Source organism: Sebastes fasciatus, chromosome 21 (genome assembly GCF_043250625.1).
Source record: "Sebastes fasciatus isolate fSebFas1 chromosome 21, fSebFas1.pri, whole genome shotgun sequence".
NCBI classification, from domain to species: domain Eukaryota; kingdom Metazoa; phylum Chordata; class Actinopteri; order Perciformes; family Sebastidae; genus Sebastes; species Sebastes fasciatus.
This window is the reverse complement of record NC_133815.1, coordinates 3,558,398-3,630,486: the sequence shown is the minus strand read 5'-3', so window position 1 is coordinate 3,630,486 and position 72,089 is coordinate 3,558,398. Positions and strand designations below refer to the sequence as shown.

Here is a 72,089-nt window from a genome sequence, read left to right as displayed (position 1 = left end):
GTTCCGGTTGGGCCGCAACCTTCACCTGTTTTTCCGGTTGGGTCGCAACCTCCACCTGCTGTTCCGGTTGGGCCGCAACCTCCACCTGCTGTTCCGGTTGGGCCGCAACCATCACCTGCTGTTCCGGTTGGGCCGCAACCGTCACCTGCTGTTCCGGTTGGGCCGCAACCTCCACCGTCTGATTCGCCGGTTGGTCCGCAACCGCCACCTGCTGTTCCGTCTGGTTCGCCGGTTGGGTCGCAACCGTCACCTCCTGTTTCGCCTGGGTTTCAGCCCAAAAGCCTTGTTCCTGTGACTGCTGGGCCGCGGTTCCGGGACCCCGGGTTCCCCGGTTCTGGCTCTGCCTTGCCCCCGGGCCGTCCGCCCGAGTTTCCCGGCTCTGGCTCTGCCTTGCCCCCGGGTCATTTGCCGGAGTTTCTCGGTTCGGACTCTGCCCTGCCTCCGGGCCGTCCGCCCGAGTTCCCAGACTCTGTCCCGGTTCTGTCCCCGGGCCGTCCGCCCGAGTTCTCAGGCTCTGTCCTGGTTTTGCCCTCAGGCCGTCCGCCTGAGAGGGTCGGTGCCCAGGGTTCCTGGAGTCCCTCCTCCGGGCCCCCCTCCGCCCACCCGGTTCTGGTTGTGGAACGTCTGGGATCCGTCCCTTGAGGGGGGGGCTTATGTCATGTTCTGGCTGTGCCAGCTCTTATTTACTTTTGTGATTTTGGATTTGGTTTATTTGTATATATTTCCAGTGTTTCCTGTTTTATTTTGGTAGTTCACTCCTCCTGTGTCTTGTCTGGTTTTACTTCCCTCCTTTGTTTGTTTTCCCGCCTTTTGTTGATTGTCTGCCCCGCCCTGATTTGTTTCACCTGTGTGTATCATGTCCTGTATTTAAGCCTGTGTGTTCCCCTCTGTCCTGGTCGGTTCGTCTTGTCTCCCCAGTCCCGTCTACCTTGTCCTCCGTGTTCATTGTTTCCTCCAGCTCTGGTCTTAGTGTTCCTCCTGCCCGTGTTCTTGTATTCTCTGGTTAGTAGTTTTGTTTTGTTTCTCTGTTTGGTTTTTTGGTATGTTTTCTTTGTACTTTGTTCCCCTCCTTGTTTTTGGGGTTTTCTGGATTTTATCAGCTTAATTAAAGCTCGCTTTTGTTTAAAAGATCTTCCTGTCCTGCTTGTACTCTGCGTTTGGGTCATCCTCTGTAACTCACCACATGACAGAATTCTGAAGAATACAACATACACTTATTGAATATAGACTTAAGAATACCATTGAGGGAATTATAATGTTACTACTACCAGTGTTAGATGAATGAATCCACCTATCAAGCAACAAGCATTCAGTATTCAGATGTCAGAGCCAACATGAAGGACTTTTATGTTGTATGTCTAACGGACAAATGAATAGATATACAGTCCACAATAAATTAGCTAGAGATTATTCTCAATGTGGTACTGACACATGCAATTTGGGGCTAGAGGGCAGATTGTCGTGTAAGTTGAACAAAAAATAAAATCACCATGTTTTGCTGGTTTAAATTCCATAAAATTGCGTCATTTATTAAAAGAAATAGAAAACACAGGAAACTTTAAAAGTTGAATTTCATCTTTGAATCAAGCAGAGTATCCAGCTAGCAAGATATGTGTAGGCTGGCAGGGGAGGACTGCAGGCAGCAGTCATGATGACATCGACTTTCAGACTCATCATTAGCCCTCTGTAGGCGGGCTGCTTGCTCTTTAGCAGTGAATTCAAATATTTAAGCAGTTGAAAATCCAGTAAGACTGGTTTTCATGATTTGCAAGTGGGAAGACGTCTAGCTGCATTTTGAAATGGTTTAAATATGAAAAGCTTTAGTTTTTTTTTTTTTAGTTTAGAACTTTTATTTCAATGGCAGTCCTCCAAATTAAATGGTTGACAACGTTGTTTGTAACCGCCATTAAGAATGACACACAGAAGCGTTTTTTGACACCGTTATGACCACATTATGATATCATTGGTCTATGTCTTACATAACTGTTACCAAACACTGTTGGAAATAAAAAAACAAAGTTTTTATGTAGGCTGACCCGGATGCTTCGAGGCTTTGACCTGACATGACATTCAACCTCCAAATCACTTTTCGAAAGCTCTGATTTCAAAAATAATATATACTGTATATATATGATGTAGAAATCGTCAAATAGTCCATGAAATAAGGATTAATCCCACAACATTATTCATTATGCATATTCAGCATCAATTTTTATTCGTTATTCTCAGATATATCTGTTTGTTGTGTGTAGAGGTGTGTGTGTGTGTAAACAGTAGTGCGCCAGCGGCACTGTTTCAGACACTGAAACTTGGGAGATGGAGACGGACAGACAGAAGAACCTTTGAATATTTTTCAACGCGGCTTTGAAGCACAAAAAATGGTATTCGGGACAGCCCTCATTTTATGATGTGACATTGCCATGGTTAATAAGTAAAGTCCTTTACATCTATTTGTGTTATTGCCTGATTTACAAGCAAGATGCCAAGGCAATAATGTCTTTGTTTCCTTCCGCCTACAACCTGATCTATATTAAGTTTAAAGTGGTAAACTGCGTATGTACATGACATACAAGATATCCACAAGTGTCAGAATGAATCACTGCACATCTGGTGTAGTTGTTTTATAATCATCTCCCATAGACTGACTGAAAATGTACTATAAATAAATAAGTAAATAAAAACTTCATTCACAGATATACGAGTCAGAAATTGAACAGGCTGATGCAAACATCCTTCCGGATACTTTCCAGGATGCCACTCTCAATTCAGCCTTCACCTGTATCTAGTCATATCTCTTTTGCATAATCCTTTCAGACACAGAAAATGTGTTGTTCTGGTATTGCGTACATGCACCATGAGTCATAAGACCAGCCTCATGAGCAGCAAATAGTGGCTTTGTACTTGGGAAATAAAGGTTGGGTTCCTCTGGTCTTTTCCCAATTCTGACACCCCGCTGTCTCGTTTTTGTCACTTCTCTGTCATTCCCAATTTTGTCATTACACCCTCCTGCTGCTCCCCTGCCATCCTCGAGCTGCTTCCTTGACATCGTCCTGGAACTCATCTTCCACCTTTTTTTCTCGCTCCAATAAAGCCAATACACAACAAAGAAAATGCTCTTTTGTAAATGTCCTGACTAAATATTCTGGCAGAAGGCACGGCATTTTAGATCAGTGGTGCAAAAGGATTAAAGATGTTTGCCATTTTGACAGTGTAACAGCAGGACACACACACAAAAAATACATATTTTGAAGTGAAGAGGCACTGACTACCTTTCATGACTCTTTTTTTTCATTGTTATTTTTACTATTTATTCCATTTTATTCTTGTAAACTTTGGAGGACAACGCTGTTGACAACATGTTGAATTGAGTGGATACAAATATTTTAAAGTACAGTTCATTCACTAATATACAGTGTCATGATAATGCTAGGTAGAGGCATTTATTAATTAACATGAAAGCTCACAATACAAGACATTTCAAGGTAAACATTGAATCGGGCATATTTGTAAAATGCAACACCCATTGGTGCTGACAAAATAATGATAGTACTCTAGATATATTAAAAGTATTTATCAAATTCAATAGCTGCAAACATTTTATACAATAATGAATTACTGTGTTGTGATGTTTTCATCAAGATACTAAAACACTACCTTGTATTTATGCATTACTGGCTTGCTTAAAATATATGACAGAGGCATACATTACTTCCTAATTGCTACATACAGTACAATATGTGGGAAACTGAGAGTGTTTTTTATGCAACACAGACCTTACCGTCTTCATATATTTTATTATATTTAGTTTATTAACTTTGCTGTGTAACCTGCTGTCTCATTGCTTACTCTGTAATGCAAATGCAAATATGTTCAAATAATCATCTCGCCGGAAATGCCTGCTGCATGCAGAACTTCACTTCAGCTAATAACGCACAGATGAACGAGTATGCGCACATATTTTCCTCTATACTTTTAGATTGCTAGTACCGTGTAAAGATTGACCAATTAGCTCAATTAGTCTGACCTGTGAGATGCTGCAAAATATATTTTTCGATTTACAGGAGCTCATTTATACGTATTACCTAACTGGAAAGAAGACCTATATTCACTGGTGAAAACTCTGGGAGTCTCCTTCTGTTTTGGACTTTTGGTCAGTAATTTGAAGATGTCACCTTGGGTTCTGGAAATTAAGCTGGTCACTTTTTTTACTACTTTTTTACATTTCATGGACTAAACGATTATTTGAACAATCAACAAAATAGTTGCCAGAGTAATCGATAATGATACTAATTGTTAGTTGCAGCTGTATTGCAGTTATTTTGACCTACCAAGATGTTGGATGACATGACAGAACTTGCCAACCATCATAGTCTGCAGCCGTCAACCTATTGAGTCATGAACTTTGAGCACGACTAAAGTTTTTCCAAAGTATTTCATCCACCTCTACTGTATATTTTGAGATACAGTAGGTAGATACTGAACACCCCAAGGAACTTTTGTTCAGAGGCTTACTAGCTAAGCCCAATGAAAGACATGCCAGTGCATCAGCTCCGGGCTTTGTGACTAAACAAAATCAAAGCTTTGACTCCTGTCTCTCTTTTTGCCAACCCTAGATAAACTCATATTTTCACACCTGGCCAGAGTTATCTCAAGATCATAGCCTATGTTCTGCCTTTTTGTTGTGTTTTTCTTTTTTTAGTGATCGCAGCACATATGCATTGCTGTGTGAAATGCACTCTGGGAAGATGCTAGTTAGTGAGAGGAGAAGAGACGGTTATATTATGGGATGTCTGTGTTGAGCTACGGGCAACCCGCGGAGCTTTTTATCTGGCTGTGCAACCTGGCCGGATGGCATTCTCTTGGCACGCAATCCTTGTGACTGGCCACTTGGCTTGTGGCCCAGGGATATTTGGCTCGCTGTGCATAGCAGAATCACCCCATCCCCCTAATTCCCTACTTTACTTACTTACTTACTCTCTCTCTCTCTCTCTCTCTCTCTCTCTTTCTCCCTTTCTCACTGGCCACTTGCCTAAGGACAACTGCAGTGCTTTGTGTGGCCTAGCGGGTCTCTTTATACCGGCTTCATGGCCAAGGCTGGTAGGAAGACAGTGCCATGATAGCTACAGACAACCACACAATTATACAGCACAGTCAGTCAGTCACTGCAAGGTGGCTTTTTTGCAATGCATGAGGCCATATCAGCTGTGACTTACCAAGGCACCGGTGTAATTCAATTGTAGGGATGGCCTTGGGTAGTGCAGAATCAGGGGACATACAACAGCTTATTATCCACCTCTCTGGCTGTCTATCAAATTGATAGCTCACTCATAGTGGCATCTCATTGACATTGTGTTGAATGTCCTGTGTCTGCCCTGCTTAATTGAACACAGAATTACCCTATTTGGACACGCTTAGCAGAATGGAGCTTAACGAACGTAGAAAATAGAAGATGAGATCAGAGCTGACCTCTGGAACACACTCCATACACAAAAGCTAGAGGCTGCAGTCACAGAGATTATCTAAAGGGGGTGGTATGAACATTTTGTAATCTGACAAATGCTGGCACTGCAAAAATACACATACAAAACCCAATGGCCATTCCTAATATGCTTTGTTCTATGCAGAACTGCTGCATCTGTCACTATGTTGTTGCATTACAAAGTTTTTGGGGATTGGAAAGCTCATTGAATTTGGCTATTACAGGGTTAAATATTGCGTAGGCTGGATTGGTTTCTGGGTAGATTCAGAGAGGTTAAAGTTACTACATCTTAAAGGTTCCATGCACATATATTTTTGATGGCAGTGGGTGCTCTTTGTCTTTTAGATTATTTTCATTGTAAGCAGGGTGAAAGCAAGGACAAGTCGGAATCAGGAAATGTAATCATCCGTACAAAAGGTGTATGGTTTTCGCAGCATCTCATTTGTGTAGCATGGAAATAAAATGGCCATGATCATAAACACCAAACTCATATAACACATTAAATGAAAAGGCATCCAGAACTGTTGCAGTAATTTGAACACCTTATGTTGTATGGAGGGATGTTTTATCATCGTTTGGTAACTGAGGCGTTCCCTCAATGGGGTGTGAATTCCTGGATGTATAGTTTAGATCACTGCAAGTTATGGGCTTATGAATACCTTGATTCTAAATTGCACTAAATCACTTTTTGGTATACTTGTCTACCTATGGTTTATTTCCTTTCTTGCCAACTTTGATAAGAACTTCAACATTGCAAAATCAATGTATGTAGCTGTAACCAGGAAACAGTTAGCTTAGCATAAAGACTGAACACATTGATAAACAGCTAACATGGCTCCGTCCAAACGTGACAAAATCAGCTTGCCGCCACCTCTAAAGCCCACTAATTAACAATTCTTATCTCATCTGTATGAATAAAAGCAACAATTCACTGCTGGTTGCCAGAAAAATGCCCCAGGCTAATAAATAGTTGTGGGTTGTGAACCCAAAAAAAGATGCTGAGAGATGCTAAAACACTTTTTAGAACTGGGTGATGATTTTAAGCGGGTTCATCACTAGCAGTGACCCCTTTCTCATTACATATACTCATAAGCCATTATCAACTTATCCAGTTTGGATAAGTAATCTACATCTACTACATTTTAATACAGCTTCTACATAGGCTTGTGGGTGTTTTATTGTGCTAAAATCGACATAATTGAATGTTTAAACAATTTTGAAATGCAGTAAAACAAAACTCTTAGATGTTGGTTAAGAGTGTTTATTTGTATTACTTATTTATTCATGTGTGCGATCCTTTAAGGTGAATGAATTTTATAATATTGCTCATGCAATGTAACTGCCACTAAAGAAGCTTAAAGTCTCAATCTGTAATGTTTGTCACCTTTTAAATTATAGCCAGATGATTGAGGAGTATTATATATAGATATAAAAAAAGACTAATTCACATCGTTACCAGCTGATTGTGTACATGAACGACTCATCAGTCACTTTCAAATTTCATTCCAGTGTTGTGCATTTTTAGGGCTGCAAAAATTTGGATGAAAAATGCAATCTATTAAACGCAATTTAGTTCGTTGGAGGTGCTATAGTGTGGTGCATGGGAGTCTGAATGTTGCAGCAAAAACATTTGGTCCAGCTTCCAACTACCTGGTCACAGATCTCTGCTGCCCTCTGTTGATCGCCGTTCAAGGACATCCAACCAAACAGCCCATATGCAGTTTGTCTATGTTAAACACTATAAATAGAGTGAAATAGATACATTAATATGGTGTGATTTACATACTTACTAAGGAGCTAAATGTCCATTAAATTAATATAGTTTCCAATACTATCTAGAACAGGATTTCCTGCAAATAAAACAGCTGTATGTCATATTTGTAGTTCTGTTTTCAAACTAAATGTAACAATATAGCAATTTCTATATTCTTGCCATTTATGTATTCTTTTATGATCCAGAAACCTTTCATCTAATTGTTTTTTTGAGAAAAAATAACCTGTGAGAATGATGGCAAGTAATGGAAGTATTGCAGCATCTATGTGTTATGGTTTTAGACATCCAGAAGATGGAGCCACATACTAAATAAAGAGATCTACTGTTGAAGTACTGCATTCTAAAAGCACATTATATGGCACAACATGTTGGAAGTAGGCAGTTGACAAAGCTATGAAGTCAAACCTATGTTATACATATACATATTTTGATATTGATACTATTGATACTTTCAATATGGAAATTGCATCATGTTCGCTGTAAAAGTGCAATAACACACAGAAGTAAAATCATCTCTCAGACCAGACTTTAATAGACTATTACAGGCCTAATTGACAGACAGGCAGAAGGAAACCTGACAGAATAACAATTCATTGGCAGCATAGGAAGTGGCATTATGCATCAAGTCAGGTGCTCTTTGTGTGTGCATATACTCACCACAACAAAGATAGCATTCACCATGTCTGAACAGCAATTACATTTCCCCTAAGAAAATTATCCAGATGGGTTTGAAATATGCAACAATTTGTTTGGTCATTAAGATGCCTATTCAGAACTGCTTTTGCTTGTAATTATAACAAACTAGGCAGTATGCCATGCCACTGATGCATTCCCTTTGTGCTCAGAAGTAATTTTCTTTTCCTAAGGGAAACAAGCTGCCTTGTGTTTTTTAATGTTCAACCCACGTCCATAACTACTAGCCAGTAGAGCACTGAAATCGCTTTAAACCTGGAAGAGTGGCTCGGAAATTGCAACTGCTACAAAAAAAAAAAAAAAAATGGTCAAAGCAGGATTTTTGTTATGAAATTCCCCGTGGAGTTCTGATTGCTATCGCAAATGAAGTGTAATCATTTTGTGAAAAGTGGAATGTCTTTTAGGTAAAGGAACGGTTGAAATTGCTACCATCACAAAGAAATGATGAGAATGCTCGTTTTTAAAGGAGATACTGCTTTTAAATTGTTCTCTTAAGTATTGAAATCCAGTTTGTGTGTTGTGCTTTCAATAAAATCCTGTCCCTCAAGCATGTACTTTTTTCACTAGCACACTTACAGTATTGCAAATGTCTTAGCAGTCTTTGCAGTACAAAATATCGCTCAAGAAATGCTTCATTTTGGTAAGCTACATTTACCCGCATGACCTTAAATATTTCATGACATAATATATCAGTGAACGTATACAAAAATAAGTTCACATTGAAAATAAGAGGGTGCATCTCAAGGGGGTTTATTCCTGGCTTTTGAAATAAATAGACTCTTTCTGAGCACTGGGTTTGGATTCAGAAATTGATGTTTCGCTTATAGTTATGTTTTTGAGTCTTTGGTTCCTTACCTTTTGTTCATTTTCTTCTTGAAGGGAGTTTTGCAAATTCGGTTTGTTGTACATTTTGGGATTGACATGGCCATCCTCTGAAATGATGAAGGCTATTGGTCATTAATAAAACAGTCAGTTGAGACCTTCTCAGCCTGAATTGCAATTTTGAGTGTAGCTGGAATGATGAAACATGCTAGTTTAGACTGATTTAAAACCAAGGTAGTCACTGGTTATCATCATTATGTGTTTGTATTCTGAAATATACATGTTTTCATTGTATTTGTCCATTGTCTAAAAAAGCACAACTCTCATGGAAGGTGTGTGAGACAAAGCAGGTGTCACCGCATGCCAAGACTCCGGGATTCAACTAAGCTTCACAGTCTTCACTGGCTCTTGCCTGGCCATGCTGTGACTTGTCTGGCTCACGAACATGTGACAATCTGTCCTAAGGTGTACAACCTGGCTAAAACTGGCCGAGCCATGCCTACCCCAGGCGCACCATGGTCAGACCTGAAATAACATGTTTACAGGACATGGAATGGATGGATGGTGAGTGATTAGAAAACTGAGAAAAATAAACAAGAAAGTAACAGGAGTAGAGCTTTCTAACTTTTTACTATATCTACATAGATGTCTATCATCTGAAGCTATAACTATATGCTTCCAGTAGTAGCTTTAAATAACAATTCCCCTTCATGATTTAATCTAGCAGATTTCATTTTACAGCACATTTCTGAAGTCTACCTATCGGCACATGGGGGTTTCAGTTTCTAAAGGTCAGTTAATGGAAAAATCAATTCTGCACTCAAGCTGGGTAGCCGAGGCTTTACAAGTAGCCAAATGGACATTTATGTAATCAATGTGTGTTAAAAATAACGCCCTTTCAGTTACATTTTAGCCACATTAATCTGATGTGCAGGGCATGCTCGAAAATTGGGTACCTTGGGTATCTGCTTGTAACTCGTTTTGGGGGAAATGTGATGCTACAAAGGACTATTTTAAATAGTCCAGGCACAGGACAAGAAACAAAGCCTCAGGTGGCCCGCCTGGGCTGTCACATCTTGTCTGTATACCAATATTTCACCTGCATTATTGATTGCAGTCCTTTGCATCTGTTAGTCTTTTTTCCAGCCACAGTAGACCCATATGGAACATTATGCATTATGAATCCTGACAAGAGGCCTGTTTCTCAGGAGCCTGGCAGGGGGCACACAAACATCCTAAAAAATGAAAGTCTTGAAGTTATGGCAACAACCTGCTGTCTGAAGTCTGTCTGTGATCATGTCGGAGCAGCTGTGCATAAACAATCTGGGATAGTGCTTTGGTAAGCTGGAGCTGAACTGCCTGACGTGAATTCAATTTTTGTTTTTCAATTCCGTTTTATTTTTCCAACAAACCACACATTTGCCTCGGGTATTTACAATTTGTACAACATAAGCCACCCTTTGTATGCTTGGACCCTCACATCGGATAAGGAAAAATGGAAGCAAATAAAAACATTTAACAGGGAGAAGACGAAAGAGAGAGCAACAGAGGAGGGATCCTTCTCCCATGATGGACAGAAATGCAATACATGTCATGTGTACTGAATAAATAACATAATGTAATAACAACATAGTCAATCCATAATACAGAAATGATACATATCAGAGCAGTAATAATAGTAGAAATAATAATAGAAAAAAGGACTTCTACTAATAACAACAGCAGCAGTTGATGTTAGGGATGCACCGATACCGGATCAGATATCGGGCCGATACTGACTCAAATACCTGAATCTGATATCAGTGACAATGGGGTCGATCTATTAAATTCAATTATATGTTTATATACTATTAGGGTTGTGTATTGGCAAGAATCTGGCGATACGATACGTATCATGATACAGGGGTTTACGATTCAATATATTGCGATATATTGCGATACTGTGAGCAATACGATATATTGTTTTTTCTTTTTTTTAATCAAATTTTAGTATAATGAACACACCATCATATGCATAAAATCTGAGTAAAAATTAGTTTACTTTTTTATGCAATCGGAACAGTGGGATCTGCATTTATCACAGTCCCCGTAACATCCAACATCATAGCACTACTTTGAGAGGGCACATCTCTTTGCAAATAAAATAAAATATTTACTGTAGTAATCTTTGCAAGTAAACTATTAATTGCAAATCAGTACTGTGTTTTTGAGAATCGTTACGGTATCACAACACATAATATTGCAATATTCAATATTTTTTATATTTTCTTTCACCCCTATATACTATATACTGTATAGCATATACTGACATTTTAATTCCTGTTTAAGGTTTGACCAATTTGTTGCTGCATTAAAAGGTTCACACTTGAATTGTAATCCCCTACAATCCACTGAATGTATATCTATGTATTTATTTGTTACATTTTGTTTTACAAAGTTAAGAAAGCAATGTTTAAGTCAAGCCTGATGTCACCTTAGACATAAAAGAATGATCCCAGTCACTTTTACACAGTGAGGCGTACAGCTCATTAATTAAACACTGGTATTGGATCGGTATCGGCCGATACCCAAAGCCCAGGTATCGCTATCAGTATCGAGACTGACAAAGTTTGATCGGTGCATCCCCAGTGGATGTGCCCTCTTTGCATTAGAACAACCATATTTTGTGGGTTGCTCTTGTCAGTAATGAATGGAAATAGCATACAAACAATCTAGAACCCGTAAGCCTGGTTTCAATCTCATCCTGCAGCAGCAGCCTGTCCATCAGAGAGAAATCTCAGCAATCCTTTTCTCCTTTTATGAACCTCACTTGAACTAATAAAGCTGCTGTAGCCCAAAGTTGGTTTACCATCAGGAGTTTTCTGTCATGTATTATTCCATGTGACATGCAAATGACTTTCTTACATCAAACAGGATGTGTTCTACTTAAGCTCTAATCATGGCATCGTGTGAGTGGGGTGAGCAGAGGAAAATTCTCTCTTTCTGCTTAGAAAGCCAACAGAGACCCCGAAGAGAACAGAGGCCGCGCTCAATGCAGGTCACAGTGGTCAAATTAGTGGCAAGACATGAAACATAATGGCGATACACCATTAATGAAATGATGGAATAATAATCACTTCTCACTGGGCCTTTGTGTCCCCGCATAGCAGGTCAAATTTAGAACATTTCCTTTTGGTTCATCCCACTGGACAGAAAACCAAATTATTTTATGACAAGCAAAATCATTTCACAGTAGTGTCCCACATTCATGAATAAATTATCAACATCTATCACTCTTACACACATTTATGTAATATACCATTGGAATATTATTTGCAAGTTTAAAACACATTTTTCATGCACATTTTACTGGTATGCACTCTTTTAGTTTTAAGCGATTGGTTCTAATGCAATAATTGATCATAATGTTTATGTTTTTGTACATATGTTGCAATATTGATAAGTTAATTTATGGTTCATTAACGCCATCTTTAATGCCTCGATATCCACAATAAAATAGATCTACAACTAAATTGTGTCGTCGGGGATTTAATGTGCTAAATCAACCAAAACAACATCAACAAACCACTGACACTGGTCTTAGGTCGTACTTAGATTTGTAAGACGAGTATACTGTTGCTACTTCACTAGCTAACTAAACAACATCAACACACCCCTGATACTGGTCTTAAGTTGTCCTACCGTCTGCTCTTTATTCAACCAATTTTACAATATAAGACCCTCAAACATCCCTTATCAGGTTGATTCACTCCCTAGCTGTTGCATCATGACAATAACAATGATGTGTTGAAGTATTTTGGTAACATTACTCACAGCATCATTAGCAGCAGAAATATGATCAATGTGGGCAACGCAACAGTCTCCCCTGTGTTCAGCCGGTAGGCTCTGTGGAATCTGCTAGCTGTGGCAGGTGACGGAAAGCAGGATAGTCAATATCCAGCCTTTTCCTTCAAAATAATCATTACGGTGGACAGAAGCACGGCCGCTGCTCCCCTCTGTTTGTGCTCGTATTGGAATGCACATTATATACGACACAATAATGGAGGTTTTTCAACTCACAATTCAATAAAATGCAATTCAATTTGCTATTTGCGGGTTACCTTCTAGACACGATCCTCAAAAATGTACAACAGGGTTAGGTCAACAGCTCTTTGTGATGGCCGGACATTAAACACTTCACAGAACTGCGATTTATTGCTTGGCCTGTTATATTGGATTACATTAGCTTTTACAGGTGTAGCTAATCAGCATTTAGCTCTATAAATTGCAATTTACGAATCAGGCGTTACTTTCTTTTTAACAATGATGTATTCTAGTTAGACAAACCAGAGAAAAAGACGCGTCCTGAGGTTTTGTAAAACCAAATTTTCTCTTGTTGTTAAAGTTTTAAACATTGTGGTTGCATACATTAATCGTAGTTCCTCCTGGCTCAGAATGGGCCTTTGGGGGTTGACTGGCATTACCGTAAGCATGATCAATCCACGTACGATAAAGGCAATGAGTCTGTGTTACGTTATTTGACAGAAATATGTGCATTTCACTATTATTTCTGACCATTTGATAAACAAAATGAAACCCCAATTAAGAAAACTGATTAAAAAAATGTTTTGGCGCTCGTTATTTTCCTTTGGTGCTGGCTCAAACATCTTCCTCTCTGCAGGAAAACCCTTGGAAGAATGATACGATCAAATTCTAAGCAGCTCAACCAAAGGCAGTCATGCACTCTGTAAATAAAATCATTATGTCTGAGTAGACAGGTAGGAATTTAACAGCAGAACAAGAATTTAACATTGCAACTAATTCCTCTGGGTATGGTACACATGTTGGAAGTACTTCAGGAATCACACATCAAAAAATAGGACAGCAGCTACACGTGTAGCACTGCGACGATGAACTGGCAGCTGTTAAGATTCGAAACCAAGTGAAACGACGTGAGAAGGGTATTGATTGGAGGTATTGTCATCTCCACAGCTGCCCACTAATCAGCAAGTGCTGTGCTGAATAACAGAACGTTTTCAGATGAGTGTGTAATTAACCACATGGAGTTCAGTATTCCGTAAGTTGGAAAATGTAATTTTCTTTTTTGGTTACTAGTTTTGTCTTGCTTTGGTTTGCTTAATATGCTGAATGTTGCGTGACGTTTTCCGGTTCAAATTTAACACGTAATTGAGAGAGATTCAATCATGTAATCCAAAACAACTGTTGTTCTTCAAGTATTGTTTGTGATGTCTAAATAGGTAGAAAGCCTTCATCTTAAAGTTGGGTTTTAAAGAAGAAAAGACAATCTTCACTCACTCTGTGACACTATATATACATATTATCCCTCTATATTGTTGTATTCTGAAAAATACTAATTGTACGAATACTAACCAACATTATGGAAGAAACAATTGCTGTTTTTAAATCCTCACCAGTTACACTGACTTGGGCCTAATAGTTATAATTCATCTCTAAATGGCTTGTATTATCCCATTGCTTACAGGCAGTTTTATGAATGTTTTAGTGAACCACATCGCTATTGATATTTGTGGAACAATATTCCCAACAAAGAAACTGCATGACATTTTTTGCTTTTCTTCAGGAAAGTATCAAATGCGTATGTCCTTAAAGGGGAACTACGCCCATTTTCAAAATTCAAACATGTTATTCCTATAGTCTAAGGCCGTGGTTTTCAACCTTTACTCGAGTCAAGGACCCCTAAATTAATACACATTAGGTCACGGACCCCCATATGATAAGATTTTGCTTCAGGGACTTAGATCTGAGATGACTTAGATATGAATAAGAGCAGAATTCTGTAGTTGTCAACTACAGTTGAGGAGATAACCATGGAGAAAGTGAAACCTATGATCAGAATAGTCACTCTTATGACTCTTACTCACGTTGGGTTCTCTTCTATAGTGAATTAAATATTGAAAACAAACTGTTCCCCATTTTTTTCTTTGGACCCCTGGTAGGGAACCACTGGTCTAAGGCAGTCCAAAAATAATATTAGTAAACATGGACAACTCAAACTAGAGCGTTAAAAGTCAAATTTGTGATGTCATCAAGTATGAATTGTGGAACTGCTCCATAGACAATGAATTGGAGAGATCTTATAGGTGACACTGAGAGCACCCAGGATAATGTTCTGAGTATATGGGAACATTTTCTGTTTCACAACTGAGAACACTACAATAGAATAAAGCTCATTTGGGTAAAAAAAAACAAAAAAAAAACAGACATCCTGTGGGGCCACAAATTATCCCATTGATTGTCTATAGAGCAGCTCCAGAGTTTATACCCTATGACAGAGTTTCTCCAACATGTTTGGGCCAGAACATTTTTTCTTGCATATGCTTACTACCATTTGTACTCTTAGATGCCATTGGAACTATTTATATTCTAAAACTTTTCAACCTCAATACTTCAGACGTGTTTCGTTATGATAAACAGAAACACATTTCATTTTGAATCATGTTGATGAGATGAGATGATCCTTTATTAGTCCCACAGCGGGGAAATTTGCAATGCTATTGAATGTTCTGTACCAAAAAATTTAATTTGGACTCAACTTGACAGCATATGTATCCAACATTTCAAGTAATTGATCTCAAAAGCTTTCAGTAAGACAGACATAGTCCTATTAAATCCAAATCTTTAAACTTACCAGTCTAAAGCTGACATTCAGGAAGTGCTTGAAGTTAAAAATAACAAACTTTTTTGAAAAAGTTTCTATTGGTCCAAAGCTAACGTGGCTGGCAGAAATGGACACAATATGCTTTTTTTTATTGGCACACATGGTCTCCATCTGTAGATATGTACTTTTGTAATGGTACAGCACAATTTTATGATTTCTAGCAAATTATTTTGCGGACCCCACTGTGACAATCACTGCCCTATGACATCACAAGATGGAGACTTTGAGTTTCTGCTTTTGAGAGAGAGTAGCTCATGTTTACAACTACTGATTGAACTTCCCTACGCCATGGCATAACATTGGAATTATTTAATAAATCCGTTAGGACCTAGAGCAATAACCACAACAAACGGCAATAAACTATAGCTGCTTCTTTTTTTTTTTACATAATTTTATTAAGAAAATAAGTATAAAAATATAAATATAAAACAATATGACTCAGCATTCAAACAGCATGAATTGTCAGTGTATGACAGTTTTCCTACAACATACACTTTCCATTACATATTACACCTATATGATGAAATGAATTCACAGTTTGACAAATAAACTGCACCAACCACTCACATGGACATTGCTCGTCAAACAAAGATAGCAAATAGTATATAGGATGTCCATCATTAAAAACAATTTGTACATTTACAGTATTTAATGGAGGTGGCTGCAAAAACCACTTGACTCCTTCCCTAACCCCGCCCAAAACCCGGTCCAGTGCCATTAAACATCGATAGTATACAATACTACTATCTCTCAGGTCAATTACAAAACACATTGTCCACACCATTGTTCACAAAAATCCTAAAATTCAAAGGCATCTTTACTGATTATGACCAAAAACAGTACAACTTTGAGAATTATACTGTATCTCCATTAATGAGAAAACTCAGTTCAAGTCTTGATTTCCATTTCAGAATCCACAAGTGGATCGCAGGAACTTCTGTTTGTGCGTGTGTGCGCCCACGCACGTGTGTGAGAATCAAATAGACTACTAGTTAACTAGCGAGCTAGCTAGCGAACTAGACAGATAAACAGATAGATAGCTGGATAGATAGGTAGACAGACAGTCAACTAGCTGGCTAGCTAACTAACTAGACAAATAGGCTGTCTGGCTAGCTAGCTAGATAAACAGACAGAAAATATGGGCTTTTAAAAAAAAGCGAGAGCGCCGCGGCTCCGCTTAGGTCTCTCTGTCGGGACTCTTCCCTATGTACATCTCGGCCAACTTTTTAAACTGCGGTCCCCAGTTGCTGAGGTAATCGTAATCATGGTCCCCCTCAGTGGCGGCCGACTCCAGCGAGCTGAGGGATTCCGCCAGTGACCCGCTGCCCTCGTAAGCGTACGTGGCCAGGGAGTCATAGGGGGGCGCCGTCGGGTCCGAATCGTTCTCCTGAAGCCTCCCGTTAATAAAGTCTCTGACATCCGTGTTATCCTTTATAGGTGATGTCCTCCGAAAGGGAAACAGCATTTCGGGAATGATGTCCCTGCGTAGCTTGTTAGCATCCATCACCTCTGGGTTGCGCAGCGTGCCGATATCAAAGGCCTGAGTGTCCTCCTCTCCGCCCCCTTCATCGTTGTAGCTGACAACGTTGTCTCTGACATCCTCTTTGGAGATGATCAGAGGCTCCTTCTTCCTCTGTCTCCTCAGGGCAGCAAACAGCACCACGATCACTACACCAAAACAGTGGGAAATACAGAGAGGGAAAGCTCAGCATAAGATGTGTGCCTCCTAACATGTGTCATGCATTAAAGAGCACAGGGGAGCGGGAGCGCAGAGGGGAGACACATTTGCTACCAGTGATAAATCCCCAACACTGCCTCAGGCATTCACCTCCTATTATTAAAGATTCAGTGAAAAAGCTTTTTCTTTCCTCTTTCCCTTGAACGGCACATTCACTGTATAAAATGCACGGCGGTTAGATGATCCTTTTTTTTTTCTCTCTCTCTCTCCAGCACACAGCCTCATATCTCATCTCCTGCATTCTCTTTCAGCAGTAAAAGACAATCAGAGATTGCAGAGTGAGCATGTTTCCAGAGAGTGGCACTGTGTGGTAGCAAGTTTTTAAATAAACCCATAATTCTTCAGAAAAAAGAGGAAGCAATCTCTCATTTCGGACAAGCACAAGTCCTGCTTCACCTGTGCTCCTTCCTTTCCCTTTTTGTCCTACCAGCAGGTACTATAGTTGTCTACCTGCCTCCCACCTGGGTGTTAATTACAACGCCTTCAACATGGGTTGAATGGGGGATGGAGGTGTCTGTTTCTAAGGATCTTTACGGACATTTGTGACTGACCAGTGCCACAGTTTTAGACAGTTTCATAGGGCTGCAACGCGGAGGACCAGATAGGGAGAGGCGTTCCAGCTCAGCGCCTGCCCGTCGGAGTCAAGCAGAGGTGAATGAGACAGTCTGTCAGGAGGGTTCAAGCGCGAAAAGCGTCAGATAATGAACAGATGTCATGATATTTTGCTCAAGAGGAGTGCATGGAGTTTAACCTTCAGTGCACTCGACGTGTGAGAGAAGATCTGCCCACCGCCAGACGCCGAATTTAAAATTTGGAGTTAAAACGAGCAGATGGAAGAAAAGCTGGTCAATACTAATGTGCTTGTATCACTAGTTTAGGCGGGGCGCGGATCTAATGGCCAAAAAAAAGAGGCCGCGACAGAAAGTTCAACACATGGAAAGGGTTAGAGGCTCATATGCAGGACAGTACACACACACCCAAATGCATGAGGACAGTGTTATTGAACACTCGTACAGTATGCACGGAATTCTACAGTCACAATGTCTAGTCAGTCATAAATGCTCCTATCAAGCACTGTGCTTGGCCGAGCGAGGTAAAGCTCAATGACAGTTGAAACCCATTACTTATTGATATGCCCTTGACCATAAGCACTACACATTTCTGCTTTTTGCCGGGTAAAACGATAGGCACTTTTGCTGTTGTGCCCCGTATGCTGTTACATACTGCATTAGATCACGAGGAGGGCTGAAGTGGTGCTTTCAGATGTCAGGAATTAACACGCAACCTGCCAGGGACATACACCGAGCATTTTGTTAAGTGGATTTATTTGCTAATGAATGGGGTGTAGAACCGCGGGAGTTTCTGAGGGGACAACTGCAGTGTAAAACAGAATATGCAAAGTAACCTGTCTTCAATTGGACCTGCTTTAATTACTAATGATCACTTACATGTTTAAAAAGACCCCTGACAAAACCTCCTGGAGCTCTCGGTACTGCTGGGTTGACATACTGACAGCATCAATTGATTGTTCAAATGACTGAAATGGCTTATTTTCATGTTTTCTTGACAAGTAACCTCATGTGGTCATGTGAAGAATAAAGGAAGTACTGTGGCAGGATGTGTTTATAGCGCCTGGAGAAAAACATCAGGGAGGATGGATGGGCGGACAAAGTCTAAGGTTTGCATCAAGAAAAAGTTAATCTAGCTTTCTCTTAAGTATGACTCAGATGTTTCACTGAATAACAAAGTAGTTTGAGTGCTCACATGAGTCATTATTCTATCGGCCACATGGATCGTTTTCACTTCCAGAGGACTTAACTTTGTCATTTATATATGAGGTGAATCATTCCAGTGTGTTGTTTTGAATACTATATGATAGCGCTGTTTAAGGGCCACATCTCCTTGCATCAACAATTGTGAGTGTGTAATGTCACAATAATGGTTTTAATACATTAAGATGCTCAGCTGGTGCCAGCCAGAGTGGGGACTGCTGGCAGAAATGCATATTTTCAGTAACATTTTATTGATTGCAGTGAGTTGGGAAAGCTTTCAATCGATGTCCTGTTTGTAATGATAGACCTTGTGATATATTTTCCCTCCTTCTTCATGTAGGCACTCAGCTGCATGCACTTGAGCAAAGCAGCTCACTCTGAGCCATGTTATTGACTTCAGCACCTTGCATTGGCTGCAGCATGGATCATATGACTGTAAGGCCTACCTGGAGTGCTAATCGCACATGCTTTCTTTGTGTCATGTGTGCATACCATTGATCAAAAAACACTAGCATCAAAGGAGATGTTTGACGGAAAAAACACTGTATCTTTTGGTGAGGTCATTAAGATCATTTGTCTGTTTCTTGTCCTATCTGTAATGCTAAAAAGACAGCTGAGGACAGCCATGGTAGCATTGGAGGTCGATGTGGATTGGACAAATATATGCTTTCATAGTGCTTACATGTCACAGACATTCATGTGACTTTCTTGTCAAAGAAAAGAAATGTGACATGTTTGACAAGCGGCAACGTCTTTGGAGTTAATAGAATTGACTGTTCGCTAAACCCCACCCCCGAACAGTGATTCTCCAATCATGTCTTTTTCTCTTCTAAGTGAGACTACTTAGAACTAATTAGTACACTCACAGCCCAATTCACAAAGATGAATGAATTGCACATAACTTGCAACACTTATCTGCCCCGTCTCAAGGTCTGATTCACCAAAAATGTTGCGCTAATTATAGTACGGCGTAAACAGGAATATAAAGTTTTGAAGCTGAGTGCAATTTAACGTTTTTTGCATCCAATTGTGGCAAAGTATAAATGTTGCCTTTGCGCCCAGAACACAGTAGGCAGAACAATGGCAAGAGCACGCATGTAACTGTGACAGAGAGAAACCATATTCGGGATTCATTTGGCCATGATCAGTGGAAAGTCTGGGTGTGACACCCCTTGCAAATGCGCTTCAGTTACCACCAACTCGCTGAAGATGCTAATAATGTCACTGTGAGTGTGTGTGGCTATTAGCGCTGATCTTTGTGAATAGGACTGTTTTTGCAATGAGGCTCATTTGCATAGAAAGGGGCCAATGTTGCGCCAAATGTATGCACATTACCTAATTTACATACTATGTGTAAATGGCACAGGAGCACCTATTTGCTATTTGCTTGGCAGCACAGTTGGGGGTGCATTACACCTTTTGAGGGTGCTTTGAGAATTACACCATTTTCTTTTTTAATTGGTCAAGTTTTAGCGACCGCAAACCTTTTGTCAATTTGCCCCTGACACACTTGCGTACAAAACATCTTAAATCTAACCTCTGTGTTGCTTTCCAAGTTTTTTTTTTTTTTTAAAGTAATCATCTAAACAGGGTTATGTTAACTGCATCTTTATTTGTAATATTGTTATATGATACGAGGGCTGACTAACAACCCTACCATGCAAGACTGGGCTGCTCTGTATTTATGTGTCTTCTATACGGGCTGCTGAGGTTGCTGACTTTTTGTCCTTTAGCCGTCAAGTAGATACTTAAGACCCTTTTACAGGGCTCTTGGAGATGGAGTTTTCAACCAACTCAAGTTGCCAACGTTAATTAGCAACAATTGTCATTTTTATCCAGTAAAATCAACGGTTGCTGGCCAGAAATGACATGCCTGCCTGCTTTTGCTAACTTCTGTGAGAAATAATAGATCCATTGTTTCAAAACACGACGACACGTTTTGAAATCTGCCATCATTATCACTATAAATTGCATAATGTGCTATGCCAAAATGGAAAACTTAGCATGCATAGCAACAGTAACTAAGGGGGCAGGATATAGTAAAGGATCATTGGAGAGGGATAAAGTTATATGGTATACAGATATCAAAGCCCTGTGAGGCCAATTTGTGATTTTTGATTCTGGGCGATATAAATTCTATGGACTTGACTTGAGTAGAAGAACTGAGTTTGTTGCTACAAGCAGAAACAAACATCACAAGATGGACAAGAGGGTTCAAATAGACATGGTCACACACACATGCACATACACATGCTCATACAGGAGGCGACTTACTGAGGAGAATGATGACACAGAGCAGTATGGCCACCAGAGCTCCAGTCGTGAGGCCATCTGAAAAGGGCAGGACCTCGGGGTTACAGGTCTGCATGTTTCCACGGCTGTCACAAGCACACACGCGCACGATCAGCGTGCTGGTGCTGCTTTGAATGGGGTAGTCATTGTCCGAGATCACGACGGGCAGGAAGTACATGCTCATCTCGCGCCGGCTGAAACCTCCCCTCCGCGTCAGGATATTGGCAGTGTTATCTGTGGAAAGATGCAAACGGGTAAAGCTCTTCAGTGATGAGATGTTTCACTTAGCTAAACAGTCGTAGGGGGAAGATTCGCAAACTCTATTTCCTTTTCTTTGTATATCTGGTGACGGACGGCTCCTAATAACTTTGCAGGGCTGTTTAGAATACTGGCATCTTGAGTAAAGATGTCTAAATAGTAATTAAAACCAACACCAAGCAGATTAGTAACAACCTGTGTTAATTGACTATTTTTTAAGAATATATTTTTTTTTAGCAAACACAGCTTAATTAGTCATTCTAAAAGGACATAAGCATGGCAGTTACGCATGGACACACTTTCTTGCAAAACTAATTAAAGTCCAAAGTTTGTTTGTAAAATTCCGCTTAGAGAGGAATTTCCAGACTCTGCTGCTGTCTTTTCATTTTTGTCTACTAGCTTTAGTTAATATTTACATTTACTGAATTCTAAAACTATGACTAGGCATACTGAAACTGTTATGCTTAATAGGAAGGGAATACACAGATCCAGCATTTGAAGTTGTCCAATATGTTACTGCACGCTTGCTGAACGACCTTTACATTTCAGAGGAGTTGCGAACATTGCCACTCTTTTCATTAACATATTTGTATTGTGTAACAGGGAAACTGAAATCTGTCCGTAACACAGTGCAGCATAGATAGGCTACACTCTCTCAATGGAAATGTATACATTTTTTTTTTCAAATATATTGTTTGTACTATGCTGTAACTAAGGATTTCCGGCACCATATTTAAAGTCAAATCAACCAAGATTTAAATCCTTACACTCACAACATTAAGGTTTTATTTTAACATGCATAGAGAAGCATTTAGATTTGTTTGTTTTTTTAGTAAAAATGCAAACGTGTATCTTACCTTCCCTGTCAACAATTGTGAAGTTTGGATTGGTGGCACTTATGCTAAAGACGAACTTGTGTCCAACAAGAGGTTCGTCCGTGTCAACGGCACTTATTGTTTGAATCAGCTGCGAACAAAAGAACAGAGTATGAGACACCACATGGAAGCTTGTAATTATTATACTTAGTAGGGAAGTCTAAAGGAATCTAATTGTAAACACGATGCAGAGCAACACATTTGTATATTTTGTTTCATCTACTATTTTTATGTGTTGTAGTTTATTGCCAAGACTGTGCCACTGTTGTAAAAGAAAAAAAAAAGAAGCATTCACTGAGAGTAAACTGGAGCCCATCAGATACACTGCAGACTAATCTGCAATTAGTGAGGAGTGTTTGGATAATTAAGGGATTTGCTGTCTCTCGAAACTCCAAAACTATAAACACATGTGGCTGCAGTGTGAATGACTGCGCCCTAACACAGATCTGTCAGCACGCACCATGCACATGGAGTGAGCATTGTGGATGCAGACACTTCCTCTGTAAATGTCAAGGCAGTGACTGATAGATGATCACTGCCAACTGCTGTTTGGCTCTTCGCCCAATAACACTGGAAACGGTTTCCTGACGTAGGAAACGGCTCCCCTGAGACCACCGCCTCACCATCACCACACATGCTCCATGCTTCCAGGTTGATTTAATTAAAGATAATTTATACGTTCATATACATTATAGTGATTATGAATCCGGCACACGTATATCAAATAAAACCACAATCACACTACAAGGATTTCTGTGATATCGTTGATAAATCAACAACATTATGAGTAACAGTTTAGCATATGTCAAAAAAAAAACGTGTGACACAGCTTATAATAAACCTTAACCTATCTTAAAATGATTACATTAGCTAAACACATCCATCTTTCAATATTCCATATAGAAGATGATGAATTTTAAGCACCTGTCCTGCTTTGACATTCTCACAGACAAACGTGTCGTAGGACATCGCAAACTCAGGGGCGTTGTCATTGACATCCAGCACCTTGATGAACACGGGCACTCGAGTGGTCTGACGTGGGTTATCTGAAATAAATAGATTTAAAAAAAATAACATCAGCATGTTTTTTGCAGAATTAGAAATATGACAGGAGTTAATAAAAGTCATAATATAGGGCTGCAACTAACAACTAGTTTGATATTTGATTAATCTGTTCCTTTGATGAATTGATAAGTTATCAAATAAAAAGGGGGAAAAATATATATTTCCAGCATTTTATTCAGAAACAAAACTTATTCCTTGTCTTCTTGTACAATTCTCTTTTACTAAAATAAATAAATAAATATACATTGGGGATGCAGCCATAGCCTTAGCTAAATCTCCCGCCTCCGGCAGATTTGTGTCCATTTTGACGGACAAACGCTCGATTACAGGTTAATTTAAAAAATAAACGTAATCAACAAATACACCTTTCATCGTTTTTTCTCTCCGTTTTATGATGGATCAATGTAACAGGGCGTTTTACCAAGGTTCATCAGGAGCCCGGCTACATTGATCCATCACAAATGAGGAGAGAAAACAGACGGAGCATATTTTTGATATTTCTTCATAACAAAGAGCCAACTAATCGATAACGGAATTAGTTGCCAACTGTTTTTATAATCAGTATTAATTGATTTAATCAATTAGCTATTGCAGCACTCGTCATATTAGGAATTGCAACATAAAATACAAAACATTTACTTATTTCAGTGGCCACCACAGAGATGTTGTGCCATTTGGACATTTCTCTGTCCAGTGCTTTCAGCGTTGTGATGGTGCCATTCACTGAATCAATGTTGAACAGCCTCTCTAGGTCTGTATGTCGATCAATGGAGTATCTGAAAGAATATCACACAAACATGTTATTGTTAATACCAATAAAAATAACATTCCTTCATGGGAACATATAGCGCATTGTGTGTTTCTACGGCATTTGCATACCTATAGTGTTGCTCATAAAATGAATTGCAGTTATGATCTTTTCTGCTCGCACAGATCCGTCTTCACAAGACAAACACACACCAAAGTACCTCTTTACTTCATGAAAATGTGCTTTACACAGAGCATCAGTCGTCGCCAGAGAAGAAAATATATTCCACGCTCTCCATTGTCAGAAGATGATACATCTTTCCTCGTGCCTGCTCATTTGTCATAGTCAACTTTCATATCCCACTGAAATTTGAATATGCAACACAATACGCCGTGTGGCGTGGGCCGAGAGTGGCGTATCTCTTTGTCAGAGACAGGCAGGCGCCATATGTGTGGACTGAGCTGTGTGAATCGATACAGCAAATTAGGCTATTTTCACATTGACTTTGTGCGATGCCACAGAGGGCTTACATAATTGTGGGAAATAAACAGTGTCTGTATTCACTTCACAGGGCCGCCGCCATCTTCCACTGGGAAATAACCAGGAGGGACCCATGAATAATGTCCTTTTCTCTCCCCCCTCAACACTGACACATGGTTAGGCTGATGGATTAGATTTAGCCAAGTGGGCACATTTTCATCCTCCTGCTTAAAAAGACTGATAAGAGGAGACTTTGTATTTCTACCATGTGTTGCTTGTTTTCTTATTGATTTTATACTAGCACAATTAAAGCTGGAACAATGGCTTTTGAAACAATCACATTACCACACTAAAGCATTACATCCACTCGGTTGGTGAGGACATTTTTGCTTAACAGGTCATTGATTAATTTACCAAGTTTACTAAGTAGTGAGAAGTTAATTCCCAAAGATAATGAATGTGTTGTTGAAAAGGTGGAGGAAGGGATTTGGCATGTGGCTCTAACAGGCTGGCGCTGCTCGAGGTCTAAACTCTCCTCGCTGTGTGTTGTAACATACTTGACTGGCTTGTTGTCAGCGTCGGGGTCCCTGGCCGACACCACGCCGACGAAGCTGCCAGCAGCTGTGTCCTCATGCACCTCGATGATGTAAGGGTTCCTGGTGAAAACGGGAGGCTCGTCCACATCCTCCACGGTTACCTTGACCGTGGCGTAGTCTTTGAATTGCAAGCCGTGGATGAACCTTGCGTCTAAGTAGGTGTTTTTCACCTCCACTCTGAACTCATAGTCCCTCTTACTTTCGTAATCCAGTGCCTGGAGATGAAAGAGCATCAGAAGTCAAGCTATAGACTTTTCTCCATAAAAAAAAAATAAAAAAAACTGTCCGCCTACAGGATTTTGAAAGGCAATTCATTACATTTCATTTGTCTGCCTTTATCATATTCGTACTCTGAATTCTAAGTTACAAATCCAAGTGTGGAATATCTCGGAGATCTCACGGGGGGAAACTAAAAAGAGTTTCTAGCAAAAGACCGCTTTATATTATTCATTTCACAGGCTTAGGGTATCTGATTTTACACTACAGTTCAAAAATAAATTCCCGTCATATGTCTTTCTTACATGAATAAACCTTATCGCAGGGCTTTTTGTAATCTGAAACTCTATTATTCTGTCTTCCCATTGAAGTTAAACGTACATATTGAGGCAAGATAAAAATAGACAGCTCAAATTTAGTTGAAATTAAAACATACTAAAGCATGAAGAGAAACTCCTAAAGGGTAAAGAAGTAAACTACTAAAGAAATAATGATAGTTTAAAAGTAGGTCTGTCAATCGATTCAAATATGTAATCACAATTAATTGTGTGATTGTCCATAGTTAATGACATTTGATTGCAAATTAATCTTATTTTTTATCTGTTCAAAATGTACCTTAAAGGGAGATTTTTCAAGCATTTAATACTCATACCAAGATGGAAGTGGACAAATGTGCTGCTTTATGGAAACATATGCATATATTTATTACTAGAAATCAATTAACAACACAAAACAATGACATACATTGTCCAGAAACTCTCACGGGTTCTTCGTTTAGCACTATGATTTGCCCCAAACTGCATGTGATTATCATAAAGTGGGCATGTCTGTAAAGGGGAGACTCGTGGGTACCCATTGAACCCATTTACATTCACATATCTGGAGGTCAGAGGTCAAGGGACCCCTTTGAAAATAGCCATGACAGTTTGTCCTCGCCAAAATGTAGCGTTAGTTTGGAGCGTTATTTAGCCTTCTTTGCGACAAGCTAGTATGACATGGTTGATACCAATGGATTCATTAGGTTTCCTAGTTTCATATGATGCCAATATATTATTATATATTAATATATTATTATATTCTAGCTTTAAATGGAGCTCACTACAACCTAAAAATTGCAAGTTGCATTCATTTGTTAAAAAAAATCAGTGACATTAAAAGGAATTATTATTAACGTGTTATTATCTCATTAACTTAAACAGCCCTCAGGCCTATTTTTATTACTTGATGTATTAGTTAAAATGTAGTCTTTCCTTGGAACACTACAGCATTTCTTGAAGGCTATTCATTGCAGCCGTATAAAACATGTCACCTGTCACAAGAAGTGTTTTGTCCGATTGCACAGCAGTTATCAATCAAGTAACAGTTACATGACGGCTCACAGCGGCTGCGTTTGATGCTGGTTGCGGACCACAAAGCATGAAGCAGTGAAGTACATAAAGGAAGAATATGAAGCACAAAAAAGGATAGGAGATTTAGGAACAAAAAACAGTTACCTTTTTGATTATGATGACTCCCTCCTGTGTGGTTTGGTCGGTGATAATGTTGAATGTGTCATGACCCCCGACGACACTGTACTCCATCTCAGCATTACGCCCAACATCTGGATCATCTGCCTTAATTCGTCCAATGGCACCTCCGATCTCTGTAGACTCCACAGCAGTCACACGGAAGGAATCTGTACATGGCAGTGAATGAAACAAATTCATTACAGACCGTTTGTGTCATGAGTACGTCGGTTTGGGTCGGTGTAAACATGTTCAAACCGGTTTGAAGCCAAACACCGGACCGGTATACCGAATTTTAGTGCCACAATTGACTCAGCAGCCGCTCCAGAGGATAATATAATGACTTCGGTGTGACTTTTTTTCGGCTTCAATTCCAAAATGTTGCCATATTGGTGCAGTTTAAGTTTTCTGTCAGACTAACTCTGCCATGTCTCATCTCGTTACCCCAAAACACACAAACTTTCAACTCGTTCTCACTCCCAACCCGTCAAATACCGCCTCTTGGTCAGCGCCCCTCGACCTCAGATACCGACGCACGGCGGCACCGTTTATTGACAGTATGTGACGAACCAGGCTTTCAACTAACTTCAATGTAAACCCACCCGCAGTATTATTAGATGGTCAGAGCACCTGAACTAGTATAAAGAGCGTGATAGGTCGCTTAGGCTGGATGGGTCAAAGAAGAGACCGCTGTCCGTGGCCCGTGTGAAACTAAAAGTAACGTTGACATATGTTGTCATGTCAGTCTTAAGTCACGTGACTCGTCGGTATCATCAGTCCCGTGAGTCACCTGCTAGTCAGTGAAGTTAACCTCAACCACGATCATTTCTTAATCCTAACTAAGTGGTTGTGTTGCCTAAACCTAACTTCCTGTGATGACAGAAGTTTATTTTGAAAGAACACTAACACGCGTATATTGAGACACTGTCCCTCAAACGACCAAAACGAACTAGACCCAGGTCTATGAGTACATGTAAGAGATTTATTTTTACTTTCTGACTAAAGTTCAACTCATTAAAAGTCTGTTACTAATCATTACAGCAAAGGGAGAAACGTCCTCTTACGGTTAGCAAAGCGTGGCGGACTGTCGTTGACGTCGGAGAGGGTGATGCTGACTGTAGTGGTCCCCGAAAGGCCGCCCATCTGTCCGGCCATGTCTTTAGCCTGGATCACCACCTGGTAGTTTTCCTTCACTTCTCTGTCCATGCCGGGCAGCGCTGTCTTGATGGTGCCTGGAAAAAAAAAAATAACATTCTTTCCACCACTTTTGCCGATTTAATGGTAAACTTCGTTTTGGAAAATGTATTTGCTGCCTTACTGAAAATGAGATAAGATTAAGATCAATTCCGTCTCTGTGCCCAACCATGTCTCCTCGAAAATTGCATTTATATACTGCTAATTTGGTTTGCCAATTACATTTTGAGGGGAAATGTAATCGCTGCCTGGATTGTGTTCCCTGGCAACACGTTTTCTAGTGTCAGAAGTGCTATATTTATGTACAGCATGCACATCGTAGGAGGTGGTCGGGGTGAACGCGCCCACTAAGCGCAGGACTTTGAACCTAACAGCACGCAGGACTCAGGATGTCAAACAACAAAGGCCTTTCGGTTAAAGATGACTTCTGTGGTGCTGCATGTAAATGGAGCCCAGCTGTTTTTGGTCAGATTCACTGCCGAAGCTGTGTGCTAAACCACACTGCTCCGTCTCTTTTATCCATGTTAAATAAACACACTGAATGTGTAAATAAGACAGTTTGCACTTCTTGGAGTGGACCTTTGACAGAGCTGGGCTATCTGTTTTCTCTCTGCTCGCAGCTAACAAAGTCACAGAGCTGTGTACTCTGTACCGAACACCCAGAGATGAAACTGACATTGATCATCTCGTCTACCTCTTGGTTAGACAGCAAGTAAACACACTTCCTAAAATGTCAGACATTACTTAAATCTAATTTTAGATATGCTGGAAATAAATAATGTGAATAATGGCATGAAAAGGCTTTGCCTTTAAAGCTTTTATCAGCCACGGACACAGTAAATGGTTCCTTGATAGGCGGTTTCTTATAGGATAAGTACAAAGAAAAAATGTGTTATAACTAGTAGCACTGCAGACTTCTTGAAAAAGCAATTCATATGTTTGACCTCGTAGTAACACTAAAGTCAAAATCTACGCATAACTAAATTAAAGCAGGTTGCACCACACAGACTAGTTCTTTCGTAGGGCTTAGTTTTTACTAACTATTAACATCTAGTAACTTCTAGATATAACAATTTAGTGGCTACCGGAACAATTTGTCTGCTACAACAACAAAAACACAACATGACCTCCTTGGAACCACTAGGTAAGCTAAACTGGCAGCATAGTCATATTACGTGACGGGCTTGATCTTCGCGATGATGCGGACACTTGTGTTACCGATCCAGGCGTGACCAAACGGGTCGTAATGATGCACTTTCACCAAGTCTACAAGTATTTGTAGCAACGCTCACCTTTTATTTCACTATTTGTGTGTAGCAACAATTCAAGCATACATCATAAACACACATTTTGCACAAAAACATATACATATATTCTGCAGTAAACATTATGAATATAGCCAGAAATATGTTGCAATATATTCAGTTCCTCTTGCAGCTTCATGGTTTTGAGGTCGGGTTTACATTTTTCAAACTCACTTCTTTGTTTTTCTGTCTGTAATTTCAGAGTCTCTCGCTCAACTTTATGCAGCTCTGCCCTGCAAAGCTTGCACCTCAGGGTCTCGGTGTCCTCCATTAAGGCTCCTCTCTTCACAGGACGTCTGACTGCCTGAGGAACAGCTGTTATTCGAGGTCTGTGGAGGTGCTTGTATAAGCCTGCTCACCCACGGAAGGATTATCTTGTGGGCTGGCATCTTGACTATTCATTTGACTGGATTACAGACACGCCGGCTGATTGACAGGCTGGTAGACTGGCTGCAGGGCTGGGAGTCTGACAGTTGATTGGGTGAAGGTCTTCAGAGCGTGATAGCCGGTCTTGTAATCCCCTTACCACACCAGCGTCGATACCTTTAACCGCGATTGAAGTCGCTCCAATATCCATATTTAGGACCAGTCATGAATAAGGTCTCGGCTCCGGTTTGAGACTATACCTCCATTTGGACGTTGGTGTTTTGACCTGCTGAAGGCATCTGTCGCCTGGCCTCCTTTTTCTTTGTCACCTCTAGCACTTCCTTCACTTGAATTCCTTTGGAATTAATGGCTGTAGTTATACTGCTTGCTATTTCTCAAGCTTTATTCTGTAGGTGATGCTGTTATTGAACTTGGACCTGGAGTCGAGTATTGATTTTTTTCTTTTTTTCCCTTCACAAGACTTATTAATTTCACGACTTCATCATGTGTAAAGTCGTTCACCTCTGATGCTTTTCCTCCACTTTTTCGTTCTTAAATATCAGAAACCAGAAGCGTCATTGCTACTTTAGAGAGTAGGCTTCATCACGGTAACTGCAAGGCTATGGGAAAACACTAATATACCTCCAACATTTATCATAACGAACGTGATTAAAGCTGCTGGAAGTATCATACTATTATTATTTAAAAAAAAATAACATATCCAAACAAATAACTATGACATTAACATTTTTGTCCCAAACATGTCCATTGGGTGGCATAATAAGATTGAACCGTCTCACTTTACAACTTAGATTGGCTGATCTGAAACAACATAACCATAAAATACATAAATACAGCTGTAAATGCATCCTATATCCAACAACACTTACCTTTAAGAGCAAATCGCCAGGTGATGCTTGTTCACGCTTGTCAGTTAGAAATGTAATCAAATGTTATGATGGATCTTTTGCTGAAACCTGACACTACAGTTGACTTCCTTGTTGAGGTGATCGAATGCTTTCGGATTGGACGCTGCCACAGATGTTAGTAGCTGATTTACACATTACTGAAGTCTTTACTATCTAAGATACCACTTATGTTTGACTGGTGCAACCCAATCTAGTAACTTGTTAATTTGAAACTAGCTAGTAGTTACTATAAAGTTAGAAAGGACTTTATGCACAAACTTAGAGAAGGATTCATAACAGCTGGTGCAACCCAGCTCCAGATCTTCATATACCCGCCAACAAGTGCAACAAAAACAACTATTATGAATAAACATATCGATTTTTTTTACATAATTTGACATTTCAGCTGAAATTAGTCATCTGATTGATGTGTTCCTTAATATAATTCACAGGTTTACTGGAGTAAAATCTTGAGTTTTATAGGATCAGCTGCACTGACAAGCAGCTAAATCCGTATTCTGCTTGTTTAACTCTCAGAAACACTGTGCAGAGCAAGAGATCTGTTTACAGACTTGCAGGACTTTAGAAAACAGCATGCGAGACACCATGCTGGGTTCAGCTTACCATTTTCAGAATCCACGGAGAAATACGGTTGTCCCTGTAGAATGCTATATACAAGCTTGGCGCTGTTCCCATACGTTTGATCATCGGCATCATTGGCAGTTACGGTGGCAACAGATGTACCTGCAAAAAAGAACATGCAAAGTCTGTTTTAATGCCAAAGCAGTGATGCTGCACCAAATGATCGAGTAACTGACGCGACATATTGGTATTTACTTCCAATTGATATGGAGAGAATTAGCTGTAAACCCAACTTTTCAACAATGCAATAGGTCATACTGATCTCTAATTCCACGTCAAATAACAGGGCTCTGGAGAAAATCTAATTAGTTGGCTACAAAAAGGCGGTGGCGTCTTAGTAAAATCCATCAGGGACGTCGGTGGTCATTTCTTCCCTTTTGTAAAGTTTCTTTAAATGAGGTAGTTGCTGCAGCAAACGAAACTGTGAAACAAAAGTGATAGGCTTGCAGATTACATCTGGGTCTCTTCTGGCACCTCAGTAAAAAGTATTGCTTTGGTGTCCCAGTAGATGGATCTCTTAAATGTCAGTCTGAGAGACTGAAAAGGTTCTACGTCATCGAGACTTGAAGTGAAGGTTTCTCTCTCCTCAGGTAATATATCACGGGGCTTTAATGAGTGTGATGGATCAAACAAGTACATGTTTGTTGCACAGTCTTAAAGCTGAATATTTCTAAACACTTTATATTAATTAAAAAAAAAGCTAATGTTTTTAGTTAAAGTTGGGAAATCTTTGCAGACTCTTGTGCAAAAAGTAAAAATAAAAAAAAATGAGCGGTTTCTATTTTTACATACAAGCGGTGCTGCTTTTAGCTTAGCAAGGTCATATTACTGATGCATTTCTTTCTGACCTCTGTTGTCAGAGCCAGAGGTGTGCCAACGTTGGATAAATACTGACAAGCTTCTACTGAGGAGCTGGAATAGAATTACTGTGCTCAGGGACGCTGCCTTTCATACTTCCAGCTGGGATTACACCTAGCAACCGGTGCTGGAAGCGTTATTTAGCTATATGAAAGAGTGCACTATACCGCTATAACTCCAACCATACACACATTACACACGAGCCTAGATAGATGCTTGAACATATTTCAATCGTGTGCTGAAATAATGATAAAAGAAGATCAAATTAATACATATTGTAAGCTTAGAAAGAGCTCAGTTCCTCTCAGATGTCATTGAGTCACTTCCATATTAAGTCCTGAATAATCCACCCGAGCGTTTCAATAACGGCACATTGCAAATACTGTCCTTGGCATTCAGGAGACCTCTGCCGTGTCCTGTTTGGGTCTGACTGTCTCCGTGCATACTAATGAACCCTTGAACATCTGTCCCACTTAGTCCCAGCACTGATAGCATAAAAGGGGAGCTGCTGATTTTTTCATGGCTGGCTGGTTTTATTAACCAGTGTGTTCAGAGAACATATAAGGCAGTTTATCTGTCCGGAGACGAGTCGCGGTGACCCCGACCCACCTTTTGTCACTATCCGTGCAGCCGAGAAGTCTAAGAACAGCGCATTATGAATTCCAAATAGGACGTCGCTATGTGTCATATAGACAATTGGGTTTTGATTTACCCTTGATTGCTCCTGTGTATTAATTTTTGGTTGCATAATTGAGGATTGATTTCGAGCCGCGTGCATTATTTTCATAAGCTTTGTTTATATTCATGCCAATTGGTTCATTTATATGACTTGAATGGAGTGAAGTGAAGTGCAATGAAGCAAATCCTTAATTGGAAAGACTGACAATCTAAACTTTCAATATTTCGACTGCCTATTAAAAAATGGCAAATGGCATTACTTGTTATGAATGCCCAATGAGCCTGACCGAACAAATAACAATCACCAAAGCAGTAAATAACTTTGGAGAACTGGATACAGAGTCACAATAGTTCAGTTCAACTGACTGATGAATAGCACTGTTAAGTGTTTCTTGCAGCTTTCTATTAATTATATAATTCCATATGCCCTTGGATGAATAAATAAATATATAAATATAACTGCCTGCCTGATTTCCAGGTTCATCTGCTGTTAAATTTGTTTAAACCATTGAAATAACAACAATAACAAAAAGCAAAGAAAAAAAAAAAGTCCAATTTAATATTTGCCTGAGTCGAAGGTGACTTCATCAAAATGCATATTTTGTCCAACTATCAGCCCAAAACAATTTACAATATGTAACTGAGGTTAGCAGCACATTTTCACATTTGACAAGCTTGAATCAGAAAGTGTTGACCTCTTTTGCTGGAAAAAAAAACCCTGCCTTCTCTAAAATAAAACAAACCATAACTTACCAACTTCAGACATTTCAGGGACACTGGCGAAGTAGATGTCCTTTGCAAACTTTGGCTCGTTGTCATTGATGTCATGAATTTTAATGTTGAACTCCGTGTCGGGCTCCAGCTCACTCATGGTTCTCCTGTCCAGGACCTTTGCGTTGAGTGAGTACATAGCTTTCTCTTCCCTGTCCAGCCTCTTGGTGGCATGAATGTCCCCAGACTTCTCATCGATCAGGAACAGGGTGCCTGCCCCTTCTCCGGTCAGAACGTACTTCACATTTCCATCGCCTTTGTCCATGTTGGAGTGCAGCTGGAAATTGGAGAAACACAGTTTTATAGAGTCAAACTTGTTGTTGAGTTATGCTGTATGGGGTTTTAATTGCACTCTTTTGTGTCATGCACTCCAGCCCGACCAGAAAAACACACTGTTACCGTTGTGTGTAACTAATGGCAACGGTGCATAACTGTGTGAAGTTAAATTCTACTGAAAAAAAGACTTATCCAGAATATTTAAAAAGCCCTAATCATTGCCCTTGAATGCCTCTCCACATAAAAACAAATCATTGCCTCCCTTGTTGCTAACATCGAGTCTACTGTGCTGGTTTTTGACTGTGGTTGGACATTTAAACATGCATGCATAAAATAGATTTAAAAATAAATGTCCAGCCATGGTTCTCCCAATTTTGGAGTATTCCCAAGGGTCTTTTGTCTTTAGGCATTTCTGAGAGAAATGTGCTTTCTCCACATATCTCTAATTTTGGCTTTATGCCCTGGTTGCCAATTATTCCTCGTTCTCTCTTTCTTAATTGAAAACATTTGTAGGCACAAGTTTCAGGTAACGTTTGTGAGCTTTTAACTCCCTACCGTCCTCTAGGGCTGCATAATGTATAGTCGTCATTGCAATGTCAACTTAGCAATACATACATTGGGAAAGACTGCGATAATGCACTTAGTTAGTTAGTTGAAAAACAGTATCTTTTGAAAATTGAACTATAAAATGTAACTATACTATTTTTTTATTGGTGCCTTTGTGTTCAGTTTGATGTTCTTTTCAATGTGTTGTATTTTAGCAGTGTACTTAAAGCAACAGAAAGACAGAACTGAGTGCACTTTAAAGGGAAATTCCACTTTATTATTTCGATGGCCAAGTAAATCAATCAATATGAATCCATATTTGTGAACATGAGCTCTTCTCTCTCAAAGCCAGAAACCAGAGAAGTAAGTTTCAAACTTGTGATGTCATAAATAATAAAGTCTGGAGCTGCTCCACAGACAATGATTGATTTTGTGGACCCATCGAATATGTATTTTGTTATACCCAAATGAGTTTTATTCTATTGTAGTATTCTCAGTTGTGGAACAGAAAATGTTCCCATATACTCAGAACATTTCTCTGGGTGCTCTCAGTGTCATCTATAATATGTCTCCCAATTCATCGTCTATGGAGCAGCTCCAGACTTAATACCCTATGACATAACAAGTTTGACTTGAGCACTCTAGTTTTTGGATTTGGGATATAGTTGTTCATATTCACTAAAATTTTTGGACTGTTTTATACCATTGGAATACCATGTATGAATCTTCAAAATGGGCATAGTTCCCCTTTAATATCTATTTATTCATCGCAAGTAATATCATTATTGCGATATTCAACAACAATATTGCATATTTTCCTCATATAATGCTGCCCTACTGTTATAACATGCCTCATTTTAGGTTGGCCACTTTTGCGTGTTTTGCTATATATTGTTTTTCCCTTATAAAGTTTAAATATTAATATATTAAATATATGGTTTGCCCAAGGGGACCTCAACTACTATACATTTACACTATAATGTAGATGTATAAAAACTTTGTGACACTCTTGTGAACACTGAATTAATGGTGTAAACCCACAGAGGGATCTATCTGTTTCAGTCTCAGAACAGAACATTGCCTTGGCACCCACAGTGTCAAGTGTGACATACTCCATTAGTTCAGATCAAATTAGTCTTAGATTTTTCTTCCAAATTGTGCCTTTGAAAAATGATGAAAACCTGACCTACAGCAACAATTGCTAAAATTAGTCACCTCTGACCTATCCATCACCTTGAAGCGGCTCCGAGCGTCGTGGAGGAGTAATGGCGGCGCGCTGTGACAGACACTTGATTCAAGCTCATTACTGTACTGGATCTGTCGGCAGATATATTTAGAGCGCTATCTCATGGGTTCACATTTTAAATGACAAGTAGTTAGGGACACAGAATGTACGTCAGCAACTTATTAATATTAATGTCGGCATGCTGTGAGGGAACTAATTATTTTTTTTTTCCCACAGTCGGAAGAGTGATGTCAACAGTACAACTTTGAATGGAAATCTGAAAAGTATTGCTCGCTATTCTCAGGCCGAATTAAAAAAAGAAAAAAAAAAGATGCTGTCAAGTTCAAACTAACAATGTGCGCAGTATTTGCAGTCATCTTTGAAAATATTTTTATGCAGATGAACTCCATTATCCAAAGTCTATTAAAGAGGAATATCACTCAGCTTGAATTTTCACATATATTTGTGTTATGTGGGACAGTCTATTCATTGTTTGTGAATATGAATTCTCTCCCGCTCTGCACCAAGGATGAGCCAAGGATTTATGACGTGTTATGTATGTGAAGGCTGCTACTGCTATTGACTATGAATGATAGGCTAATTTTGGTGAGCGGGAGAGTGTTTGTATGAATTTTTGCATTAAAAAGGGCTTCATATCTGTGGTATGCACATTTACTCCTAGTGGAAAAAAAAAAAAAAAAAATCTTGTATAGTTCCACAGTCACCTTTTCTCTACTTTGAAATGCATTGTCTATGTGGTAGTACTGTATACTGGCCATAGGAGACATATGAACATGCTCACTAAGCAATGGGGAACATCAGAACATATATCATTACTGATAGTCGGAGCTGTTGCCGTTCAAACACACCTCTCTGCTTCCAATGTGATAATTAGACCATTACAATTTCAGACGGAGTCAGACCACAGGAATTGCATTTTTTCTAAATCGTTTGATTGTATTCTTCAGTACTTTTCATCTGATTATTACCATATTTCCAGTCTTGGGTTGTTAATCCTGTAAAAAGGAACCTGAGAAGCAAAAAAAAACAACAAACAACGAGCCATCAAAGGAGCCTGCACCCTATGCAGCCACGCTGTCTAAAGGATAATAGGAGTTTTACAGTCCTTGCAGAACCATGTGGTATGCATTTTACATATTCCTCCTAGTCTGCGTGGGGAGAAGCGAGCCCTTACCTCATGCACTTTTGCTAATTATTGGATGTCTGTATAACATCAGCTTCCTAATCATATGGGTAAACAGATCTTCTCCCCATGGCCATATAGATTCCTTACTGAGTGGTAGTGCAAATAAGGATGGTTTTGCAGAAGTAAGGCATACTGCACTGAGTTATTATGAGATAATAAGCCATCTAAACATAACAGTGGTCCTGTATATATAAATCTGCCAGCAATATGGAGGCTTGAGTACTGCAGGGATGTGCTGTCGACATGGTATAATGATATAATATGGCTATGCAATTAATATTAATGACTTCATTAAAGAAACAAGGAGAACGTCCATAGCATACTAAGTAAAAACACACAATATACATATACAAATACAATAAAAAAAAACACAATTAATTGATTGAAGCAATTATGATGTTGGCATCAATTGATGAAAATTAATTAATTGAAGATAATGAAGGTAAAATGATTATAATGCCACGTTCTGTTTCGCAATAACACTCTCGTTTTGTTATAAATCTAGTACTCCCCTTTCCTTTACGACGGTGTGCTTTTTCCCCGCTCAGCGGGTCAGTGTGGCGATGTCGGCGACCCACCTGACCCGTCTTGAAACCTTGCTTTGTGGGTATAACTTTTTTGCCGTCTCACCACCATTCATATCTATAAAACCAATTTCTTTATGATTCAATTGTTTACAAGAGCACACAATTCTCTACAGTACTAGCCTCTTAATTTAGCTCTCAAAGTGCACCAAATGAATGCATTTAACTTCACATTGTAGGCTACAAAATGTTCTTTCTAAATGCATGTTTCCAATGAGTAATCGCGTTAAAAAAACGTGATCTCAATATGCACCAAAATAATCATGATTATGATTTCTGCCATGATCGAGCAGCCCTATGATATAATGTATTCAGATAAGTGACTTAAAGTGTTGAATCCAAGCTTAATCCATTTTTATTGACCTCTACAAGAGAGAAGTTTTTATATGTTGAAGTGAACTAAACTCTGCATCTAACATGTATTGTAAATCTATTACATCTAGTACATCCGGGGGAAAAAAATGGCATTGATAGTGTTGACAGAGTGTGGCACAAAGTGTTTTTCACACAGCCTTAACAGAATCAAATGTTCGCACTACCAGACTATATTTGCAGAGATTTAGTGGCTCTCCTTTCAAGGCCGTGCAGCACAAACACAGCCTTTTCAAGGCCTTACAACAGAAGCACAGAAGAGAGCCTTGATGAGTTAAATCGCCTTGCACAAACACTGAGGAATTGTCAGTAAAGCGGCGAAATCATTGGCAATTCTTGTCAGGTCTCTGGTAAGCATTGCTCGGTGCTGCAGAGAGGAGATAGCAAAATAGAGTGCAGGATGGATACAGAATTACTCTTCCTTCCTCTTCCCCTCTGTCTCTTAAGACATATGCAAAAATTCTTTACTATTTTAACACTGTACTATAAAGTATATTACGCAGGTTAAAGTTACAGCTTACAGTATATCGAGTGTGCTTTGTAGTTTTCATAGCAAGTTCTGCAAAATTCATGCAGGAATGTATCGGACAAGGCCTCGTAAAATCCCGAGGATACTTATTGGCAAAACATATTAACACAACAAAGTGAAGCTACCTTGCATATTCTAATTTAGAGCAGCGCATTTCCTTTACAAGGCACAAGACAATACAGTGTACCGGGGGTTTAATAGGATTTAGTTCACTTCAAACACGCCACTCAGATGCTCCAGAATCCAAAGTTTGTGGTTGTATTGCTCAGCATTGCAAGTGTTCACACTTCACAGCCCTGCTTAAGAAGTAGGGCACCACAGCTGCACACAGTGAGTGCTCACACTCATTAATGGCCCCGTGAAAGTCAGTTAAAAATGAGATTTGACGGTTTTTACGCTTGATACATGCACAGCCACCGCATAGCACATTTGCAGTCATAAAATATACTATGCTCTTTTTTTCTCAGTGTTGACAATAGCTGCTGATTAAGTGCTACAAACCTCACTTTAACTAATGCAGTTATTTTCCTTATCATTCCGCGAGGTATCCGTCAGCACCACTCTGTATGTAAGCTTCAAAGCAGCATGCCTTTTTGAACACCTTGATAAGCAATATGAGCTGCATTTATTATATGGTGCAGTCAGTCGCAGTGGCGCAGCTCTTCCCTTTCAGTTAGAAAGCGAGCCATACAAGAGCGGCGGCTGTTCTTTACATCAGACGTGATTGGCGTAATCAAGAAATCAACCTCGAGTGACAGTTAGCGAGTGTGTGTGGGCTGATTGGAGAGCTTTGATTGAATGTGAAATAAACAAAGTCTCCCACAGTGCACCGCAAAGGCCATTAAATGATCTTTAGGAGGAGGACCATCAAGGCTTTGATGGCTTTGTGCTGGGCATGAAAGTGCTTGATGCATTTGGTCTTGGTTCTCCAGCTCTCTGTCTCTCTCTCTTATTGTATCTCTCTCTTATTTGTTTGTGTATCTACCATTGTCTCTATCTCGCCATTGTTCCGTCTACCTATTGCTGCATCTGTTACAGCTGCAGCTATTGATTATTTTCATTGTCTACAAAAATTCACAAAATAAAAATACCCATAATATTTTCCCAGAGCTTAAGGGGATGTCTTAATCTTTTTTCTGACCTACAACCCAGTTTACAATGGCATAAACCAACAGCAGGCAGCATATCTTAATGGTCTTGAAGCTGAAACCAGATAAAGTTTTGCCTTTTTTGCTCGAAAAAAATCACCCAAACTATTAATCAGTTGTCAAAATAGGAGATTAGTTTTCTGCGGACAGATTTATCGATGACTTGACTAATCGGTGCGGCTCTAATATCTATCTATCAGCTTGTTTTCTCTCCATCCATCTGTCTTACCGCTTGTTTTTTAGGGCTGCGACTAACGATTATTTGCATTATTGATTAATCCGCCCGCTCTTTTCTTGATTAATTAAAGAAATAGTGAGGAAAAAACAATGACATTCACAATTTCCCAGAGACCACGGTAATCTCTTCAATGGTCTTGTTTTGAATGTGAAATAGTCTAAATCCTTAAAGGGGACGTATCATGAAAAACTAAATTTTTCAGTGCTTGTGCACATAAATTTGGATATCCGGTACCAACCCACAAATATGTGATTCAACAAGCCATTCAGATTTGGCTTCCCTTCCTATGTCACTTGCAGGCTTGAGGGCTACTTTTGCAAAAGTGCACCGTATTTTTCTCGCAAGCCAATCAGAGCAAACTGGTCTTTTTCTTTTCTTAAAGAGATAGGCACTAAAACGGAGCGTTTCAGACATACGGTGAATACAAGTATATTCAGACAGACGGTATGAGAATAAATAATGTGTTTTTTTAACATTAAAGCATGTAAACATGTTCTAGTAGAAACCCCAGATACAAGTATGAACCTGGAAATGAGCATGATATGTCCCCTTTAAGACATGCAGTTTACTGTCATATAGTTATCACAATAGGCGCCAATTAATTCAATGTAAATGCTTGATCAACTAGTTTTTTGCTGCAGCTCTGCTTATTTCCTATCTATCCGTCCTTTAACTTGTTCTATATCTATGTACTGTATCTATCCTTTAACTTGTTCTCCGTGCATCCGTCTCTGTCGCCATCACAGTCTGCCTCTCTATCTAAAACTCCAAAGTTAAACTGATTGAATTAGTGATACGGATCGCCGCGGCTTCTTCGGAAAAGCAGAATGGCAGTATGTGTCTGCCCTATTTTTCCCCTCAGTAATTTATTACAGCCTCATGTTTTTCTGACAGTTTAATAGTGAATGATATTGGACACAGGAAGAGTGGGGAACTGGCGAATGTGATTGCTGTCATGCCACAGAAGTTGGGTGCCAGAGAGCATCAAAGAGCAGAGAAGAAAGCCACATCGCACCAGTCGCTGACATATCAAGGGATGGCCCCATTTATAGTTAGCATTTGCTTTGCCGCTTCATCACATAACACAACGAGGTGAATTTCATTGGCCCTTCCTGATTGATATGTTTTCCTCTTCCTCCTCCTTCTCTCCATATTCCATTTAATTTTTCGCTGTTCCTTTCTCTTCACCACATCAGGATGATGGTTTCTGCAAAAAGAAGTTGTCACATCCCCCTACTCAACCTTGCACAAGACACTTGTTTACTCCGGAGAATGAGGTGTGTGATGAAAGCCAGCTTCCTCTGAGAAAATTGGCTGTCGACAGTCACCTCATTTCCCTCCCTCGAGTTGATAACTGTAGCGTTCCCCATCACACCTGTCTTTATAGTGCTAGCATGGGTGAGCTGACAAGAACCTCTCTGATCTGGGTGGGTGGGGAGGAGGAGCATTGTCCCGAAACTCTCTCTTTTTTGCAATTCTTAGGAGAAAAGTGTATAGTGTGTACTTTAAGAATTTGGTTGCAAACCACTTTTCTGTTAACTGAAAATGTTTTTTTTGCCTGTTTGGAGTCAAACCTGACCTGCTATTGATTATTAAATTTGTAACTTATCTACGTTTGTGTTTTTTTTTAATCGCTCATAGAACTACAGTCTTTGTCAAACTTCTACAGATACATGTTTGGCCCTTATAGCTGTGAAAACTTTGTGAATGTTTGTAAAGTGTCAGTTTGAATCAATTACTGAGCAATAGGCGTTGCTGTCTATTTGTTGTATAGGTTTCCTTTTGTCATGTGTCCCTCGTCATAATGTCCATGTATCTCATCAATGGGTCATTTTGGAATAAAGAAACTCTATTTCTTTTATAGCCCTGGTGTTGAATATTGCTTGCCAACAGGAAGTTTCAGCTCAATGGGCTCATGACGCAGTGTTTATGATGCTCGTCTGACAAAAATGACTTCATATTTAATGTAAAAAATGCCCCACATTGTTGTTTTTGGGTATCAGTGAGATATCCTTTTTACATTGGCGGTATCTGCACAGCAGGAAATCAATAACATTTTGATTTTTGATATAATAGTATGTTTTTGAGCAAAAAATGTGAAAAAAAAGTACTGCACAAAAGGACAGTGGAAGACTGGAGGAAAAGAGAGCACTTTATGTGCACTCGCTGTGTATCTGATAGCTCCAGTTAACTGTGCCTGTAACCGCCAGATTTCTGGCAGCCCATTCGTCTTCAGCCAATTACATCAAACACTACTTCAACAAGCTAAACCTCCTATAATTAGTCTGCAGACAATGCTTTTGGGCACGTTACCTTGCCGACATACTGATGGTCATTTCCTGCGTACTCCTCCAGCAGAAAGAATTGATTCCACATCCATCCACGTTTGGAGCGCTGGAGAATCCTCCCATCACTCTCGGGCATCCCAAACAGATTCCCAATATTCCCAGGTGTGAAAGGCAGGGCGGCGCTGGGCCACAGGATAGAGAGCATCAGGAGGAGCAGAACCTGATTGGTTATCATGGTATCCAATCAGCTGGGAAATGTCCTGGACGACTTCTGATTTATGGTAATAGGCTTCTGATAGGACGAACACTGGAAGGCAGTGTCAACAGAACAGACATTGTATTCCTCTCTTTGATGTCCGTTAGATCCCTGCAAAAAGAGAAAACTTTAGTGAAGAAGCTCTTTCATGACACATATGCGTCATTTTTACTATATGCTTTACATCCTAGTAGGGTAGCAGAACCAATGAGACAGATTGTGGACTACAATGGAGAATACAAAATAATAAGACCAAAAAAAACAAACTGTGTGCCGTGTCTGTCTTTTAATTTGTGCGTCAGTCGGGCAGCAGCTAATTATGCAATCAGCAAATGTGCATTGTGCGAGTGAAGGAGAGCTTAAAAGTACTAATTCAGTGATTGGATTTGTCTCAGATCAGTAAACTCAAACATGCATTTAAATTCAGTGGTTATAAAATGAAAAATGCAACTTCATGAAGAACATTTTAAAACTATTCAACCTCAATTTGGAACCATATCTGGGTTGATATTTTCTAAGGCTGTCATAGTTAACGCGATAATAACATGTTAACACTAATTTCTTTAACGCATTAACGCAACTTGCGATTTTTAGGATCATATCATATGAAACTAGAAAACTTGCATCCATTGGTACAAACCATATCATACCAGCTTGTAGCTAAGGAGGCTAAATAATGCTCCAAACTTGCACTAAAATTCTGTGAAGAACAACTGTCATGGCCATTTTCAAAGGGGTCCCTTGACCTCTGATGTCAAGATATGTGAATGTAAATGTGTTCTATGGGTACCCACGAGTCTCCCCTTCACAGACATGCCCACTTTATGATAATCACATGCAGTTTGGGGCAAGTCATAGTCAAGTCAGCACACTGACACACTGACAGCTGTTGTTGCCTGTTGGGCTGCAGTTTGTATTGTTATGATTTCAGCATATTTTGTATGCTAAATGCAGTACCTGTGAGGGTTTCTGGACAATACTTGTCATTGTTTTGTGTTGTTAATTTATTTCCAACATCAAATACATACATACATTTGCATAAAGCAGCATATGTGCCCACTTCCATGTTGATAAGAGTATTAAATATTTGACAAATCTCCCTTTAAGGTACATTTTGAACAGATACAAAATGTGCAATTAATCATGATTAACTATGGACAATCATTTGATTGATAGCAATTCAACATTTTAATGGATTGACAGCCTTACTATTTTCACAACATTTAAATAATCTAATAATAAGAAAGTATGCAAAACTAATGCAGCAGGAGTCATTAGACAAACCTCCAAGGAAGTGATGAATGACTGAAAGCCACCGCAGTGTAAATGTATCAACAAAAGACTGCAATCATCACAGTGCATTTGTCAAATTAAGTTTACTCACTGCAGCTACAACTCCCTGGCATGTCTCCTTGTTCTCTTGTGTTTGAGCAGTAAAAGACTGAGCAGCACTTCGCTAATTATAAGTTGCATTACTGACGATACGCAAACAGTGCTTCACAGCCGGTGAGTATATTTGAACAGCAGAATACGGGCGTCTCTAGGAGCAGGATGCTCCTGACATGAGCAAAAGGCACCACTTGAAAACACTCAAATGAAGCTCAGTTTTTTTTATTTTATGTCCCGCATATTAACCTCCACTACCGTATGTACTGTAGAGATGAATTAGTCTGCTAAAGATATATTTTCATCCATTCGCTCCAAGGTTTTAACTCAAATTTGTCCACGCATACAGTACTAATTAATTCCATAGATTTATATTCTCCCCGATACTTTATGATGTACTCTAAAAGGAGAAAATCTATGTGATGAATTACCAGAATGACCCCCGGGTATCTGTCAGGTTTTGTGTCTGTGATAAGGCATTTTGTGTTATTGGTAGTCTTCCTCTGATACTTCACTTAGGCTGTGTCCCCACCAGGACTCGTCCTGATAGGTAATTTGGGTGAGCATGCATAATTCATGGTCTTTTGGAAGTTAATCCTAATAAATCTTGCCTCTCTCGCTAAAAGAGCCCATTTAGTAGGGTTCCCGTACGAGGGCTAGAGTAGCGGAGTCATCCTGACAGGCATTCACTGTGTACGTCGGGGACTGCTGTGTAAATGCACATGCTAGTTTAGCAATTCCTCTGCTTTTGTTCGGGGCTCTTAAATAAGGGCCGTATTGTCAGTGGAAATATTCACACGAACAAAGGGGCCTGTTACTGTCTATGAAAGAATGAGTATCACGGTCCCATTGATGAAAGTGAAGTACTGAATATAAATGAATGTAATCCTTTAGAAAATCAAATAAGTGAGCTAATGGGATCTCAACTTAAAACATTGCTCATTCTGCTCTCGCTCAGCAACTCAGACACTTTCATTGAATTGAAGCTGTTTAATCAGCAGTGATTTTCAAGTATTCAGAATACTCTTTGACTGAGTTGATCAAAGTTTGTTATGGATGAACATTAACGTTAGGACTTTAAAAAAGTAAAGCACGCAGAACTATTATATATCTCTTGGTGCCAGCTACAGCAGCATGCTAGAACTGACCAAAACTTTCAATAATCTATAAACTTGTTGAACTATATTCATCTTAGTGGTGTCAAAATTGCGATTCTGAATCGGAAATCAATCGAATTTGGCTTAAGATCTCCGTCCCTGCCGCTAGGTCACTACCATGGTCGCTACGATACTCAGGGCACTTCCTGCATATGCCTATGGCGTTTTACCAAGCCCCCAGGAAGAGCGCCGGTCGTTGATCCCAACTTTAGTAGTGGCCAAACGGTGGTACTACAACTTCTGTATCGGTCACGTGATGCCATTGGGCCCAAAAAAGACTTTTTCCCATAGACTTGCATTGGGAAACAGACGTATGTAACGTTTTTGAGGAGAATCAACTTCCCAGTATGAACACTTATTTAAATAATTAAGTCCTAAAAGTTGTAAAATGCACTAATAGCCAAATCCAGAGTTATTTCCCTTCCTCTAATCATGTGAATGAGACCCAGACCGAGGCTGGAGTTGAAGGCTGGGAGACGGAATTAGCAAGCCGTGACGGCTGCGACCCCTGTGAACAAGCCATGTGACAGAGCGGACGCTACTGCGCCTGCTCCATGTGCCCAATTGATGCGGAAGATCCGGGTACTTTTTCCAGAAAGTCAAGCCATATTGGCATCATGCGCTACTGAACAACTCTAATAGGAATGAACAGGACCCATCCTCCAATGCTGTATCCAGTTCTCTTAATACATCCATGCATTTTACACTACATGAATTAGCCTAGCCGCTAGCGGACTTTAGTTAGTTATTTGCCCTTACTCATAGCTCTCCTTCTCTTACTTAGTTTAACATTAAGTCACTGCATCTCCTGACAGAACACCACCACGGTTGAATTTCAGACTACATGCACGTTTTTTCAACTCAACATTGTTGAATAAGAGCAGCTGATGTTGGTAGCAGTGTGACAATAAATGAGAACAAAACCGTCTTTTTGTAGATTACAGCACACTTGTAACACACTGCAGAAGGATTTCTGTTCTATTTTTGTAACGTTATGTCCTGAGGTGGGTCACACAGATAGTGGTATTGAAAAGATGCAGCTTTTTATATCGTAGACTGTTGTATTCTAATTTTTGAAACACTTTCTAAATAAAAAGGGAGCTCAGTTATCTTTTTAAAGAAGAATTTGAAAGTGTAAATGACAGTTATCAGGGGATAAAACCAATGATCTCTTGAGCTTTACCAATGAAGACTCCATAGTGTAACAATGGCATGTTTAAAATCCAATTGAATTGTGAATTTGGAGAATTGTGACACATCTAATAAATATGAATTACAACAGTGTGTTTTACTCTTACGCCAGAGTAGAACATTTGTCAAAGTATTGCTCCAGTAGGAGAGGAGATAATATACAGATAGTGTCGTAAATTGCTGATCAGCGCCAAATTCTTTGCTATTTTCCTGTGCACGCCCATAATGTGGCATGAGGGTGACACGTGCGTTCCCGAAATCAGGAAACGCCGCCTTGCAATTAATCTAGTCTGATGCTTGTGATTGCATTTTCTAATTATCATTCCAGCCTGTCCTTGAGTTTTAATAGCATTCTGGATATTAATCTTTGATGTGGTGTGCCTATTAAGCATTAGGCCAGTGTGTCTTTTCAGAATTCTTCCAAACACTCCATTAAAGGATGAGTGAGCCTGCTGAATCAATGCCAGAGCCTATAGACTCAAGCTGAATTATCTCAACTCGTTCAGCCTATTAAATAGTGGAGGTTTATTAAAAAAAGTTGTTTATGATTAGATTAAGTCGTAGACAGCTTCTATGGCTTGGCATTAACACCAGAGATGTGAAGGGGCAAAATAGTTAAATATGCTTTTAAAGTGTTGTCTAGGGTTGTTATTCTTAATCTTGGCTAAGACACTTTCTGGCAAGAACCTCCGCTGTGCTCCATTTCTGTAATCCGCAAAATTATACATTCTTGTTTTGCTGAATAAGAATATCTTTGATCAGATATAAACTAGCTGTTCATCAGGATATTCTTCCCTAGAAAAAAAAAGCACAGCCTTGCACATTAGTCTGGATAAATTTGCATGCACATGTATCCCAAAATTGAACATGCAGGCTTACCCACAAACATTAAACTGAGCACTGCAACTAAGCACTTTTATGGCTTCTCTGACTTTAGTAGGGCAATAATTATGTGCAGCAGAAGTCTGGTGGGCAAACCTTTTTCAAGAGGTCTTGCATGCATACTAAATTGGTAATCCTCCATACTGTACATTGGAGAATATAAACACCTAAATTGGCCATCTGTTCTCTATGTTAGTGCAACCTTTGGCACAGAGATCATTGATAACATACCACCCTGCTTGCACAATTTTAAGGTAACACTGCACTTTCACCCAGAAGCTCCTGAATATCACATATTTTGCCATTTAATGCAGTGGACATAATAAGTAATCTTTTGATTACCGTCTTTTATTCGTTTTCTTATGATTTACTGCACATTATCATAAAACCACGCACCTCTAAAACCGAGCAAACGCATTCACACTCAGATGCAGAGTTGCATAAAGGCGGGGCGACATAATTAAGCATCTACCATCCTAAACCTCCTACCTACCACACTAATATCAACCGTATTTGAAGCTGCTGGCATTCAAACACCATTTTGATTATAGTCGTGTCATTCTGTCGAGGTATTCAACAAGTGACGATTTTGTATGAGAATCATAAATAAGCACAGACAGAGGTAAATTAATTGTGAGAGGGAAAGACAAAGATGGAGACGAGGGCAAAGGAGGGTTGCAAGGTCACAAGACCGGTGCCGTGATTAGTCTTGATCATTTGTACCTGCTCCGTTCATCCAGTAGCACGATTTACGGCCAGTGAGTGCAGCACGTGAATGCAACGACAAACACTAACCATACATGTGAGTTGGAGTGCGAGAAACTAGTGTTTTGTGATTGGCAGTTTTAGTAGCTCCAGTGATTGCTTGCCGGTATTGACAGAGCAGCACAGACAGAGTGTAAATCTAGCACGAGGGGCGTTGATGTACCAAGACGCAGCACCTGTGCAAACCTCCACTTGGTGGAGCCCTAGACCTTCCCAAGTCTGCCTCCTCTGGCTGCAGTCTTTGGCAAACCTCAGCAAGCTTTACTCATGTTTTGAAATCCTCTAAGCAATTTTGTGATACAGTGCACACTTCCTTGTTGAAAAGCTACTTTAAAAAGGGAAGGGAGGGCCTTCGATCTTGAAAAGGTTGTGTTGACGGTGGAAATGTGACATAAAATCCACTCCGTTATTCAAAATAATACATTGGGATGGCTTCAGAAGGGTGTATGCATTTTAACACGGTAATGATAATCAATTAAACTAAACTAAATCTTGGTAAACAACTATTTGAAGGAAAGTCTTTCCAAGTTAGCATAGCTAAACCACAAGAAAATAAACAGAAATATACCCTACAAATATAAAGATGCTGTAATTAAAACGGACTGAAATGGCTGTATTAATTCTGTTATTTTGTTGAGAAAATACCCCGTTTCCCTCCTCCCTGTTTGCTGCCTCTTCACAGTGTTTTCTAAATAAATATTCATGTTTAATCCTTTAAAACCAGCTGTGTGAATGCTCATGAGAGCCTCTGTGCCTGTGTGGGAGAATGGATTCCCACCACTTTTCATTTCAACACGGAAAGGTCACTCCATATCTGACAATAATTCAGGGAGCGTGTTAGCGGCTAATTTGCACTAAACAGTAATGGCGTTAACATGGATGACCCGGCGCTTCACTACTATACCCTAATATATCACTTTGGTGATTGTAAAGCTGTCGGCGTGTGAGGCAGCACGCCCGAGGACTCGGCGGTTAGAGGGAGCGAAGAGGCTGGATTAAGTTTGTGCCGTGGAGGATATGCACATGTACATACTCAGCAACACTGTCGGGCTGCTCTCGTTTCGCTGCTCGAACACCATGATAAACACCTCCATGCGTTTTTAGAGATATGAATGGTACAGTGCCTCTCCATCAAATCTGCCCAGAGCACATCGCAAGTATGATTCGCCCTCACTGCATCTCAGCAGTCAGGCAAATACGTCTACACACACACACAGAGAGAGAGAGAGCTTGGCATGGACTCTTGAACAGGTGCACACACAAACACAGATGCACACACACTTACATACATTCTTATATAATGTGCACATAGCCAAGTGCATGTACCTACACATGCACATTAGAGACAGGAAACCACTTAGTTGAATGAAGCACTTTGGATTGGCTTTCAAAGTTAATGCTAATCATTAGAAAAGCACAATATGACCCCGACAATATAATGCCTACCTTAAAGTTTCACATGTAGTGTTAGTCACTGTGTGACAGGTGTCATGGGCTGTTTGTAAATTCATTCAAAAGGAATATGCAAAAAAAATACGTGTACTATTTTTAGGTTTGTTTTATCAGATGCCATTAATGAACTTAAAGTTCAAATGTATCAATAAATAAAAGCAGACTATTGAGAATCTACTGTGGTAATACCACGCACAGTTTTTATTTTTCATTTTCTTTTTCATTTGCAAGCACAGCTTGCGCATAAATAAATTATAAAGACAAATTTGAGATTAGAGTATGGAACAGCACATCTAATCATTCCCTGGTTCAGTCATTTTAGCTGTTATCAACCTCTTTGAAGTTGCAACACTTCTTTTCATGAGATACCCACACTGCTGCATTAGTCTAGCTTTGTCACAGTGCAAAACAGCAGATCATTCCCTGGAGTCTGGAGGCAGACAACATACAAATATATCCTTAAACATTAATCAGAAAAAAAGAAAAAAGCCCTTACCTTTTGATTTTCACAGCTTAGCATCCATCTGTGTCACTGAGTGCACGGTACTGTGTTCCTACTCCTTAGCAGTGCTTAGCGGTGGAGAATCTGACTCCTCACGGCAGTGCTTACATTCCAAGACTGACAACAGCACAGCTGGTGCGAATGTGTATGGGAGTGTGTGTGCGCCGGTGTGTGTGTGTGTGTGTGCAAGAGAGAGAGGAAGAGAGAGAGAGTATCCTGCCTGCTTCCCTCCCTCACTCTATGCTTGTCTCTTTCTCTCTGCCCTCCCTCGCTCCATTTCTCCTCCCCGCTCTCTGGCTTCTCTCCCTTTCCTCCTCTACACTTTCTTTCTATCATCTCCTCTCTCTCTCTCTTTCTCTCTCTCTCTGTCTCTCCCTCCCCCTTTCCTCCTCATCCTCCCCCTCCCCTCCTCTCTCTCTCTATCCCCTCCTCTCTCTTTCTCTAGCAGTGCATCACTTCTGGCGGTGGATGTCACCGAGGCTGAAGCTGAGGCGACTCTGCCCCTGATTGGCTGCCATTCACAAGTTAGCGATAAAGAAAAGGGAGAGAGAAAACGGGAAGAAAAGCAAAGGGTTGGGGGGGATGGTTGGGGGTGAGGGGCTTACATCCCAGTGAGCATCAGTTGACTGTGGAATGGAGAAACAGGGGAGGTTAGAGGCTGAGGAAGAGGGTGGACGCTGGGAGGGCACAGAGTGCTTTCCTTTTTTTCACACTGTGAATGCATCCAGAAAGCTCTCTACATAAGAGGCTGTGCTGAAAGCGACTGCTATGACGGATCGGCCGTATGATGTTTGATGTCTAAAGCAATCTGCCCCATCTAATCTTCTTTCAATGACAGTGGAATGAAGGAGAAAAAGGCCATAACTTGTAAATCAGCCACACAGCGCGGGGTGTGGGAGGGGAGGGATGGGGGGCGTCTTTTTTGCTCTGTTCATCTTCATCTTCGTCTTTTGTCCTGCTGACTTGGCCGGCAGCGTGTGGCAGGTGCACATGCAGTCCAGGCACTCCGTCATCTCTTCTCATTACATGCTCCATGTCGGATGCATATCAATACGTCTCCATATAGTATGTGTCTATCGAGGGGCGATATAGCATTCTAATTCAGATGAAAGGAACGGGAGTGTTATACATCATGGAGGTGTTTGATGCTGAGACGGAGAGGGACGGGGACGCGATGCGTTATTAGATACCGATATCTGTCCCCAACATGTACCTTGAGCAGATAAACGGTTGGTTGAAGTGACTTTGAAATGCATGGGATGCCACTCAGAGCCGCGCTGTTGATGAATAATTTAAGAAAAGCAGCGGTTTCACTGGCCAACCTCATCCGAGCTCAAGTTTTATCTCCAAATATCTGTGCGAATAGATTATCAGCTCAAACTCTGTGCACCAGATAAATAAAAATGCAAACAGGCCAAACTAATTAACATCGGAACAAGAGGCGAGGTAGCCTCCCTGTGATGCCAAGCCAAGTCCTCACACTTACCTAACTCACTCCCTGGTTGCGGGTTGTGGTGCTGGGAGATTAAGAAGTAGGTGTTTGTGTTTGTTCATGTGTGCACATGTTGGCCCGTTGTATGTACGGCTGGGGGAGGGGGAGTTTGTCATGTTTACTTATACCCGTGTGTGCAAGGGCAAAATGTGCATGTGTTTGCAAGTGTGTGTTCCTCACTAATAAGCCATTGGGAAAAAAAGCAAGCTAATTTGTACATCTCTGCATAGAATTAGTATTAATTTACCTGCTATCTGCGCCCCTGGGACGTTAATAACGCTGTTGTTACGCAGCCCAAACAGCTCTGTGCAAACATCAGAGAACAAGAACAAGCATTGTACCCAACTGTTTCAGGACATACAGAAACGTGTTTTCACAGCCAAAGTTCTCTACTACTTTATACACACACAAATTCCAATCTTCTCATCTTAATTTCACAGGCCTTCCAGGCAAACAACTTCCCAAATTCCCATAGTTTTATTTTCTCGTCGTCCTGATGAGGACTCCATTACATTAAATCAAAGTTTCCCAGGCCGAGGAAACAGCTTCCTTAAGTAAGGGTGTCTCCTGATCCTCTCCCTATTCTCAGTGTCGGCTCCCATCAGCATCACTTTCCTCGTTGCACTTGCATTCACCTCCACAGTCCTAGCTGCCGCTGATTAGTTCTCTGATTTCCCTTGCCTTCCCGAAGGAGCGCTCAAGTGCGGATGTCTACCCACTGTTTGCTGTGCTAGCATAACAACTGCAGCTGCTGATAGGTTATTGATATAGCTCTCTGTATGGCAATGACAAGACCACATTAGCTGAGCAATGAGAACTGAAATCTCATCCCCTGTTGCTGCTTTTAGCGGCCACACGGAGATCCCTTACAAACTAGCAAAAGGTGTAGGCTGAAAGTGCGCTGTATTTCCATTTTTAGTGCCATAATTCACAGCACATTTCAGCATATTTTTATTGTATATTTTCACTCCCAAAATGAATTTTGTCTTGCCTAAATTCAGAGATGTTATCTAACAGGTTCAGTGATTGTTTCCACTGTATCCAAATGTTGTTTCAAATTATTTCCACGACAAACTACTTCTCATTAGGGAAATTTGTTTGAGTGAGAGTGAGAGAAGGTTCTGTATCTTGGTGCAGTTTTAGAGAGTTTTAATAGTCAATGTTTTATTATGAACATACACAACTGAATTTAAATTTTCCATGACAGAAAAGTTACAAAAATGTTTGTTTATGCTGTCAATTATAGTTCTTAGTAAGAAAGAAAATAGGAACCTGAAAAATCGGAATCAGGAGGTCAGACTTTTAAGAAATTGGAATCGGCCAAGAAAATTGCAATTGGTACATCTCTGGTACTGTGATCGCTTAGTTTCATTTACATACATTTCACAGATTGAGTGCAGCTGGAGCTCTTACGCAGACCAACTAACACTGAGAGGGTACAGGGTTAAGGTTCAAGTCCTCGCTCAAGGGCACTTTGACAGTTTACACATCTGTTAATGGACACATGTTAGCTATTACAGGGACTGGTCCTTTAACCATTGGCTCCATGACCACTAGCCAAGCCTTGTTTTTCATTAGTCATCTTTGCTTTTTTTCTGATAAGCATTTCATTATGCACCTGGGTATATATATATATTTTTTTTTTTTTTTTTTTTTCTCTATTGCATTGGATAAGACTTTGAATCCAATGTTAACTGCCAACAACAATTACTCGTTACTTTTTTTTCTATATTTTCATATCTGTTCTGTACAGCTGAAGTATTACCCAAGTTAATAATTTCCTTGTGTTCAAGTGACCAAATAATGAAGACATTTCAGTCAAATGTGTGTTCCAAGTCTGTACAAATAGAGTGGATTTGTGTTTGTAGGCAAATACAACTAACAAATAGTCTGCACATAAACTGTATAATGTAACTTATTACTCCCAGGAATTGAATTTAGTTCACAAAATGTGTCACATGCCACTTGGAGGGAACTTCTTCCATCACTGGTGGGCACAAATCCCCACTAATGTACAGTGACATTCATGTGGAGTGAGGTGGTGTGTAGGAAGAGGTGCTGGATGATGGTTTCACAAGAAAAAGCCCTGAGGATGCTCCTGTCCCGGCCAAAGTGATGACACTTCACTCAGTCTGTGAACACTTACTTATGGAAGTGCTCAGCAGGCGGCACATCTGCTTTTATTGACTAAATTGGCACTATCATAAAAATTTCACAGTCCACTCCCCCTCGTGGGCATTTACCAGATTTTGGAGTGCAACGCTCAGCTGGGGAAATAATTAATTTACTACTAAAGAAATAATTATGCTTAGTGTCTGTTTGCGTAATATCTTTTTATTTTAGTGCATTTTTCTGTCATGTTTTTTCTTAAAAGTAAGCAACGATCAATAAAGCGTTGAAGCATGAAAGATAATATAATGAAGAAACAATGTTAGCAATGAACTCATTCCCCATATGCAACATGATCCACGTCCAAATGACAAACAAGAAGAGCAAAGAGCAACAGTTAAAACGAGAAATGCAATTATATAACTATTACTACAAATATGTCCTGTAGTGTGTGTAGAAAATGTTGTCACTGAAACTGTGAACATCAAGGGGTAAAACACTCATGCTACTAGTTAACTACAACACCCAATGGCGTGCACATGTCTTGCTATTACAATCATTGTCATGAAGAGACAAATGGCTTCACAAATCAGATTTGTATATAAGGTCATCCTATAGGCACGGTCACACATACGCAAAATAAACATTCAACTCCCATTCACTTCCATTCTCCGTGAGCGAAGGGGCAAAACAAAGTTGTTTCTGGTTGTGAAGCAAATTTTCGTATTTAGATTCATGTGGAGTTCAGCTTTGGTGAACCTTCAGGCGAATATCAGGCGATGGTCACTCACCTGCATTTGCGCAGATGTGACCGTTCCTTAATGCTGCGTTCACACCAAACGCGACTTGAGTGCACCCCCATTTATTAATTAATTTAGTTATTGTAGTAAAAGAGCATTGTGCAGGAAGACGAGGAATACGTTTAGTTTTTTTGAATGACATTCTGGCATCTGACATTTCTTTTTTTCTTTTTATCCAATTCATAATCGATTAATCAAGTAATAATTGACGGATTAATAGATTACCAAATTGTTGTTAGTTGCAACCCTACAGTGTAGTATTTATGGCTCTACCATGTCATGCTCTTGAGAACAATTCCCAATAAAAATCTCAAAACCTTTTTTTTTTTTACACATGACCAGTTTATCAATGTTCCAAAATTGATTTGTCAATACATTTGAAACAGCAAAGGGGTCTGTTCCAGGTCTTTTTATACACAACATCATACATCATTTACACCTTGAAAGTACCTGATCGATGGCCTGCAATGTATGCTGTCCAGCCATTGTTAAGGTATTTTTAGGTGCAGTAAAACAATGATAAAGCAGAGTCTACAAGGTGTGTGTGCATGATTAATTATGGTGCTGCAGTTTGAGTTGTTAGTGTGCGTCATGCATAGTGTGAACTATGGAGGCGGTTGTATCCTATATAGATGTGAGGGACCGGTGACGAACGCTGGTGGATGGCAGCGTTCCTCCAGTCAAACCTTCCGTAGAGTCCACCTCCAGTTCTTCATTGGCTCTTTGCCGTATTTCACCATTATATTGTTCTGCATTGTTCATTGTTCAGCGGATCTCCTTGGACCGATGGTAAGCAAATGCGTCCAACAAAATTTAATTTAGTGTGCTTTTTGGTCATTTTTGTGATTTTTACACCTCCCACCATGGATGCTGTTTTCATTTTGGAAGACGCTTTTGTGGCGAATCTACCGCAGACCATCTCTCTTCATTCTCATTGTTGGAGTCCTAAGTACTGCTTTTAAAAGGAAAGGGAAAGAGGTGATGTGATTGGTCATGACTGATACTAGCCTCTACAACTCCCACTAGTAATGTATTTTTTTTCCCTCACTGTTTCCAACTGTGCTGCTGTTACACCACACACCTCTTGACCTCACTCTGAGCTGCGAGCTGTGCACAGGTGATTCTTGTAAATAGTGCCTAAGAGACTCAGGCACCATTAACACAACAAGTAAAATTGTCTCAATTTTGTTAATTATGTATCACTGACCTGTTGTCTGTTCGCCTGCTGCTACTGAAATCTGCACATAGACAGGGTTTCTTTGTTGATCAGGAAACAAACTTGATCTGACAAATTACAAGTAAATCATATGCCATTCGCCCATGTTGTTTTACTCGTCAGTAATAAACTGTTAGAATGGAACAAGACACAATAATGGAAGCTTATTGTAAAGATGAAGTTTGAAGATGCATTATGTAACTGGAAAGTGGTCGAAACAAGAGGGGAAAGCAGAACTTCAAAAACCAATATTACCTTGTTCTTTCTCACACTGTCAGGTTATATTGTTGTCAGTTACCAGAAAGACGGGAATCCAAATATTATACAAGCTGCAAACTATAATTGAACATGTAGCCCTTAGGGGTGAACTCAGAAAGAAATACCGCCTCAACTTTCCCAGTGGAGAGCCCCAAGTGCCCCTAAAGTTTTTTTTTATCACCAATCAGTTTGTGGTAGAAAGGGTGACTTACACTACACTGTGTTATCTGAGCATCTGTACATGGTGCATTTCACTCACTTTTACAAACTGACACTTTTATGTTCCTGGAGGTCTCGCCATGGCTGCTTTCCTCTCTCCCCGATATTCTCCATGACTAGCGTGCCACACGCTGCAACACATACAGTAAACTTCAACATGATATATAGATAGTCTGTAATGCAAATATTGTATTGTTCACTGAACACCAACTGCAGTGCAGGAGCACTCGAACACACCGGTAAATATCCATTTTACAATGGGTGTCAATGTTTTCCACAGGTCTGGTGACATTGATTTGATTCCCGCAAATGTCAAGTTGAAGTTTACCACTTTAACCAAATTATTTTACGTGCTATAAACTTAACCGTTTGTATACACATTTATGTGACAAACAGTTGATACTGGCATTACCAGTCGGGATGTCCCAATTATCGGCTGATAATCAGTAAGGATATGTAATCAGGAAATCGGCATTATGCTCAGGCGCAACACTACTAAAGCAAAACAAAACATGTTGGCGGTGTAACTTTATCGTCAGCAGGAGAGCTAGTTAGCCTTAATTGTTAGCAGCCAGTGAGCAGCACAGTCCTGCTTGGCTGCATAACGGAGCTAACGCCTATCATTAACATATGTTACATTATGATGCGTTCAAGCTCTATTCACTAAAATGAGCAAAGGCTATTTATAAGGATATCATGGTGTGTTCAAATAGAATCTTGTAAATCTTTGTTTTTGCCAAGAAACTTGAATAAATGCAGTTGTTTGAAGATGTTTTCAAAGCAATATAAAATAGACATTAGGGAGGGACATATGACCTGTTTAACTTCCTAACAGCTTATAATACATAATTAAAACTACTAATGTCACCATTATTTTTTTAATCAAAGCAAATATTTAAATTAGAATACAATAATTTATTTCCTTATCATTTTTGTTTTTTGCAAATAACCAATATAGATGACAATAATAGAAAAAAAATATATCATTCATAATTTATGACAGTTTACACTGACTTCAGGATGGTTAAAATTATTGTGAAAAAAGTTAGTCTGGCGCCGTGTATACCAGCTGCTAAAACAAAACAAAACATTATCGGTATCAGCCAATATAACTCATTGACGATCGGCAATCATATTAAAAAAATTATGTGTGCATCTCTAATTACCAGTTTCTGTAGTTGTGGAATCATTGGTTTAATTATATGATCTACTATGTAATTTGTGGTACTTTCCATAATTTAGCTAATGTCAAAAGCCTTTTTTTTCCTTCAAAGTGTGCCAACAGAATTTTGGTTTATGCATATTTCACAGTTTTATAAAGTGTGTCTAACACATCAGAGCAAGAGAGCCTGTACTGTATATTGTAATGCAATCCAGTACAATTTATCAGCAATACTACCTAAAAATAATACCACCATGAAGCCTGTGACGCCCAAAATGTTGTTTTACTGTAAGGCATATCCAATATGTTACAAATCAATATGTCAAGTACTTATACAATGACTGAGATGAATTACTTTGTAAACTGTAAAACATTGTAAGCTACTTAAACTTAACACAAATAAATCAAGTTCCCTTGGTGCTTTATAAATAATAATTTGAAGAAGTGTTGAAGAATTGGACACATTGTCAGTATTTGTTGAAATGTTTAAACAAGATCCGTTAAGGAGCACAGGTTAAACATTGTTACCCCTTTGCTTTGAAGGAACCAGTTGAGATGGTTCTCAGGTATCCTCCACAGGGAGGTATCCTGAGTTGTCAAATGGGAAGAGAGGATGTAAAAAGCCCAGAGCAGACTCACTGGATTATATTGTATATCCCATCTAGCCCAGGAACACACTGGGATCTCCAAGAAGGGCTACAGGATGTAGCTAGAGGGAATGCACACCACGGTCCTGGATAAGTGCTGGAAAGTGGTCGGGTGGATCAATAACTTTTTGACACATTTCACCAAAAACTGAACATCATATGTTTCACAATGACATTGTCTTATACTTTATCAAATGCCTTTGTTGTTGCCATTGTGGCGCACATATTACACTCAAGACTATCCATAGTTTTAGAAAAAAAAATTGTATGTACATCCATATTGGATTGTAGTTTATGTCCAGAGCCAACTTTATCTGCCAACGCAGAGAGTCGAGTGTTTCAGAAAAAAAGGCAGAAATCAAGAGTGTTGAGGGAGATAGTTATGGATCAGACATTGCAATTGATGTTTACCGAAAACACAATCTTTCTCCACACTATTGTTTTTGTTGCCAATCCTTAACCATACCTTACCCATAGTTTATTTGCCAGAATCTCTGCCATGGTCTTTCACTTTCTGTGGGCATAGATATTGTAATATACTTGCCACTTAACATAATGTGGGGTTTTGGAGAATCAATATTGGCATTTGTCTTCTTGGATAATATTAAATATAAGAGGTACAATTAGTCAGCTGATTGTACAGCAACTCTGATATTTAACAACTGTTTCCAAATGTAGGAATTTGCATCGTCCATGCAAATGAACGATATGCTGCTCTTCTTGGAGAGTACCCAGGGAAAATGCTGTCATTCCTCGACTCACAGTCAGTGACTCTTGAATAATATGTGTATTACTTACTACGGATGCATTTGGATATTTTAGTTTTTCTCCAGGACAAGGTTGAACCCGAAATGTCAACATATGTACAGTATGGATAAACAGAGCAGTGGTGTCAAGTTCAACAGGCTCACAAAGTTTAGTTGAGCTCATCTTTTAAATCCGCAAAAGACCTTTTGTCTCTATTGCTCAAGGGTTGACTAATGATGCAAAAATCCTTATCCAACTCAAACAAGTCAGGAATTAGATTTGTACCATGCTTATGTGTGTGTCTGCTTTGCGCCTTAGCTTGTCCATGTATGAATACGTAATATGGAGGACACTGGAGTTCTCCCCTTTCTTTCCTTTTTTTGCATTTGGTGACCCACATATCATTTTATTTGTTATTATTCATCCCGTGGATTTTGCGTTATGTAACTTCTTTTTTTGTGGAGAACTGCACTGTACGCATTGGACAAGCTGCATGCAGCATACGTGGTGGGAGGCTATTATAAATAAAACCATTCATCTTTTTTATTTTTTCAGCAGCCAATTATTTGTTGTACAGAAGTCAGTGTTCATCACTGTGGATTTGACATCACCCATGCAGCTGTTTTCTTCTGTTTGCCCCTGCTGCAGTTATCTTAACGAGTCTAAAATATAAGACCTGGACTTTGACACTGACATGCAACCGACATGTCTCCCTCACCAGGTTATTAATTTTCTAATTAATTCTCCACAACCAATGTGCTGGTTAACCAACACTCCCACACTCACCACACACACATGGCGATATGAGGGTCTAATGCATTCATTCACTATACATCCAAAATGACATTATGACAAGAACCCCCCAGTCAGACATTGGAGAGTATCCAACCTGTTTTTGTTCAATTTTTTTATGCTCCATGTTTTTCCCTTGAGGATTACATGGAAACAGTGTTGCCATGGCACAATTTTGGAGAGGTTACAGTACATGAAATTAAATGATTATGGATTCTAAAGGCCTATTCCGCTGGCATGTTGTGGGAAAACAAAGACACGCGTGGCGTTAAAAGAAGCAATAGCATATCCTATTTCACCACCTGGCTTTCAAAGACAAAACAATTCTGTAGAGACAAATTTGCATCTGAATTGTTGACATGTCGATTATTTTTTTTGTCTCTTGACATTTCGTGACACACGTAGGTGGAAAACCTATTTGGACTGTGCAAATTGTTGATTTTGCATTTGGCCTTACTCACACCTGTCAGTCCTAATTTACAAGTAATTATTTACAAAATAAACTCGTCCTACATATGTGCACACACAAGCACAATTTGCCTGAAGGACATTTTAACAGAAGAAACCTTGATGACCTAACAATACTTAAAGGAATACTTCACCCACAAAATCATAATTTGTATATCAGTTACTCATCCTGTGCTCCCTTGAATTTATGAATAAACCTTTGTTTTTCTCGCATGCCTCCACAGTGAATATGGATGCACCGATCTGACTTTTTCAGTTCCAATACTGATAGTGATACCTGGGCTTTGGGTATCGGCCGATACTATTTGAATCAGTATCGGCCCGGTATCCGATCGAGTATCGGTGCATTCCTAACGGTGAACGAAAAACCCAAAAAGGGAGAAAAGTCTTGATGAATTGAAGTAAATTGGGGGGTCACTTTTAACAACAGCTAAACTATGTCAAAACATCTGTTTACAAACTCTCACACACCTCATGCACTATAATCCAAGTCTCATTCATACAGTCGTATGCTCACTTCTCCCCAAACGTATGCATTTTTACTAAAGCTTTACCATTTAAAACACGTGCATAAACAGTCTTTGGGACTGTTTATGCGGGAGTGTTTTTGATTCTCCGTTCACCGTGGAGTAGTATGCAAGTATTCCTTCAAGGGCACAAGAGTAATAGCTCGAGGCATCTCAGTGATGACCTTCAGTCCAACCTCTCAAAATCTCCACTTTTCTTCCTTGGCAACCTTGCCCTCTGCCAGAGACCACGATAAGAAAACAGAATATTCTATCATCGCCACTATTTCTGATTAATGACTAAAGCGTGGCACAGTAATGGAAGACTCTACAAATCAAGGCCGTGTTGTTTTTTATAGTTAAATATTACTAGATGCAAGGTATTCCACTGTTAACCAATGTCATAAACAGCCAGTTGCATCTTTTAATGCAAACCATTGATCCATCAAAGGCCAGAAACAGTCTTTTAAGAAAATACATTCACCCATTGGAGCTGTATTTTTCCTTATAAACAAACACTAAACATGGATTATGATTTTATTGTAGGGACAATATATTTACACTAGCAACACCTCTTAAACTTCCAGAAGCTAAAACGAGAGCGACACTTCCTTTTTGTCCGATCATTTCTCTCGAGGATGTGGCAGAAGTACAACAGCGTCAGTCATCATTTATGCAGTACTTGTACAAGTTAGGTTAAGTGCTACGTCTGAACATAATGCAAAAGGAAGATGCAAAAGGAAGCCTAGCAACAGATGCAATGGTCATGTTAGAATTTTAAACAGATTGTCATGCTGTGAAATTGTTTCTTCACAATTGTATTGTGGCTTTGCACACACATCCCCCTAGCAACCACATTTGATGTCATCATAGACGTCCAGTAGAAAATGGTGCAAGTTATGTTTAATTCAAAATATACTGTATAGCATATAGTGTATTTAAAAAAAAAAAAATGTTGTTGTGTTCCATCAAATCTAGAGTTTGATTTAATGTATTGAATATGTTAGTGTTTTGTAGTGATATCAGCCAGTTGTCCATATACCATTGTGACGCATCACTCATACCTCAGTTAATAATAATATATTATATAATACATTATAAACATGCAATGACTGCTGTTGTGGCTACTTGGGGGCAGCACAAACGAGCAGCAGATAGGGAGCAACATTATCATTCATTTGGAATCATGTTTCTGGCCACCTGGTGATTTTAAGACCAATATTCTAAGGGTTACCCTGAATAGTAGACTAGTTGACGATTCAATTCGATCTCAGTCAAATTGTCACCAATGTGGTCATAAAACAAAGGATCATTCCACGCTATATGGGGCCGCTGAATATAAATATCAGTCTATCAATAATACTGTTAATAAAAAATGTGAAAATAACTCATGTGCTTTCAATCAATCTCCTTAGTGTGTGGGAATAAATTCCCCATAAATGTTTGCAGGGCCATCGGAGCAGCGTCTTGTTGATAGCCTCAGAAAGGCTAAATAACAACAACATAAGGCTGCTGATTCAAAATCAAAGAATGCATTCATTAATCAGAGCACTCACAGAAGAACGTAGCACTATCAGAACGTTGAATATATTTTGAATTTGTGAACACTTCTCTCAAATAAGCAGGGGGAGGCGCGTAGACACATTTGGCTTGCGTCTCTCTCTCTCCCTTCTGTCTGGAATGCTACAATGGGGGAAAATGGAATTTGCTCTGAAAGCAAGCAAGCTAAGAAACCATGTCTGTCTGTCTGTCTATCAATCGCCTTTGTTTCGTTTGGACAGAGCTGCAACTACACACAACAAACAGCGTTGTCCATTATTCTGAAAAAAAACAACAACCAGAAAACAGCTAAGTAGTAGTCACTAGTATCTCCTTATTGTTTTTTGTTTTTTTTCAGTATACAAGCTTAAACAGAGGGGGATCAATGAAAAACAAAAGTCAACAATAGGCAAGACTACTTCACCAATCAGAAAATACTATGAAGCACTGCAGAGCTAACAAGAAGTGTGGAGCCGAGTGAAGAGTCAATGTCAAGTCAAAGTGTTTATTGTCATGTGAATAGTAAAAAACAAGTTTCCCTCTACAATGACAGTGTTCCTTTGCCTTCAGCTCTGAGTGCCGTTTACAAGGAGACAAAGTATAACGAATAAATACAAGAAAATAGATACAGAAAGAAAATACACTATGTACAATATACAATACAACTAGAGAAGAATGCTTGTACAACATACAATATATACAATATATGGGTTGTTACTATGTGCGTTCCTTTTCACATACAAGTAATGTTGTTGATAATATAAAAATATATATATTTATTATCAACGTTACAATCGCAGTCATCAGGCACTATTGTTTTTTCTTTTATATTTTAAATTGACTTTTCAATCAATTGTAGGCAACATTTAATTGGCCTGCTCTACTGTAGTCTCTACTGTAGCTCAGTTAACCTGCCCAGATACATTTAGCTCACTAAAATACCTTAACACCATTTCAGATCATGTATAATTGGGACAAAATGATCAATTCCCAGTCAGCTAAAGTATGTAATCCAAGCTTGGTCCATAATATGTACTGTAGTTAAAAAAAGCGCTGCTGAGAAATAATTAATTTGGTTTGACACCCCACTGCAGCTCTGTTTTCTCACTTTATCAGTTGCTGTGGCCAACAGTCTGCATCCTTTATTGAACTCCCCCTTTCCCCCAAGCATTCCTCCGACAGCTAGCAGAAGGTACCATGTAAAACTACTTTCAGAACAACTCAAGCTCCACAGTATACCTCCACTCCTTTTTTCTGACAAGTGGTGACACAGTAACTGTCGATCTTTCCTCCCCCATTAAGAAGGAGGTTTCACATTTCTCTGCTGCAGGCTGCCAACATTCTTTTCTGTCTTAGTATTTCTCTTTGAAACTTGCCATACTCAGAGAAATCAAATCATGACGCATCGAACAGCACTGTTCTCAAATAGTGGGCTTCTCTGACAACGCCGGAGACAACTCACGGTGTCTGGTATGGTGTATTGTTACTTGCGGTAGCTGGCTGTTACCTAGCAAAGAATAAAAGATCATTCTAGTGACTGCTCAGGTGTAAAAATATATTCACTGTTTTTGGATTTATGGCCATCGCTTAAAAAGTTTTAAACAAATGCTGACAAAAAAAAAAAAAAGACATCTGTCTGGTTTATTCGTCCCAGTATTTTCACAGAGATTCCAGCCAGCGGAGACTAAATTTCAAATGCAGAAATTTGAATAAAACAGGTAGATAATGTACTCTATGACAAGGCATACAAACCTGTGGCACAGTGAAGATGTTGTTCTGTGGTTGTTGTTTTCTCTTAAACGCGGAAAAATGAATTTTAATTAGGAACTGAATGTGAAATTCAAAAACAAACATAAAAACAACAGCACTGACTCAATATATTCCTTTATAACCCATTGGTTCCGTTTTTGTTTTTCTCAATTCAAATATATGATGTGAATACTGCATCTTTCCATGAGCACATCATATTAGCTGAAATTTCAGAACTGGAGTCCAGTTGTCTGACTTTACTGAATTGTGATTAACGTCAGAAAGTACCCAGGTGCTTTAAAGGTGTGGATGTCTATCACTGGCTTCCACATGGCCCACCGGGACCTGCACTGACAGTGGCTGCTGGATGGATTTAACTCCTCCACCAGATGCTTTCTTGGCTCAGGGGTATAGGCGAGGGGTTTAAGCCTGTGTAACATGACTCTTTTTTTTTTTTAATTTTTAGGATATATTACAGAACAGCGAATTCTCAAGGGCAATTCGGTGGTGATTTTGTGCCTGGTGCGTAAGCACAGTTCATCATAATGATGCACAGTCTGGGAAAGTTATTTTGGAAAAAAAATTTTCATTTCATTATAATGTGGAGTTAAAAAGAAACCCTTGAGAACTTGATGATTAAAAAGGGGAGAGATGTAACATACATCAGAAAGGAACTGACACTTATTTACATCTGGTGTGAAAGTGACAAAAAAAAAAGAAGTATCGCTGTCAGAAACGGGCACAAATAGAAAACATGTCATTAAGACAGGCGATGCAGAGAAGTCGCACTGAAGTGTAATTAAGATGACAACCGGGATGTCAGCAGTTCAGGTTCTTCTGCAAGTCATAGCGATCAGTAATGTAATGAGTGCATTCACATTCACAATGCTCTGATTATGAGCAGTAATCAGTTAAAGATGTCCTTACAAAGTATCTCCATCACACTGTACTGTACACTGGCATGGGGTTTGAGTTGTAAAATAAAACCTAAACTGAAACAAACAAATCGGTATTGATCCGAAGTTATCTAACTCATGAAAGTCAAGTAATCAGTGTATTGGCTTGGAATAAGGATGCATTCTTCCAACAGGTGTACCATTGATTGAAATAGAACAGAGCATGGCTCAGGGCTATGCTCATTTTAATCATATTCCAAACCATTCGTGGTTTGGCAGCTGCTAAATGGGAATCAGTACCAATAATGCTGTTAAAACTGAGAAACACATTCTGCAGAGAAGATACAACTTATGCCATATTATTGTCAGGCACCACCAGGCAGGTGGAAATATTTCTATACACACAAAAGGTAAATAAACGAGTTTGGGTGTGTAGACTGGCTTCAGCTAATTTCCCTACAAGCTGGTTCAACAGCATTAAAATGTTGAGTTATGCAAGCTAATAATTGTCAGTTGTTTGCACATTTATCTGAGTTCCTTCTACTTAAAATGATAAGTTGGGGTGACAGAAGGGAAGCTGATAAATGGTAAATCAACTTTATACTTCAAGTTCAATCAACATTTTGTTGTGATACCAACGAGACATAAATCCTAGTTGAGACAGAATAAAATGACTAGTTAAACCAACATGAAGATACAAGTTGTTTTAACTAAGAATTGTGTTGAATCAACTTTGAATATATATATTTTTTAAAGTAAGAGGGATACTTTGTCATGAAAAGTTGATCTTATTTGCAATGTTAAGTTCATTCCAAACATTTAACTGCATTAATTACCCCCAATTAAACTTTCTAACAATACCACATAAAATTAATTCATCAACAAAAGACAGTCAAAAATGCCTAATCTCATCACAAGATGTTTTTGAAAACATTAGAGGAGAGAAATAGGCGTTACTGTAACATAATATTGATTAATATTTGATGAGCGCTGCCTAGTTTGACCATTTGGGCAGAGTTCGCGAGTGATAGACAGCAGATCAGAGACCTCAGACTCCAGATCAGCTCTGATTGGTTGTTTTCGTCTGGTCTGTGAAATCTTGCAGATGCCATTAGGAGCACCGGAGGACACCGGAGGCACATGATTTCTTTCAGATTACCTGTCCCATGCACTGCTGTCAGGATATTGTGACTGTTTTATAAACATATTTTTTTTTAATCATATTTGCTTCAATTCTACCCACTTTATCTTTAACATTTATCTAATAAAACTGTATGCAAAGCAGCCTTTATCCTGTGCTTTTATCATACAAAAACTACTGACAAGGTATAATAAGCACTTTGAAGTGGCAGATTATTTTCAACAATTGATTTCTAAGAGCAACCTGTGTCTTAAAAAGAGCAGTCATAGTAAGTCAAGGGGCGAGACATTCCTGGAATGACTGCATTGGTTGGCTGAGGAAAATGTGTATAACTTGCAGATCCAATCATAGAAGCCACAGGACAGGTTGTTCCACAGTATACTCAGTGCAGCCTCCAGCTCTATAGAAAAAAGAAAGTCAGATTGACATCTCCACACTTTGAGTTATGTGTGAACATACAGTTCACTGGCTGATAAATATGTTTTCAGATGCTGTGAATTTCTCTCAATTGGTGATGCAAATATGGTATATTGACTTGAGCGGTATAACACCTTGTCAGGTATCTGTTACTACCCTGCCATCAGAAATCAGGGTTAGCTAGCAAACAAACACCGACCACACGTAGAAGCTGCAATCTAATGGTTGGTAATGACTCACTTATAAAAACAGGGTGAGAAAAACAGAAAGTAGGTCCCCTGTCACGCCAGGGCTGTGCAACTGACTGCCAATATTTTATCAGTACTTCATTTACTCAGTGTTTTACTTGGAAGTCAACTTTAAAGAACTTAAGACTTCATCTCTAACTTAGAAAAAAAGGGCCCCATTTATTCACATTTTAGTGCATGTGTCCAATTGTGTGTTCCCAACTGGCTAGCTAATTGCCATTGCTCTACACTGCACTCATATGGCGGTTACCACTGATAACGCCGCCCACGAACCACGGCCAACACGCCCATTCTCTGGTTCCTTCTCAGGTTAACACTGTAGGCTCTGTGTTACCATTGTTTGCACTGTTTGTGCTGGTAGCACCGTTAGCTGCGTGCCACCGGCTCAACCATCACCATGTTGAGAGGCGTGTGGAGGCAATCCCTCAATAATAAATATGCTCTGGTTTTTAATGCATCACCTTTAATTTCATTTTAATATCTGTGGCCATTGCATGGCAGCAGGAATGATATGAACGTCTTCAAATTAAGGCATTTTTACGCACGTGGCACAGCACCAGTAACTCCATTAATCATTTTCAATTATTAATTATCCCATCTGGGCAACAGGATTGGTCATAATCTAATGGTACTTTTCTACACATCACATAGATTATCTGTAACACAGAGATTTCAAGCAAAAAATAGAAACAAAGACCTGCTTTCAAATTGTTGGAAAACCGTGTGCTGTTTTCTAGTAAATATTGATCCACTTATGTCCATTGTGTTTTTATTTCCCACCTCAAGTTGCCTGCAGGCTCCTGGATAACACGCCTACGACCAACTGAAAACTTCTCTGATGTTAAGTAATGTTCAGCTGCGGTGAAGGTTAGAGACGATCAATATATCAGCAGCCAGTGGCCTCCTGTTTTACAGGTGGATCATAAACACTGGCCGAGGTGCTGATCCTGGGACCCCCGGGGTAGCAGTAAATTGCTGGCCAAACATCGGTCGCTCTGATCGGCGGGGTTCTCGTTACGACTCATATGGGATGCAGTCTTGATGGCTGACAAGATTTGTCATTTAAAAAAAAATCTGTATTATTTTAGGAAGTGTTGCGGCTGGTTTCTTGGGACATTTTTACCCTGGTCATCTCTGTGCTGGTATCAGGCTGTGGCTCTGTCGCTCATGTATTCCTTCGAATTTGTGCATGGCAGTCAACTGGACAAAGGCTCTAACACATTGCATTAAGACAAACATTAATATGTAAGGGATAATGTACAGCGTCCCGCTTATTACACGACTACTTACTTAAGAAATCAATAATTTGACACAAAGACGGTCCGCCAGAGTCCGACATCAGAACTGCGCCCATAGCAACAGTCTGTTATACATAGCAACGGTCTGCTATAAAGAAATAACAGACCGTAGAACGCCGTGATTGACCAATCAGAATCAAGTATTCAACAAAGCCGTGTAATAATACCTCTTAGTATACACTCATAACTATGCCTTATGTAACTTTAAGTCTCCAACAAGCCTAGCTGTGAGATCCAGGTATCATGTAATTGGTTCATTAGGGTAATTGAGATACATGATATCATGCTGTATCAGTCTACAATATAATCTGGTCTAATTCATATTTATTTGTATTATTTTGTATCTCCAACATAACCTGCGTGGTTATGTTGTGCTCTGTTGTACGTAAGAGTTAAGAGCTCATGCTGAACACAGCTTTCTTCCTCTCTTCTTCATGTCAGCAAACACTGCACTTCAATATTTTGTATTAACATTCATTTTGATATTTAACTGTATGCACTTTTGGCAGTCAGTCAGATATCCAATGTCGTATCAGACCACAACATCATCTGATCTATCATAATGTTATCTCTAGGCTATTATTTGTAATTCAGGGTGCAGTGTAAAATGTTGCAGTGCTGAAGCCCTTCAGCAGCCACAGAGCTGGCGCCTGTGCCCACTTCACTCATCCAGCGGCTGTAATAACTGTTTATTTAGAAGCAACATGAAGGTGCTTTGTGATTTGGAGAGGTCTGTTTGTGCGCCTCCGCCAACTACAGCCGCACAAACTGTGGCTTTTGTCTCGGAGCTTCGGACGCTCTCCTGTGTGCGGAGGCAGCCTTGTTAACGATGTCGCTACTGTATATTTTTTTCATTAAGGGTTCGGCATTGTGGCTTTGTTTGGACAGCGAGAGAGCGAGAGACGGGGCATGGAAGCGGCCGTCTCGCGCCAAACACAATATGCCATTAAATCGAGAGCGCAAACTATTAAATCGAGAGCGCAAATTACTAATTCGAGAGCACAAATTAGTATTTGGAGAGCACTAATTATTTTCTTCTTCTCCTCCCGGGGCTCCGTACCATAGAGACCGGAAGTACAAGAGAACTATTTTGAATAATTCAGTGTGGACCTTTGGGAGAGAGAGCAAACACGGTTTATCTGTCTGTCAAGTGACCTGCCAACGATTCCCTCCTTTGTTTTGTTTTCTTCTTCTTTATATATTTAAGTGCACAGATCAATAAGGGGGCACACCCAGGCCTTCTATATGTATATTTAAATACACTGATGCATAAATCAACAACAAGACTATGCAAGATAATCAACCCCTTAGGAATTATAGTTTACATAATACAATCAGATGCTAGCAGTGAAGCTCCATCGTCATGTTACATAATAGGCTACGCCGTCAAAAATCCATAATTACAAAACAAGTGAGATGAAATTGACATTGATGTGGAATCACCAAAGTCAGGAGGAAGTCAGTGATATCCTATTGAGGCCCATGAATACACATCATGCTTTAATCCCTGATTGATTCCACTGTTTCAGTCAAAGGGGCTTAAGTGATGAGAAGCAAGTTGTTATGGTATTATGGGTGGAATGGAAAAAGTGACATATTGAGTACCACTCACATACATTACACAGATTATCAGTGATAATCTATATATATGTAAAATGCATCACTTTTTGTTTGACACATTTAGAACATGTGGAGAATGAAATTAGTGTTTATTAACTGAAAACTATCATTCAGTGATTTACAGTAGACGATGGCACAGGTGGCAGAACGGGGTGACCATTCATAGAGAAGTGAAGTCCCTCATCTTCCATTAAACCCCATGGGACCTTATTTCTGAAAAAAAAAATGTAAGTTAGTCCTCAGCAAGCAACAAATATGTTATTAATCATGTTTGAATTGCGGTTGGTTCAATCCCTGACTAGTCCTGTCCAAATGATAAAATGTCCTTGAGCAAGATGCCGAACCAAAAATTGCTCTTGATTTTTGCTTAAAAAAAACATGTGAACAATTGATTTAGATATAAAAAATGGTCGTCATATCAAGGTCAGTTTCATGTTGAAAATGAAAAATAAAATAACAGCTTTTGTGTATTTTTTTCTCACTTTTTGCTTTTTTACCAAATATCATTATTTGGCGCAACTGAAGGTGATATTGTGTTTAAGAAATACAAAACATATATAACTGTTAAATTGCTTAGGATGTCTTCCTTTGTATTGCATTAATTTTGTTCACCATCCAAATATGTTTGTCTCCCACTGGCCAACAACCTACAATTATCAGCCTGTCACAAGCTGCCGTCTACACAATAAGTATTGTTTTTTTTCTTCTCATTATTTTCTACAAACTTAACAAATCAATGCTTTGTTTGGGGGCACACAGTGACTGGGGCCATACGATTTCAAACAGCATGACAGTTCCTTTCCTTGTCAGTGCACTTGTTGTCAGGGGTCTCAGGAAGTCACATTTGAAGACTGTGACACAAATGTTTTTCGTTTTTTTTTCCGCTGCTCTTTTACATAAATGTTAGAATATAAGACCTTCTGTCAGTTTGATCACAGTCAAAATATTTGAGTGAAAAAAAAAAAAAATATTTGAATGCATTGTCTCGGAACTTTAAACCCACTCACTACTTAATCCACATTTGCAGTGGCAGTTCCCAACAATGTTTTAACAAGCACAGAGGGATATTAAAAGTATCTGTTGGTTGTTTCTGATTAGCTGCCACTGAACTCTGACTGTAATCCCATAAGCTCAGCCTCACAGCATATAGAGACTCTGAACAAGCCTACTGATGGGAGGAATTGCAGAGGAGTTGTTCTTCTAACTAGTTCTTCTAATCCATCATATACGGCTTATCGCACATAACCTTGGCTGGAAAAAATCCTTGAGTGGCCTAGTTGTCCAGATGACCGTGCCGTAACCAAAAGTGTATGGTGTCATTCTCTGCAGCAGACAATATGTCCACCAACGACATTTATACTTTTTCTTTAGACCAATTGGCCTTGATTAACTAAACTTTGGTGCATCGTCACAGAGGAATGCATCAGTGAAGTGACCAAATCTGTGATTCATTAACCCTATATGCAATGAGAGAAAACTGCCTAACAGAGGGCGCTCAAAGAATAAAACCTCTTAAATTATATGTAAATCTCTTTGTTTTAGCTGACATTGAGCTTTAATGTATTTGAAGTGTCGTTAATGCATCTGCATTCGTAAAAAAATATATATGCTGCTCTATCAACCTCTATGCACACATGCATTAAATCCAGGTTACCACCATTGGCAGATGGATATTACCCCTTTGGCCTCAATAATATGCATTTTAGGAAATGGCACTTTTAAGGTGCAACAATGGGGGAGGGGATTATTCGTACTCAAACTTTGACCTATTTTCTAAGCCTGTCAGCATCCTTGCACCATTTTGCATAGCAATTATTGGAAAAGTAAAGCAGGTGGCCACAGATGTCATTATTCTATCTGAAAATATTTTTTCTCCAGCTTCCAAAAAGGTATGTGATGTACAATTAGATTGATTCATGCTGTCAATATATAAAGAAGTAAAATATTAAATAGAACCAATTTCCTCAGTTTATGTCCTCCATTAATGAACAATGAAAAAAAAAAAAAGACTGACTTTCCTTGGAGTCTATAAAGAACAAGGTCAAAGCTTGTTTTATTGAACAACAGAGACAGAAGTTGTACAACAAGTTTTGCCAGTTTTCTATATCTACAGACGCGTGTTGGTCTGTTCCAAAATGTATTAAAGTTTTATATGAAACCCTGATTAGCAAACAAAACAAACACAATACAGCATCTGATGATTCTTAATGTGCAAACCCTGGGGCTAAAACCAAAATGGTAATACCATAGCATAAACATTTAAGTAAATCACTTTTATATTTAAGCTCTGATAATTTTTTATTCAGCGTATTAGAACAAAAACAGTTATATTTGTGTATTAGTAAAGTAAATATCTAAATATCACTATTTCCATTATTTAAAGTAAAAGCAATGCTATATATTCAAGATGTAGAGTATAAAGCTGCAATGACTTGGTCAGACCCTCAGGTAGATTTCCCCCCGCGAGGAAAGAAAAATGACAGTCATCAATCATTCTGAGACAGTCCGGGTTGATTGGCGTATCTATCCTCATTCAAGCTGTCTATACCCATTAGTGAGCGGAATTATATAGGAGACCTAATGTGTTTATGGGTGATTATTCTATTTCCCTGCTATGGGTTAAAATTGACTTTTTCCTTCAACTGTCAATACGGCTTAACAGCAAACGTCATTAAGTGTTGTATATTTAATCTCCACGTATCAGTCTTCACTAACGTTCACTGAATAATAGTGTCATTTCTCAACCTATGTCACGGAGGTGGGCTCTGAGTAGTTCCTAAACTTACCTGCCAGTGATACCATCAGTGGGGATTTCAAACTAATGGAAACTAAAGCGCTTCTTTTCCTGGATTCGTGGCGCGGCCTCCAGAGGCAGCGAGGAAGGTGCAGTGAGATGCTGCAAAGTCTACTCCAATGTTGCCTATATTTAGGGAGTGGAGTTGGAGCAGGCATTTGTTCTTGACTAACAATGTTGCTATTGCACCATTGCATGTTCCATTGCAATACACAAAAGATGAAGTTGACACTACATCCTAAGCATACTTATAT

The 72,089-nt window shown here is 39.5% G+C and overlaps 1 protein-coding gene across 1 annotated transcript; it reads right to left on the bottom strand.

The window, feature by feature from the left end:
- Window positions 1-15,832: 15,832 nt before the first annotated feature.
- On the bottom strand, window positions 15,833-49,876 carry LOC141759627 (cadherin-10-like). Its single transcript, XM_074621843.1, has 12 exons — window positions 49,712-49,876; window positions 42,152-42,493; window positions 33,696-33,990; window positions 31,389-31,508; window positions 28,057-28,224; window positions 26,981-27,162; window positions 25,233-25,486; window positions 24,087-24,223; window positions 23,307-23,428; window positions 22,365-22,473; window positions 21,232-21,483; window positions 15,833-17,115 (listed from the first exon to the last, which is right to left on the bottom strand). The coding sequence occupies exons 2-12, from the start codon at window positions 42,359-42,361 to the stop codon at window positions 16,625-16,627; spliced, it is 2,340 nt and encodes a 779-aa protein (XP_074477944.1). The 5' UTR covers window positions 42,362-42,493; window positions 49,712-49,876; the 3' UTR covers window positions 15,833-16,624.
- Window positions 49,877-72,089: the final 22,213 nt, after the last annotated feature.

What these genes read in the sequence shown, in the direction of transcription:
- LOC141759627 (XM_074621843.1), bottom strand. Translation starts at nt 42,361, where the DNA reads ATGATAACCAATCAGGTTCTGCTCCTCCTGATGCTCTCTATCCTGTGG. An exon ending in TGTGGTGGCCACTGAAATAA is followed by an intron (nt 23,429 to 24,086) that starts GTAAATGTTTTG and finishes TATTTATTTCAG; the next exon opens with ATAACCCACGTCAGACCACT. An exon ending in CACAATTGTTGACAGGGAAG is followed by an intron (nt 21,484 to 22,364) that starts GTAAGATACACG and finishes ATCTTTCCACAG; the next exon opens with ATAACACTGCCAATATCCTG.